The sequence below is a fragment of the Dreissena polymorpha genome, chromosome 8, assembly GCF_020536995.1.
Source record: "Dreissena polymorpha isolate Duluth1 chromosome 8, UMN_Dpol_1.0, whole genome shotgun sequence".
Classification (NCBI taxonomy): Eukaryota; Metazoa; Mollusca; class Bivalvia; order Myida; family Dreissenidae; genus Dreissena; species Dreissena polymorpha.
Genome location: NC_068362.1, coordinates 96036536 through 96108624, shown reverse-complemented (window position 1 = coordinate 96108624; position 72089 = coordinate 96036536). Strand labels below are relative to the sequence as shown.

Genomic DNA, 72089 nt, shown 5'->3' with positions numbered 1-72089 from the left:
ATATTTTTTCATTAAACTTGACACATGGACAGATGACAATATGGAGATTATGCACGTCATTTCATTTTGTTCCTACGTCAAGAATTCTGGTTGCTATGTCAACAAATAGACCATACATATTGCTGAAAATGGTGGATCCTGCGATAAATGTGAAAGTTCTTCATATTTTTTTCATGAATCTTGAATCATGGATAGATGGCAATACGGAGAATATGCACGTCATTTCATTTTGTCCCTACGTCAAGAATTCTGGTTGCTATGGCAACAAAAAGACTATAAGTATTGCTGAAAATGGCGGAGTTTTACTGGTAGGGGACCATATTTCTTGACAATATTCTTGTTTATCCAGTTTCTTACGCGGCTCAGATATATGTGGGCAAATGTTTCTTTATGTTCATGATGATTGGGGTCTCTGGATTGTTCAACAGCTTTTTTTCTTTACTTTTACCTAGTGAGCTAGTTTTTTACCACACGTGACCCACTATCAAACGCGGCAGGGCTATCACGTCGAAAACATGTTCCGAGCATTTTTTCATGATGATGCGGCTTCTAGATAGCTCACACTGCAAATGTTGAGAACCCATGGCGGACAACACACGACGAAGGACAGACGACGAACATCGGATAAAAGACGATCACAAAGGGTGCGCTCGAGCGAGGTAAAAAAATGAAGGTCTTGAATGAGTTTTAAATTGCACCGTGACGTTAAACAACCAAAAAGGTAAAAGGTAACATGGACAGAAAAAAACATGTTATAAGGTTGTGACAAAAATGAACAACACTTTATAGTGGTACACTTTACCAATGTAAATGATTACCTCTTTGTTTATCTGTCCGATTCCTATCGAAAAGCACATTGAAATAATTCCAACACAGATCAAACTATATATCAATGTCATATTTGTTGTCTTAACAGTGGATCACTGAATTACGAATTTGGCGAAGAACAAGATGAAATAAGCTCTTGTTATAAGAAAAATAAGACTACGCAAGTATGCACTAAGTCGGGATCCGGTAAGTTCATACACGTGCGCATTTGGTGATGCACTCTTTGCTCGTCGGGCCTTTGTCTGAACGGCACACACTGCTATAAATCATGCTCCATCATGGCGGCTGTCAAAATCGTGAAGGGACGACATCTTCATACTGACAGATAACACCTAGTGATGAGTGCCGCTTGTCAAGAAATGACCATGTTTGTAAGTGGTAAACAGCGGCTACATACAGTTTACTGCGCACGTTGCGTCATTGAAAACATGGATACTATATGAGTCGCGTTCTGAGAAAACTGGGCATAATGCATGTGCGTAAAGTATCGTCCCAGATAAGCCTTTGCAGTCCGCACTGGCTAATCAGGGAAGACACTTTCCGCTTTAATGGTATTTTTCGTTTAAAGGAAGTCCCTTTTTCCGAAAATTTAGTTTAAGCGGGAAGTGTCGTCCCTGATTAGCTTGTGCGGACTGCACAGACTAATCTGGGACGATACTTTACGCACACGCATTATGCCCAGTTTTTTCAGAACGCGGCACTATATATTTTGGTTCCATCAACAGATGGTCATATTTAAAAATGATACTTTAAAAGAAGCAATATAAGTTTAAAAATACAAAACAGTATATACTTGCAATAACTTTTATCTGAATTATACCAACGAAATACTGATTATGTGTATACTAATATTAAAATAGAACGCACAAAAACATTAAGTGTCATTTCATAGAACGTGGATTTTTATTTTATTTAAGCGAAAACACATCGTAGTATCATTCATGTTGTAACAGAATTATTAATTATTCTCAAAGCCTTATATTATACAATAATTAATAACATATTTGTACGTTAAATAACAATAAATCAAATGTAGTCGTTTAAAAGAACTTTCTCATAGACGCAGACTCGGCTTGACAATCTAATCGCTTATGAATAGTTTATTAATTCCAAATAGTGATTGGAATCAAGTCTTAAAAATATTGATAGATTAATCAAAGCCAAACATGGCCAATACTTTCAGACGTAAATAATTTTTCCTATTATGTGCCGACAGTATGTGTCTTGTTCTGTGAAAATTGGGCAAAATGCATGTGCGTAAAGTGCAGTCCGCACAGGCTAATCAGGGACGACACTTTCCGCTTTTATGACATTTTTCGTTTAAATGAAGTCTCTTCTTAGCAAAAATCCAATTTAGGCGGAAAGTGTCGTCCCTGATTAGCCTGTGCGGACTGCACTGGCTAATCTGGGACGACACTTTACGCACATGCATTATGCACAGTTTTATCAGAACAAGACACATATGTAATTAAATCATTTTATTTCCTGAGTTGATTTGTATATTCGATCGTTTCATCCAATGTTAATGATTTTTTTCTAATCGATTTTGCAGGATTATTTGAATTATTGATGACCATAACTATTTCGAAATCGATAACATAATACAGAGCTCAAGTCTTTGTGTCGATAATTGTGTAATAAAAATACGAAGAGCTTTTTACGCAGATGCCTGACTGCCCCAATGGCAGGGCTTTGCTCCCAAGGGTTTCGGGTCCGAATCCCGATGAAGTCAATATTTAGTTTTTAAAGTTTATGTTTAATGCTTATTGTAAAAGAATATTATATATTTAAAAGAAACCTGTATACTAAATGAACACCAATCGGGTTTTAGACAAAACCACCCATGCCAAACTGCTTTAATCAGACTCGTGGATTCATGGTTAAATTGTATGGACGATGGTTATATGATAGGAACTGTTTTTTGAAGATTTCAAAAAAGCATTTGACTTAGTAGACCACACCATTCTTCTGCACAGTTGAACATATATCATTTTTCGTATTCGTCTTTGAAGTTTTTTTAATCATATCTACAAAACCGTTTGCAACTAATTCGGGCAGAAAGAGTAACATCAGACACCTGCATGATAAGTTCCGGTGTACCACAAGGCTCCATTTTAGGACCTTTGTTATTTTTATTTTACGTGAATGATCTACCCTTAAAACTAACATCAGAATCTGACATGTATGCTGATGATGTAACAATCCACTGTTAAGGGAATAATATAACTATGATAAATTGCACTCTTCAAGACGACTTACTAAGGTCACAAAATTGGTGTATGATAAATAATATGGCAGTCAACCCAAATAAAACTACTTGCATGACTATAGGATCACGCCAAAAACCTAAACATTCAGAAGATCTAAATTTGTTTGTAAATAACTCAAAAATAAAACATGTTGCAACCCAAAAACTTCTAGGTATCCATATTGATAAACATTAAATTGGAAGGCCCATGTTGATATAACTTGTTCAAAACTTGTTTCGAAATTATCACTGTTCAGGCGTACACAATATTTTCTAACACCTGAGATGAAAATTATGTTCTATAATGCGCATGTAACACCAATTATTGATTATGGATGTGTCACATGGCAAATTGCAAATACTAGAGACATAAACAGAATATCAAAACTGCAAAGAAGGTTTTTAAGAGTAATATTACGTAATGACTTAAATAAAAATGATTATGATTTATCACAAAAAATACAATGGCTTTCTTTTGAAAACAGATGTAAATATTTCACATGTATAATTATTTACAAATCTCTTCATAATTTAACGCGAACATATATTGACGACTTGATAAAACTGGTGAAAAACAATAATTGCAATTTAAGATCGATATCAAACAATGATTTGACGCATAAAACACCTCACTCAAACCTTTTTAAAAAGTCGTTCAGTTACTCTGGTATGGAAATATGGAACCACATAGCGGTTAGTATTCGTTAATCTCTCACTCTCACCACTTTCAAACATAGGCTTAAGAAATATTTCCTCCTTGAGGCGCAAAATGAGTATCACGCGTAGTAACCTTTTTCTGTTTTCCTCTTATTCAAAAGTCAAATCGTCCTCCATAAGTGTCGTAATGATTACTGTAGATTTAATTTCTGCAAACAAATATGTACATATTGCTTTTTCAAACTATTTGTATATCAAGGAGGTGCAGGCTATTCTTCATAACAGTTGTGTAATTTCATATCCTATTGTGAACAACACTGGTCATGAATATTGTTTTCTGTAATTATAATATTTGTGTATATCAGCCACTTCTATCAATCGTAAACTATTTCAATAATAATGTATTCCACGTTTTTAAACTCTGAATTTGTACAATAATGTACGCGGCTGTTTTTGTTAACTTTTTGTTATTGTTATTGGTCGTGTTAATTAAGATATGGCAACTGTATAAGTGTGTGTGTGTGTGTGTGTATAGGTGTGTGCGTGCGCGCGTATGTGTGTGCGTGCGTGCGTTAGAGTGTGTGCATAATGGGAAAATGTAATCAACAATACATTTATATTCTTAAATACTTTCTGTTAATAAATACTTGTTCCTTGAGACCATTTCAATATTGAAGAGAAATTAATAATATAAGAGAAGTCATATAATATACTTGCTTTTTATGACACTTCTATTACACTGTTACAGTACTCTTATGTCCGTCAAAGTCTACATGTTTGCATTATAATGTAGAATTGCATTATACATACCATAGTTGTTTGAAGGCTTCATTGAAAATAAGATTGCCATTGTTAAACTGTTTGTATGACTTTGTATCAATTTGTTGTCTTAATGAGTTACCTTCGGAAAATAAAGAGATTATAATTATTATTAATATTAATATTATTATTATTATTATTGTAATATATATTTATTTCTAAAATGTTATAGTTATTTGACTAAATAGATTTGATGCATCAACAATATGCAAATATATTGACAAGTCCCCTGTATATTCAATATTCGAGACATAGCATGAATGCTTAAATTTGAACGTTAGCAAAATAATACAGTAAAATGATCTTGTAAGGTCATGTATTATATTTTTATACAAGCACATATAATGACATATTGAGACGCAACAAGTATATATATATATATATATATATATATATCAAACATACATGTCGTCGAGCTTTCTATTAACGAATTTAAGAAAGTTTTTTTCATATATGATTTTTTCAATCAATAAAGTAATATTTTTAAAACAGCCATGGCTTAATTTTGCATAAAAATAACACAACCAACAAATTACAACATCGTCTAGCGTCATTTCCACATTACTACTTCTCTGACTCAGTCCATATATTCCGGATTAGGGGCAACTTTGTTTTTCTTCAGTAAATCATACCGCATACCGAAATCGTCAATGCTGAAAATAAAATAGCGCTTATAAACAGGAGACTGACTCAGCATGCACACTTACATTCAGGAGACTGACTCAGCATGCACACTTACATTCAGGAGACTGACTCAGCATGCACACTTACATTCAGGAAACTGACTCAGCATGCACACTTACATACAGGAGACTGACTCAGCATGCACACTTACATTCAGGAGACTGACTCAGCATGCACACTTACATTCAGGAGACTGACTCAGCATGCACACTTACATTCAGGAGACTGACTCAGCATGCACACTTACATTCAGGAGACTGACTCAGCATGCACACTTACATTCAGGAGACTGACTCAGCATGCACACTTACATTCAGGAGACTGACTCAGCATGCACACTTACATTCAGGAGACTGACTCAGCATGCACACTTACATTCAGGAGACTGACTCAGCATGCACACTTACATTCAGGAGACTGACTCAGCATGCACACTTACATTCAGGAGACTGACTCAGCATGCACACTTACATACAGGAGACTGACTCAGCATGCACACTTACATACAGGAGACTGACTCAGCATGCACACTTACATTCAGGAGACTGACTCAGCATGCACACTTACATTCAGGAGACTGACTCAGCATGCACACTTACATTCAGGAGACTGACTCAGCATGCACACTTACATTCAGGAGACTGACTCAGCATGCATACTTACATTCAGGAGACTCAGCATGCACACTTACATTCATCTTTCAAAATGGTTTACAAAACTACTTTTCTTTTATATGCGTTTTCATGTTGTCTGCATGTTTGCTTCACTCGTTCGAATACAAAACTGATAAATGCGAGGGCATCTATATTAAATTTAATTAAAAGCCAAGGGACAGTTTAAGAAAAGAACAAAACAAAAGCACACGTCGAAGTGTCGTACAAATCATACATACTCTTCATCCAGCGGTTCTTCCTCCCTGGAAAATAAAAACGAAATGTACATACGGCTTGTTCTGGGAAAACTGGCATTAATGCAAAGGCGAATCAGGGACGACATTTTCAGCTATTATTTTATTTTGTATAAGAGAAGTCTCTTGTTATGGAAAAATCCACATAAGGCGGAAAATGTCGTCCCTGACTAGCCAGTGCGGACTGTACATGCTAATAAGGGACGACACGTTGCGCATATACAGTAGGCCCAGTTTTATCAGAAAGCACCCCTACATTATCAAGGCTATACACATGTTTAATTTAAGAGGTTGCCATAGTTAGTTTATCTTCATTTTGAAAAATAAAATGACCGAGCTTTCCAAAAGCAAATTAAAAAAAACATAATTATTTTTATTTACACTACTTAAAAATATAGTTTTTAACGTTAAAAACGGTTCATTTAATGACAAAGTCTGCTGTAAACACTTTATAGAAAAGAAAACACATCTCTTTACACAGCTTAAAATAAAGTTTTAAACGTAAAATACGGTTTTTATATGTTGGTCTAATGGACTATGATTATCTATATATAAATAACTATGTAGGGTGGCCATCTGTTGCTTGGGTCCTGATTTGCAAAATATTCGCCAAACCTATTTGTGAATGCTCAATGCTAGAATGAGAAGAGCATTCTTAAGAAAACTGCAACTATTATATGAAAAGCCTCATGCGGAAATACGAAATACTCCGCCAGTGTAGCTCAAGCCCAGCCTGCGCAACCGCGGCGTTTGGTCTGGTCCGCTTATGGGACTATGAAACATTGCGTGACTTTACAGCGTATAAAAGCTCCTGACTAAACTGCGCGACTGTACATATTGGTTTTAAGCCACGCCTGTCGCATATAGCATAAGACCCATTTTCGCATGAAGCGGTTCGTAATTCAACCCATTTTATTTTAGAGTTTAGTTTACGACTCATTTAAAGGACGGCCCCTGATGACCTACTCCTTAAAGCCTGTCTGGCTGTCCATACGGCGGTAGTACTTGGAGAGTTTCATACACAGTACCATCACGGGGATGAAGAACAGCAGACCCCAACCGGTGCCAAACCAGAACGCGTTCTGAAGGCAACGTGCGAGGAAATATAGTAGAAATAAACATGCAATTATACTATTTTTACATATAAATGCGTTCCGAACAAGGCGTGAGAGGAGTTAACCCATTAATACCTAGTGGACTCTCCCATCCTTCTAAATTGGATCAATTGATTTCCAAACATAGGGATTCCTAGTTATTTATTTCTATATTTAGAATATTTCTTACGGAAATTCCTTTAAGCAAACAGCGCAGACCCAGATGAGACGCCGCATCATGACGTTAGGCATATATCGGATAAACTAGCTATACACATGCAGTTATATTATTCCCATATCAGGGCGTTATAAAAGAAGCGCGCGAGTAGTTGAAGTAAGTTATATAATTATAACAATATAGATAAGGTCATCGTAAATATTAAACCCTTTGCTGAATGATTTCACTCTTCGGATTGGGTTTACTCCACTATTCATTATGGTTTAATATTTACCACAGTCCTCACTTGTATATGATATTTATATAAGTATTCTAGTTTGATAAACAAATAAACAGTGTATGTGTGCCATATATTAATGTGAAAAACCGCGTCAAAGCTTGTCATTAAAATAATGTGTACATTTACATTACAAACGACGGGTTTTATAAAATTTAGTACTTAGGAGTGATAGAGACGGTGTTTGCCCTATCCTGGGATCAACTATTGACAACATATAGTAACATTTTTAAGACATGCCTTATTAAAACAAATTAAGCGCAACGATTAAAATATAACACAATATTTGTACTAACAAATTTACGTATAAACAAGGCTATTGTCAAGCAATATGGTCCCCTTACCGGCTCCACCATCGTCAGAAATTGCACCATTTTCAGATTATTATTTTTTTGGGGGGGTTGCCATAGCAACCACAATTTTTGACGTAGGAACAAAACGAAAAGACGTGAATAATGTCCATATGGCCATCTATCCATGGTGCAAGTTTCATGAAAAAATATTAAGAACTTTTAAAGTAATCGCAGGATCCAGAAAAAACCCATTTACAGCAGTATTTCTAGTCTATTTCTTGCCATAGTAACCAGATTTTTTGACGTAGGAACAAAATGAAATGACGTGCATAATGTCCATATTGCCATCTATCCATGTTTCAAGTTTCATGAAAAAAATATGAAGAACTTTTAAAGTTATCGCAGAAAAGTGTAACGGACAGACAGACAGACAGACAGACAGACAGACAGACAGACAGACAGACAGACAGACAGACAGACAGACAGACAGACAGACAGACAGACAGACAGACAGACAGACAGACAGACAGACAGACAGACAGACAGACAGACAGACAGACAGACAGACAGACAGACAGACAGACAGACAGACAGACAGACAGACAGACAGACAGACAGACAGACAGACAGACAGACAGACAGACAGACAGACAGACAGACAGACGGACGGACGGACGGACGGACGGACGGACGGACGGACGGACAGACAGACAGACAGACAGACTGACAGACAGACAGACAGACAGACAGACAGACAGACAGACAGACAGACAGACGGACGGACGGACGGACGGACGGACGGACAGACAGACAGACAGACAGACTGACAGACAGACAGACAGACAGACAGACAGACAGACAGACAGACTGACAGACTGACAGACTGACAGACAGACAGACAGACAGACGGACAGACAGACAGACAGACAGACAGACAGACAGACAGACAGACAGACAGACAGACAGACAGACAGACAGACAGACAGACAGACAGACAGACGGACGGACAGACAGACAGACAGACAGACAGACTGACAGACAGACAGACAGACAGACAGACAGACAGACAGACAGACAGACAGACTGACAGACTGACAGACTGACAGACAGACAGACAGACAGACGGACAGACAGACAGACAGACAGACAGACAGACAGACAGACTGACAGACAGACAGACTGACAGACGGAGTGCAACCCAGAAGTCTTCTCCAGAGAAACCGGTAGGGGACAATAAGCATCGCACGGGCAAAAATACGGGCGTTATTGCATGTGCGCAAAATATCGTCCCTATTTAGCATGTGCAGTGCACACAGTCTAATTGAAGACGTCACTTTCCGCCTAAACTGGATTCTTTTAAGGAAAGACTTCCTTTAAACGAAAACCTAAATAAAAGCGGAAGGTATCGTCTCTGATTGGCTCGTACGAACTGCACAGGCTTATATGGGACGATACTTTACGCTCAAACATGCATAAACCCCGTTTTCCCAAAGCAAGACTCAAGTGTCATACTGCGCTCTATTTACCAGCGACTGAACCATGTAGCTGCATAGGATTGTTGTAAACGAATCGTACAGGTTCCAGAGAGGCAGGCAACGGCCAACGTCGTTGTAAGCCTGATAATGTCAGTAGAAGGATTAGATGTGGCTAATACATTTTTTTACATGCAACACGAAATTAACGTAAAATAACGTTTCATTTACATTAAAATTATTCTCCGTACATTACAGCTGCAAAATTGTTCTAAATGCAGCGCCAATTAACTTAAATGCGATCTATGCAAATATGTTCCCATGGACAAATGGTAAATTGCTATTAACTACGGAAAAAACATCACACGTCGTTACCATGTCAACAGCCTTTTCTGCAAATTGTTGGATGTAATTAATGACTCTGTTCGCAAAGTCTTCAATCGCCTGAAAACAACAGCCAAACAACATATATAAAATGACATATTATACAATGAAAAAATCACCAACCACTAAGGATATAATATAGAGTAACAAATCATTTATTTGTACAGCATCGGTTTGAGAAACATAACACATGTATACACTTGTTAAATAATGTATTTGCTATTGGATATTTGCTAATAATTTTCATGTACAACAATAAAAATACCGATTAACTGAATGTTTCATCCTCGCACGAAATCACGTCTAAAGGACAGCTTGGCAAAACGACAATTTTCAAAGAATCGTCATATATTCAAAGCGCAATGGATGTATAATACTAGTATGAAAACAAGTAAATGAACACGCCTGACTTCGAAAACTGTTTTAAAATATATGTTCATTTATGGATTATCATTAGTCGAAATCGGAAAAAAATAAAACAGCGAACGTAAAGCTTTTATCGATAATGACAAACGTCTATTAACGACACAGCGTTTAAACTACCCTTTGTATATAATGTGTTTTCTTGTTATTATAATCATTAAAAACTATTTTAAATATAAAACAGTTATGTGAGCAAATGTACTAATAAACATTTGTCTAAAACACGAAAGTCTGTGAACAAGTCCCTTATAATAGTGTAGCTAATGTGACATGTAATCTTGCACGTTGTAAGAATAATACAATTGAAGTCGTATAGATCATTTGTATATATGAGTTTGTTTTTAATTATAGAAAATATTAATTATTTAACTAATTTCGAAGTTGAATAAAGTAACATAGCTGGTGTACCTGCGCGAAAACGCCTGTAAAATTATTCTTCATCTGATCGTCCGCCTTTTGTGCCGCTTCTAACGTGTTGTTTATCCGCGCCTGTATGACACATGTGTATCAAGCTAAATCTAGTCCATTGATCATTTCGGTATTCATAATTTCTGTGAGAAAAATGTAGGATTGGTTTACTAAGGGACATTTTAAGAACATCATATATAATATAAAGACGTATTATATTAATAATTAAATTTCGGCTTGACAAAATCGTTTATTTGATGTGCATCCTTATTGGACATCCTGGTTATAACGGTCACATTTACAAACAAATAGTATTAAAACCTTATGTTCTATTTTGTGCCCAGTTACGATTTTATATAAACTAAAAATCAATTCTTTCCAAAATTATATCACCAACCACTCAAGCACAAAAGCACTGTCTTAAATGTTGAAGAATAAACAGAGTCGCAAAATCAATCGACGATAAAAATTTAAAATTATCAAATACATGTATGCAGGAAAATTGTCGACTACTGATTTAATTTTTGTGATGGAGCTTGCGTTAAGTTTGTTGCTAACTGGTTGTTAATGTGTTGTCGTGACTACGGAGATTCATTTATTTTTATTTTTGTATCGCCATACTTACATTTAGACCGGACAGATGTTTCGCCAGCACAGCCATTGAAGACTTCAATGTCGTCTGCAACAGTTATGCAAATCTGTATATATTCCATCATATGCATTAAGAAGCAAACCATCTTTCCATCGATTTGCCTGCCTTTCATGTTGGGAAGATTTAAATAATATATGGTTAGATCAGGTCATTTGAAATAATAAAGAAGATATATAGTGTCATTGTTTCAAACTGTTTTTGGATGACAAAAATGTTATACTTATAGAAGGTGTATGCATAAACAATAGAACAAACGTGATGAATTATCAACGGGTTATTAATAACATATAATACAAGATGAATGTTTGTTCGAATAATTAAGTTCATGCATTTAAATGTATCGATGCAATTACGATGTAGCTGTACATTAACACTTAATAAGAGAAGACAATGAACGTGTGTACGCACCTGGGACGCGGATACAGCCGGACACTTGACATCTCGTATGGTGCTCAGGTCGGAGATATGTTTGTTCCAGGAGGACTGAAAAGAGGATTATATGAGTCGCGTTCTGAGAAAACTGGACATAATGCATGTGCGTAAAGTGTCGTCCCAGATTAGCCTGTGCAGTCCGCACAGGCTAAGCAGGGACGGCACTTTCCGCCAAAATTGGATTTTTGCTAAGAAGAGACTTCATTTAAACGAACTATGTCATAAAAGCCGAAAGTGTCGTCCCTGATGTTTTAGGTTATTATATTGACTTCCGTTGATCAAATCATTTTATTTAAAATTGTTTAAAATAATTCGCTTTATATATATTATTAAGTACTCAATTTCATAATGACTTTATAATTATACGTCATATATGCTTAGCCATGAAGAATCTCTTTTTTGTATGTTTCAACTAGGACTATATTCTGGAACTGTGAAACTGCATCACTATATTGCAAACATTGTTCCATGTCACATTACGCGTCTCTAACCGTTCCTGTACTCACATAGGCCGCACCGGAGCACGAGTCCCGCACCGACTTCATACCGGAAATCATTGCGGCGAAATCCACTGAACAAGGGTTCTGATCAAGCTGGTAAATGGAAGAGCAACACGTGGTTGTAATGGAGTGGTCCGCTTTGACACTATTTAGTGTGCGTTATAAATGTGAAACGACGGACCTCCTCTTTAATTGTCAAAAACATATTGCATATTAAGGAACTGTATGGTTCAAATAGTGAGCTACTTCTTTCAATATAACTTCTAATCAGCTAACAAATGTATGTTTAACGAAGTCATTTATTTTGGAGACGAAAGCATTGGTATATGTGCGTAGACAACGTTCATCATTTAATAAAGTGATTAACTGCACTCAAACATAGCACAGTAATTGCAATTAGAATAAGACGCACAACCTAAGACGACACATGCATGTTAAGTGAAAATGTGATCAGAGCAAACATGTATGCTTCATTGAAGTTCATACCAGTTAAGCTAAGCAAGTAGCACCAAATAGTTGCTTTTGCTTTTTTGGAGACAATGTGTTTTATTATGTCCTTGTCTTTCTTGAGCATTTTGACGTGCTTACTTTAAATATTAAACCGTTTGAAGTGCGTTTTCACTGGTCATTAAACTATGTCTCTCAGTCAGATGTGAGTTTGGCACATTTTTGCGCAATTAATCGGGGCTTACTTGAAATATTGATTTGGACGGGATGTGTCTAATTAAGTACGCATTATTTTTTTAACGCAGCTGAATATTTACTGGTACGGTTAACTATGTATCAAGCCCAGATGTATCACTACCGATGCATTAATGGCGGCGAAGTCGATGTCGTTGACGCCGGATTTCTGCAGATCCGTGAGTGCGGTCTTCATTTCAGGCGTGAGGATGGCAAACTGAGACAGGTCTATGTTCTTCATGTCGTCCATCTGTCCCTGCATCTGAGACGTGTACTGAGAACAGACGAAGCGAAATAAAGAAACTTAAATAATTATATTTTATTAAATACTTTACTTTATCACATGCCATACCCTGTTTCCCATTACATATATTTTTTATCACACATGTGTAATACAACATTTTAAGCGTTTTCATTGGCTTAGTTTTCGTTTATTGACCAATCGCATTTCGTTATTTTGCTGAAATGCTGAAATGACGCTGCAACGTCAAATGACGTCACGAAATGTAAACATCATTCGGGATTTATCATTATGTTTGCGTAAATATTTATTTAATTTGCTCATTTAAAAGCATGTGATAAAAAAGATCTCGCTTACTAACACAATTCCTGAACTCGTTTAATAAAATATGGTATGATATGACAACTCGTGCCAGATCATATATATATATATATATATATATATATATATATATATATATATATATATATATATATATATATATATATATATATATATATATATATATATATATATATATATATATATATATGTATGTATACATGCTAATTACGCATTTTAGGCCATTAACGCGTGGCGAATGCTTAAAATACTTCATTAGCTGTTGCGATTTATAATTTGAACGCGATGTGCATCGTTACTTCAGTATTGTCAATGCGTTGTGAATGGGACAGTGTTCGCTTGTGTTCAACGCATTTGAAATCATTTTTAGCTCTACTGGCCGAAGGCCTGAAGAGCTTATGTCATGGCGTGGTGTCCGTCGTCCGTCCGTGCGTGCGTGCGTTAGACTTTTTCTTGTTTACGTGATTAAGTCCACAGTTTTCATCCGATTCTTTTCAAACTTTTTCAGTGTCATTATATTAATGAGGATTCGAACCCTATTGAAAATGGGTTACATCAGAGTAAAAAGTCCAGAATCATCTCCCCTTGAATTTGAGAAAATTGTGAAATAAGGCTTGTTTACGCAATCAAGTCCGCAGTTTTCATCCAATCATTTTCAACTTGCACATTGTCTTTATCTGAATGATGTGTCAAACCCTATTGAAAAGTAGCAATATCGGAGTTATAAGTCCAGAATTATCTCCCCTTGATTTTGAGAAAAAAATGAAATCGGCGCAGAAGGGGCCATAGTGTTTCCGACAAACACATTTTTTGTTTGTTTACATATAAAGTTATATCCTTATGAAACTTCAACGGATGTTTTATATCATCAAGGACCAGAACCCCATTGAGAGTGAAGAAAATTTTTTCAACTTATGGTTGAAAAGGAGCCATTTGAAGTTTAAATTTTACATTTCTTCTTGGTTATGCGATAAATTTCCCATTTTGGGTCTGTTTATTTAAAACTTACTCAGATTGTTCATACTATCAAGGGCTTGAGCCCTATTGGTTCCAGCCAGTAGAGCGATTCAGGCCCTCAAGGGTCTCTTGTTTTATTCTTGTTATCTACATTTGTTTTGGAAAGCAACATCGGATACATCTTTAGGAACACACACGAAAGAAAACTATAATATTGGGAGTTTGAAAATAACAAAATAGCTGAATAAAAAATAAAACATTAAACAAAGTCATGAAAATAAACAAAATGAAATACATTTATCAGGATTGTTATTTCGGGATAATCGGTAATACTATATACGGCGCTCTATTTCAACATACTATGTCTACATATATTTTACGATAGAGAAATGTGCTAAATTTAAAGGAAGGTAATTGTGAACAAGTTATATACCATATCCCAATGGTTTATGGTTTATATATATATATATTTGAAAGTGATTTTTTTTCTCAGAAAAGTTGATTTTCCGTTATAATTTGATTATTTTTCATTCAAAATGATGTTTTTACTAATTGATATCATAGCCACACGCTTACCGCCGGTGGTTATACCATGCTGTTCAATGTAATGTTTTTTTTGTTGTTTTTTTTCGACGAATCGGTCGTGAGACATTTCAATAAATGGTTCAAAACATTACTTTTGCATTATATAAATATTTGATAGTGAATTTTGTTTCCCAGAGAAGTTGATATCAAGTTATAATATGATTTTTTTTCCATTCAAAATGATGTTTTTATTAATTAATAGCATAGCCACACGACAACCACCTGTGGGTATAACCATTTTCACTTAATTTCTCAATAGATCGAGTAAACAAAGACATGATATACTATTAATACCCATGTTTCGGTGTTATTATATCTATTGATTCTTTTTATATTGCGACCAGTAAATGTTTGCATAGCCCATATTACATCAGTAAACGCTTAGAATGAATTGTTCACTTGCAACGAAATGTTGCGAATAACAGAGATCGATTTATAATCTATTCATTTATATATCATTTATTCAATTTCATACACGTCACTGTCAGCTATTTACAACGTTACCTTTGTGAAATTCAAAAACTCCTGTAGTGGGAGTAACTCGTCCAGAGCTAGAAGTTTAAATACAGCCTTGTTGGCTCGACATCCCCTGAAACAGATCAACATACACGTGTGTACAAGGACCACTCTTATAAAGCTGGGTTTGTGGACAAGTTCAGGACGCGACATCCCCTGAAATATATCAACACGTGTACATGGACCGCTCCCATAAAGCTGGGTTTGTAGACAAGTTCAGGACGCTAAGAGGGTCACACATCTTTTATCTTAATGTCTACATTTTTGAATGTGGTATATTTAAAAATCCTTTATTTTTGTTAAGGTGGATTTAATTTTATAAATGGACATCCGGAATGTTAGCCCATACTACATAGTGTTAAAAGTTATAATCTCGTGAGTGTATAATTTTACGTGCATCTCTATATATAGAAAATGGTATAAATAAATTAAATCAATTTAGTAAAGTATTGACATTTCAAAATAGCAATAATTTAATTTTATTGCTTAGTAACGGCACATGGTAGATATGCCAAGTCATAACTTTCTAATTATCAACCACATAATAACGATCATCCAGGGAACATACGATTAAACATTACTCACAGAAGTAAAGGATAAAATCCGATGCCAATTGATGCGTTCTGGTGCAGCAGCTCTCCAAGTGTAAATCCACTTATTGATCCTGCATCAACAAACTGAAGAAGAATAAATTTCGAGCAATGCTAGATTTACCAAGCACGAAAAAAGAGAATATTAATTGTGTTTTTTCATTCGCCATATACTTGAACATAAAATTGTAGTCGAAGGGTTTTATATTTTAATTTTAGTCCGTGTTTAATTTTAATTTAACTTAGAATATTTTTTTTGATTGATTATTAGAATCAATGTGTCACAAATAAAGAAGAAATATCTTTTACATAGACAATCTTCGTTAAAAAATGCTAATATGATTTGAGTCATACATGCACAAGAGCAAGATATGAAGGAACAAATAAAAGCTTATTCCAAATTATACATATGAAACTGTATTGCGTCATTTACGATTTACGATTAAGGAGCATTTGAAAGCTTATTTTGCATCGTACATCTTTAAACATGGAAAGGTCGAGTAGCGGCTGACACAGCTTCTCCATATTGCCTCCCACCACAAAAGTCAGCGTGGTCAGAATCATTAGCAGGGACCCAACGAAGAACATCATTACCACCGGGCTGAAGAACGTGACATAATGCAGCGGTTTTGGCATCAGAAATGCGATACAAAATATAAATACAATAGATAGATAAACATGCGAGAAATATCTGATCTGGGTCACTTAATTGATACAAGTATAAATCTGCAAACATGTAAATAATAAGGGTTTCTTTATTGACGCAACGAAATAAATGTTTTATAAAATAATACGAAAAAAACGTGATTAAGGCCATCACATTGATACAAGTTAAAGGAAAGTACACCATGCGATCAAAATGATCAAACTCCAATGACTTTAGACGGTTTCATGATAAATCTGAACCACTCTTCATTAACGTTTTTATGATTTGATTAGATCTATTATATCTAGTCAGTGTTTTATTTCACAAGGACTTGCAAACGCCATTTACATGATCAGCAGGCGGCCCCCGCAGTGCGACATGCATGACCGCTCCGTTGGCAGTTTCTCGGAGTCCTGACCGATACAGCCGCAGCAGATTCCCAGCAGCGAGATGACCACTATCACCGAGAACAGACCGGACAGACCCCAGCCGAAGTATACTCTGAAACGCAGGGACGACCCAAAATGTTGTTCATAGGTGATTGTTTTTCTTGTTGATATACATATTTAGTATCCACTCTATGGTTTAAACGTGTACCAAAATGTCGATCATTGGTGATTGTTTTTCTTGTTGGTATACATATTTGGTATACACTCCATGGTTTAAACGTTTACAAAAACGAAAACCTATTAGACGCAGATCTTGTTTAAACTGATATATAACGTCGTTTAGTCCAAATATTTGCCCGCCACGGCATCATGCACGATAGGTAACCGAACCGTCTAAATGTATCCTTATTCTTGCAAGCAAGGGGGTACCAATCCTCCATGTTTAACCCATTGATGCCTAGCGTCTAGAAAAAAGGCAATGACAAACAGCGTAGACACTGATGAGACGCCGCATGATGCGGCGTCTCATCAGGGTCTGCGCTGTTTGTTTAAAGGAATTTCTGTTAGCAATATTCTAAATATAGAAATAAATATACTAGACGTCGCTAATTTTGGAAAATAAATTGATATTTAGAAAGATGAGAGAGTCCACTAGGCATAAATGGGTTAAGTAAAGGCTAACCGCCATGCGTGTCGTATGGGCCCGGTACATCCATTAGAAGCTTCAACTGACATCACGCGTGGCATATATTGTACAAATAAAGTATTCAGTCATGTTATCTTTGAGTCTATTGGAAAAGACCCTTCCGTTCTAGTCTTTATCTGTGTCGAATTGTGCTGATGAGACACTAAATTACACTTTGCACACAAATCAATAATATCAGTAGACGACAACACACACAATGAAAATTTAATGCTGCAAGATTAAATTACAAAACAAGTCAATCTTTTTTATGATTGATTAAAATACGCCTTACGTAATTTCATTTAAACTACAATAATGTATTCCTAATTTCCAGAGTATAGGTTTTTCAAACTTTTAAAACTACCTTTATTTTAACAATCTCAAGTGTATTAGTTACATTACCGATAGACGTCATATTCGGAAATCATCCCAAATAAATCATCTATGCCGCTTGTGAACTCTGTCAAGTTTACAGTCTAAAAATAAGAACATACACAGGTGAAATATCACAGTATCGGCGTTCTTGTGCTGCAAATAAATAAGTATCTCTCTATGTTAATATATATTCATATTTGTATAGAAACAAAAGAAACAAAATGTGAATAAAAACAATCAAGTATTTAAAGATGCTCACATGCTAACAAGAAACATATAATATAATATAATTTATTTTTTGTAGTTTTAATAAAAGCGCCTTACCCCGTTTAACTGAGCAACCAAATCATTAGTCATATTGTTAATAATACCAGCAAACTCGCCCATCGTTGTGTTGATGGCTGAAATGATGTGTCAGTATAAAGGGAGTCATTGGTCAAGTATATACATGTATGCCTATAGTTTAACAAAAGCAACAACAACACAGCACTATTATCAACAGAATATCAAAATAATGCAATACGTGTGAGATGAATGATAAAACTATTTTGGTATCAAATACGTGAATATTGTACACGTTAACGATTGCACGAATTTCGATCTTAAAATAATGCGCCGAGGGCCGAATAAAGTCATTTTTTCAATTTATATTTTTTTATAATTTACATATCGTTATAATTAGATTTTACCAATCTAAATCTTCAAAAATGCTTTCTTTGAACATATTATTTTAGATGGCGAACTGTTGATCCTGCATACTTTTATTTATGTAATTGCTTTAGGCAATTGCAATACTTCATGGAACAGTTGATAGTTTTTTTATTAATTTTTTTTCTGATTTAAAAGAGTCGTTTATATATGTGTAGTGACATTGTGCGTGACTGACACTGTAACTGTGATTTTTAATGTTTTTCTTGCAAGGAACTAAAACATGAAAACGTGTTTTTTTGCGGGAACGCACATAACTAATTTAATTATTTTATTCCGGCTGACCTCGTAGTTTGCAATCGATTTATAGAATACACAGAAATGTAATGAATTGAAAAGGAAGCGGATAAAAAAATTAATAAATTGAATGCATTTGAAACAAAAATATTCGTTGATCCGTTACAGTAGCTCTGCATTTCACCGATAAATTTAAATGAAAACATGTGTTAAATTCTTACTTATTTTCATACTATTGATACGTGGATGACCGTTTCAAACAATCCCGTTAACCACATAGACGGACAACAGAAAACAGTTATATACAATCAATTCATATCACAACTATTATACATACTGGTTCTTATTTCTGCAGTGCTGTTGGCCACCAAACCCGATATGTCATCCACTCCGGCCTTAGCCTAAACCGATTATTATGAAATGAATAAGTTTATTTAATTTAGCAGTGTAATATATACACGTATATATATAGTGAGAAAAAAATAGTGGTGTATAACCTTCACACGTGACTTATAGCATAGAAGAAAAGCACCTGGGTACGAGGTAATCAGCGCAAGCATTGACCGTTGCAGCCAACAATTCAGTAGTGTGTCCTATCTTTTCGCTTTTCAACTAATTGTTGGATTTTGCGCTTTACAACGATAACATTTTATAGGTAAACACGCCAAGAAACGTTGGACAGTAAATTAAGTTGACAATAATTCATTAACAAAACTTACAATTAAAATAAAATACGAATATTTTTACTATTTGGTAGTATTTTCATTTTCTGCTCATTATATCTTCGTCTACACAGTTTTCGCCAAAATAGACGTGTGTCATCCGATGTTTACATAGGTCTTTTGCTGTTCTTGGTTGTTGTGGACGTTGATATTGTTTTCCTGTTCATCATTTTTCTGTACAACGGTTAACACATTATTCTGTAATTGTATTCGATACATACCCGATCACAAAATATATTATACACAGAAATATAAATTTACCTCATATGCTATTCCTGACAAGTTCATCGCTTTCACAGCATCAATTTGTGTTTGTATAGGAGCAAAGTCCGGCAGCTACAACATATGTAGATAAGACATGTAGCTTTACCCATTTATGCTAGTGGACTCTCCCAGCCTTCTAAAATGGATCAATTTATTTCCAAAATTAGGGATGTGTAGTATATTCCTTTCTTATATTTTTTAGAATATTTCTTACAGTAATTCCTTTAAGCAAAACAGCGCAGACCCTGATGAAACGCCGCATCATGCGGCGTTTCATCTGGGTCTACGCTGTTTGCCAAGGCCTTTTTTCTATACGCTAGACATACATGGGTTAAACAAACGGCAAATGGATCATGAATCGATTATATATTATTTTCTTTAACTCATGAATGTACTGATTTCATTGTCAAGCGTCATTCTTTAACTATGCTACATTTTTGCACATCTTTGCTTTGAGTAACTCTAGTGAATTGATGATATTGCTCATATTTTAACGTAAATCTAGCAAACGCATGTAGCGCATGGATCTGCGCGATCACAGCTGTATGCGTTGAAAAAAAATTGTTTTATAAATAAGAATCTTGTTATTTTGTTATGACAATTACAAGTTCTAACTTTAATCGCGTTGGGACCGCGATCTTACTTAAAATCTCATAAAATATCGTAGCTCATACCTCCTTCCTGCTGCCTATTCAGACCACACGATAGTCATAAATGCAAACATTATTGATATAATATATATACAATATAAAATAATATATAAACAACCAAGATTAATATTGTCTAGCGTTTGTTTATGCTTTCTTTAACATTTCTTTGACCGAAATAAATCTTAAGGAAACGAAGCATGCTATTCTCACCGCACTAAAGTCGGCCGAGGCTTTCGCCATAATGTCGGTGTCGAACGCCTGGCAGGCTGTATCACATGCAACGCCCGAAGCGCTGCACGTGCTCTTCGTGCTGTCGATGTTGTCCACGAGGTCATTGAACGCTGTCGACAGAGCATTGGCTGCGCTCACCAACGCGTCTTTATCGGTGGTTACTGTGGCAAGCGCGTCGCTAATATTGTGCACCGCTGTATTTGGAACATTCGAACCATGATAGGAAATAAAGTTCACTGGAATGTACATACTTAATTGCACGTAGAAAACGGTTTTCCGTATGTATATAAGGTTCTACCATGAAGTCTCATTGTCATCGTCAAAGACGTCGCATTGTCCTCTTTCTCGCATGATACTCATTATCACCATCACCATCACCGTCATCGTCGCCATCATCATCATCATCATCATCATCATCATCATCATCATCATCATCATCATCATCATCATCATCATCATCATCATCATCGTCGTCGTCGTCGTCATCGTCATCAACGTCATCGTCGTCATCATCATCATCATCATCATCATCATCATCATCATCATCATCATCATCAGCATCAGCATCAGCATCAGCATCCTCCTCCTCCTCCTCATCATCATCATCATCATCTTGATCATCATCATCATCGTCATCATCATCATTTTCAGCAGCAGCAGCAGCAGCTACGTATACTCATTGATATGCTATATATGTTTCCCTTGTAACATGCTTCTACATTGACACTTTCGCATGCTTTAACTTTAAAGAAGATGTCAAGCTCGAACATCGAGCCTAGTTATGTGTGTTCATGATACTCACTTGCGTCTAATTGTATAACAGCGTCCACTACGTCGTTGATTTTTAAATTGTCAAAGATCAGTGCCTCTATCACAACGCCCAAATCTAGAACAGATAACAAACTTATTGATTACCCCCGAAATTAGTTAGATTACCCCCGAAATTAGTTAAATTAAAATATTAATCAACCAATGAATTTATTCATGATGTTTTGTCATGATGTTTTGATGTACCATGCTGATAACAACCAATATTTTAACAGGCTTTTCAGAAGGAATGGCTATCTGGTGATATTTCTGTGCAAAAAAAGTTTTACTTGTTAAATGAAGTGACTTTTTTACTAAGGGTTGGGTATTTTTATTTCAATATTAAGTTAACTGCGCACACATCTAGAAAACATATTCAAGATTAGTTTGTTTAACCTTTTCCATTGTAGCCCATTTTCCAAACAAAATTCAAAGATTTGCCTCTATAACTTTTTTATTATAAAAAGCTGCTTTATATCGGTCAAAGATGTATGCAACGTGCATGTCTGACTTGTTGACATTGATGACTAATTCAATGAATGACTGAACGGACAGCTGACTGATTGGTGACTAACTGAATGGGCAGCTGACTGATTGATGACTGACTTAATTAATGAGTTGGTGCATCAAAGACTGGTCGAACGGCCGAGGAAAAAAATCATGACCGATATGACCGATGATAGAATGACTTGGTGAGTGACTGACTGAATGGCTGACTTAATGACTTGATGACTGAATGAATTATTACAGGATTCATGATTACTGGATTCCCGAATGACTGGATTAAAGATGACAGAATGACCGATGAAATGATATCTAGATGACTGAATGAATGGAAGCTGAATGACTGTATGACTGGACGGCTGTATGAATGGATTACTTATGAGCTGCAGACACATGACTGGTTCCGAACATAGCTCTATCATATACGTACCGCCATTACACACCACGTGAATACGGTCGTTTTAAACGTTTAAAGGGATCTTTTCACGCTTTGGTAAATTGACAAAATTGAAAAAAATTGTTTCAGATCCGTAAGTTTTCGTTTTAGTTATGATATTTGTGAGGAAACAGTATTACTGAACATTAACCATGCTCTAATATAGCCATTATATGCATCTTTTGACGATTTTAAAACCTAAAAATTATAAAGCGTTGCAACGCAAAACGATTGAATAATTTGGAGAGTTCTGTTTTTGTCGTTAAATTTTGTGAAACTACGAAGATTGCTTATATAAGGTATAAAATACGTCACAAATGTGTACTCGGCGGAATAGCTCAGTAGGCTAAAGCGTTTTTACTTCAGGACTCTGGCAGGACTCCAGGGGTCACTGGTTCGAAACCTGCTCCGGGCAATGTTCTTTTCCCTTTTTTAATTTTTTTCTTGATTTTTTACTGGAGCTTTTATGATCCAATGTTTACATTTATCAATATATAGCATTTAATGAATAAGTTAAAAAAATTCCAAAATCTGTGAAAAGGCCCCTTTAAAGGGACCTTTTCACAGATTTTGCCATATTTTGAAGTTTGTCATTAAATGCTTTATATTGATAAATGTAAACATTGGCTCTTAAAAGCTCCAGTAAAAAAATCAAGAATAAGATTAAAAAAAGCAAAAAAAGAGTAGCCGGTACCAGGGCTCGAACCAGTGACCGCGGAGTCCTGGAGTAAAAACGCTTTAGTCCACTCGGCTATTCCGCCGTGTGTACACCGTTTTAGTATTTTATACCTTATATACACAATCTTCGTAGTTTCGTAAATTTAAACGACAACAACAGAACTCTCCAAATTATTCAGTCGTTTCGCGTTGCAACGCTTTATAATTTTTAGGTTTTCAAATCGTCAAAAGATACATATAATGGCTATATTGGACTATGGTAAATGTTCAGTAATACTGTTTCCTCACAAATATCATAACTAAAACGAAAATTTGCGAATCTGAAACAACTTTTTTTAATTTTGTCAATTTACCAAACCGTGAAAAGATCCCTTTAAAGTCATTTTTACTGCATAGTTTTACAGCTAAATAAATAATATAAAAATAGTTTGAATATGTAGAAAAAAAAACACGGCTTTGAATCGAATATAAAAAAACACACTAACTTGTTCTAGATATGGAATATTTTCATTAGTGAACGAAGTTTGGTAGTGACTGATGTTTACAAGTGAATGTAGTTTGGACTGCTGTATGACAGGATGCCTGGTGGCTGTATGAAAGGATTGACATGATGCCTTATCTATGATCGCTCCGCCCACTAGAATTGATCCACCAATCAGCGATCGATTAATCGGGCGCACTCGTTAGCAACGACTTGTCCGCCATTTTCTAGACATTTTACATGTTTAGGTTCACTTTTATTCCAACGAGTTTCTTTTGTTTTCCTCTTTAAAAAAACGATTAAAAATGGTTAAACGGTGTCAATGGGGATTATGTAACTCGGACAATCGATATCATGAAAGATTAGTTGGTGACATTTAATTTATATCGTTTCCAAAGCCGAAAAGAGATCTTGAGAAGTGTAAGAGATGTATAAATACATGCGGTCGTCACCACGAAAAACTGAACGTCAACACTGTCAAAGACAATTATAATATATTTGTATCGGATATACTAGCAGATTTAAATAGTTTATGTTATCGATCTGATCATCACATAATATTTCACTTTTTTTTAAATAGTTTTATCAGTTACTAGGTCAGAAGCGAGGTTCATCTGCATTACTTAAAGAGAAATAAAACCCAGCATGAAGCCTAATTCATGCTGTGTTTTATTGCTCTGATAGTAATGCACTTAATTGACATCATACATGTTATTTGAAGGTGACATGTGATATATTATCTTATTAACGGTATCTACACATTTGCACTCATGTGGAGTCACCAATAAACGCTTTTAATCCACACTAGGAGCTCAAATGCCTAGATCTCACTTTTTAAACGAGTTTCGTTTACTTTGTACGGATTAAAAAACGGAAATGAAATATGGCAAAAACGGTGTAAAAAGGGTTAATGCAACTCTGACATTTGGTATCCAGAAAGATAAGTTAGATGAATTAAAGTTATACCATTTCCAACGCGGCAATGCGGTCTTGACAAGAGCGAGTGGAAGCTTCAAGAATTACCGAGATCCCCTTTATAGAACATTAATTTATTTCACAAACTTGAAATGTCATATAAGCAATAACTAAGCATTATTAAGTATGTATTATGTCACGTGTGCATGTAAAATAATTGAGAATGTTGGTACCCAATTCGTGTAACTTTACGAAATCCCCGTTAAAAATCGCGTTTCTGTGTGTGTCAGAAACAAGTGAAAACCATTTTATTATTTTAATAAAGACGTATCGATAAATGCTATTGTAAAAGAGTTATTATTACTGATATTAGTTAACCAATAAATGCTGTAACTTCGGGGAAGTCGGTACCTGCGCGAGCGTCTGATATTGGTAGCCTTATTAATTTATAATAACCTGACCGTATTCCATTTCGTACAACGCTAATTTTATATCAGACAATGTCCAAACTTACTGTGTTGTTTTTGCGCTTTAAATTATAGTGATTGATCAATGTCCCATAAGCAATGTTTAATATGATTAATATCACTTTTATACGCAATAACATTTGGGATTGAGGTACCCACCCGGCGTTAGAAAGCGCGTAAAACTTCACCGAATTCCCAGTTATAAAGCGCTATTTCGTGTCAAATACACGGGTAGGGGGGGAATGTTTCGGTTATAATTTTGTTAATAACACGGGTAAATACCGGTGAAGTGTTAATTTATTGCAAATACCACCATTACACGTAATAACGGGTTCGATTTCGGTAAGCGCGCAAGCGTTTGAGAGCGTGTTTAATGTACCGATTTACCCGTTATAAATAGCTGATGTTCTCTTTAATCGTATATTTTTTGCATTTGCAGAATAACTAAATGGCATCAACCCCTTTGCAAGTGTAATATGGTGTTAAACAAGTCCATAAAATCATCCGGAATATCGCGTAAATCTATATGCAGTCTATAGGCAAAGAAGCCATTTTGGTGTTAGCTTGTCTAGGTTTTCTTCACGCTGAGCCACGTGATTAAGTGGGCGGAGCGATCACTGATAAGGCGTCATGTCAATTACTGGGTGACTTAACGGCTGACTGATGATTGAATAGGTAAATGTATTAATGCTGAAAGAATTTGATGATTGAATGACTGCTTGCTGACGAAGTGTCTCACCCTCTATATCTTGCATGATCGCCCGTCCTACCAGATTATACATGTCTTGTGACAGGTACACGAATATCTGCGGAGATAAATGCATATAAAAACATATAGCTGTTATAAGTATTATATATAGTATTTCATTTCGGGGGCACAGACTCATCACTTTACAAACATGTAACAAACAAAAATACATTATTGCTCTTGTAGATGTTTGTATTTAAATTTATAATAAACTCCATTATTGGTAAAAAACGTTAAGTCTAAATAACAAAATCCCAGCAAATGAATGTATTCAATGAGATTACGTCGACGACGTTTGCGAGGAAGGTCTCAATGTCAACGAGGTTAGAGGTCAGCTTCTCCTGTGTGTAGTCAATGGCAACCGTGAAGCGACCATTTGTCACCCACACGCACCCAGCGGCTCCTCTGAAAAAAGGAAGGACAAGGCATCGGTTACTTAAATTTTAATCAAATTCAGCATCGAAATAGTTCCTGTATGCAATCCTTTTTGATATCTTTTCGATTTGTTATCAAAATATTATGAAACTAAAACAGATATTTATGACCATTTATTGGTACTTAAGAAGCTTAGTCTAGCCTTAATTGTTCAAAATGAAGATGGGATACATTTCAAACCATAACAATACCACGTTACCATTGTACGAATGAGCAATTTATTAAATGTTCAACACTTAGTACAATACACGAAAGCAGAATCATCAAATAGCATACAGACACCAGACTTCTTTTATCGAAACCTATTTAAAATGCTGAATTTTTGATATTTTTTTTTAGAAAGTGTGTTAACATCTCTTTCAAATAAATAATTTTGGCACGGATTCACACTCCTCATCGTATAAATAAATCCGTATTGTCTATATTCACAATATAAAAATAGCCAATAAACCTAAAAAGCTTTAAGTATTTTCTGGCTTTTATTATTTACATTTTTAATCGCCCGCTTTGACGATTATCTCCGGCAATGTTTTCGTGGATTAAGATTCCGCATTAATCAACAATCGGGCAACCAGTGTATACAAGACGCTTTGTTTGGTCATATTAAAATGCAAAACAGTTTGCCATATATATATATATATTTGCAAAAACGATTGCCTGAAAGTACATCCCAAAAAGGTCTTTAACAGAGTTATATCTAGAGTATTTGTTTGTTTTCGGTGTGATATCATCACATTAACAGTAACATGATTACTCTGTGCTACAGCAGTAAGTTTTCTCACTAGTTCCGTTTTCGTATTGCAATACATGTACTTAAAATCCAATAAAACACGTGTATACTACTTACCCCATTAGTACGACCATCATGAACAATGCCTGCGCTAGGCCCATGCGCTTACAGTCCTCGTTCTTGTCATAGACCTGCACGCAAATACAGAGTCAAGAACATGCAAGCAAGAACATTGACATACAACTTCCCTCTGGTAGAAAGGCATAGGCTGTACGCAAATGCAATGATATACACTTCAGCAAATGCCGAGTCATACGTCTGCACGAAAGTACAGTTACTAAGACTATGCACAAGAACATTTGCATAGATATACGCAAATCCAGTAACATAGACATGTGCAAATATAAATATTAATTCTCGCCAATACACAGAGCCTTGGCAGACATCACTCTTCCCTGGTTGCAATATTTACTATACCCATTAACTGCCTATGATTCTTTGACATGAATGGGTTCAAAATTTTACCCGAATTTTATCATTAATACTTACTGCAGTCATTCAGTCAAGGAAACACCACTTGTAAAATAGCAACATTAAAACACATACACAAAATACGCACAAAAGAAATATACAAACAACATCAGCATCAAAAGCGCGTACCGCTTTGAGGTCCCCTCCACAGTTTCCGCAGCAGCAACGACAGCAGCAGATACAACAGCCACAGAGGGGCAGGAAGATCACGAACAGAATACCGATTGCAAAACATGCGGCAAACCCTATTGAATATTGTACGAGCTGAAACATACGGCTAACCCTATTGAATATTGTACGAGCTGAAACATACGGCAAACCCTATTGAATATTGTACGAGCTGAAACATACGGAAAACCCTATTGAATATTGTACGAGCAAACCAGACAATATTCACACTTAAGCATAATGATATGTACGGCTGTTTTTTTTCAGTACAACTAGTACTTACATTTTTCCGTCTGTGTGTTTGAAAGTTGTCAAGTCGGCAAACAGTCAATTTTGTTAGACATACGTCAATTAAGGTACTAACAAAAAGTTGAAAGCCATAAAGATTCGGTTATTTTATTAATAATAATGACCAATTAAAAGCTCTAGTTCTCTTATGGCAATTTATCTGAGAATTCAATTATAAGGCTTATATTTCGCAGTCCAATCTTAAAGGACATTTTAGTGTACGGACTTCTCTCATTCAAGAGTGCATCTAATGACCGAACATAAACACAAACAACTCAGACGTGCCGTCCTAGGTAACCCCGTGGACATGCACGGGATAACATATAGCTATCATCCAATTACCTCCATGTAGTCGTCCCCGATCTCAAAAGTTCCGTTGATGACCTCCGTGAGGACGCCTGCGAACAATATAAGGTTTTGACATTTAATTCACGTGTATAGACATACCTATTATATGCTGTCTTTCTGTATTGTGTTTGTTATTCTAGTGTTATATATGTTCCGTTTAGAAGTCGCCTTTTTTGTCACCGGTGGTTGGCGTGTGCCTATGATATTAATTAGTAAAAACATCATTTTGTATAAAAAATAAAAATAAAATTAAAACGAAAACTCAACTTCTCTGGAAAAAAATCACTATCAAATATATATGTATATAACAAGGAATTCAACTCAAAATGAACCGAAAACAGGGTGCATCGCTTTGAAAAGCCATTACTTCATCAATTAAGCAGTGATTTCCATGAACTTGGTCTTATTAAGCGCAGAAATGAATTTCCATTCTGGAAATGTACAAAGGGCATTTATCCTGCAAAGTTCAAGGACCTCGGTACCATAATTCAATAAAACGTATGAAAGAAAATTCTTACCGTTCTTGCCGTTACACTATGCATCAAAACTAACTGCCCGGTGCCGTTTGAAACCTTTGTTTACATACATTTCAACTGGCCGACATATAGAACACACGAGTGATTTCATTGGTCCAATGCGAAGTTGTGTCTTTACACATGAAGATTTCATTCATTAATCGGGTCTGATCGTTGACGAGTAGGTCACGCGAGTTGGGTATCGTGTTCATGGAAATCGCTGCACAATTGATGAAGCTATGGCTGTTCAAAGCGATGCACCCCGTTTTAGGTAGATTTTGAGTTGGATACCTTGTTATATATATATTTGATAGTGATTTTTTTTTCAGAAAAATTGATTTATCGTTATAATCTGATTATTATTAATTTAAAATGATGTTTTTACTAATTAATATCATAGCCACAAGTTCATAGTGCGGAGTGACATTGGGATAGAAAAGACATGCACAAAGCGAAGTTAACACAAGTACTGGACGGTATATTGGTTGGTTAGGTGATTCTGAGGTCCAAAGTTCGAACTCCATTAGGAAAATAATATTTTATCGTTATTTATTTGATATGTCCTTTATAAAGAATGAAGGCATTAAACAACAAACCTAAAATTCGTACATTTGTCGGTTAAATGTGTTAATTAGCGTCTTTATTTACTTTCTCACACCTTACCAAATGGAAAGTCGTTCGGCTGAACGGTATTGATGAAGCTCCTAGCAAACGCGAACAACATCTCCAGTCCACCGTCGTCGTAGGTCGTGTTTGTGACGTATGTCTTGTTACCGACGGGACACTCCACCCACGTGATGTTCCCCCCATCTGTCACCTTGTTTCCCCAAGTATCCGTTACGGCGGCATTGACGTTATTGGCGTTACGTTCGCCCGGTTGACATATTATTACCAGCAAGGCCAAAACAGCCAACTCGCACTTAATTGACCCCACCATAATCCTTGTCATTTATTGTGCACTACAACAACAAATAATTTCAACGTCGTGTCACATTTCCCATTCTTTTTCAATTTCAAGCTAAATGCATCAATTAAGATTTCGTTAATTCTTAAATGTACACGTTATTTTTATATTCTATTGTTTATTCAAGCGGCTATGTCTAATGTGGATCGATGAAGATTATAAATCGGTATAATGCGTTGTATTAAAAGTTTAATCCTCTAAGAACCCAATATAAAGAGATGGCTTAAAAATAAAGACTGAACACTACAAATCTCTGTGGACGAGTTTTTATTCACGGCTATTTTAACACACTTGTAAATGCCAGAAAAGGCGTTATTAACAATACAATTTAAATACATAATATTGGTTACATATATGCACTCTTGAACCTATTTGCAATATGTTGATCAATTAATACGTGTGTTTGTGATGAATTTACTTGCTAAAACGCTTATCTCCCGATAAACTGCATTTGTATATGAAATAATGGTTCACTTAAGTTTCCTAAAACTGGACTTAAATCAATTCCAAAAATGCATCCGATAACAACATCTAAGAAGAATTTTCTTAATTTATTTAATATTTGAGGAAATATTATGGTTTTTACATACACAAAATGCATCGCCTCTGGTATGGCTTGTTATTACGAGCAATCGCGATACATAGACTATCTCAAGCTCAAAAAAGTATAGAAAGATCTATTCATATTTTTTTTTCAAAAAATGACGAGCTATTGTCATAGAACTTTTTATATATATTATAAAAGTATGTTCTTTAATTAAGTGTGATATCTACACATTGTGGCATATTAAAAGCACATAGCTCGCATTAATTGGTTACAAAACGTCCCGAAGGGTTGCAGAATGTTCGCTAAACATCCCGAAACCTTTTCGAAATAAACGTTATGTGATGAAGTTATGTGATGTATTTTTATATTTTAAAATCGGACGCCGAAGTTATTTCGAAATGAACGTCCCAGAAGGTTGCAGAAGCGTTGTGAATATACACGGAATGGTCCCAGATCGTCGCGAAAAGATCTCGAAACAAATATTTTGTCAAAGTCGCTGTGGTGAACTTTTTCGGAGCCTATAGCAAGGCATGTTTAAATTCATCCTTTTCATTGACGTAAATACCTTCCGGTAGTAACAGTCGCGCTTTATGTCGCACGAAATTAAAATAATAAAATTCGAGAATGCTAAACTTTTTAAAAGAAATTCAACGACATATATGTTTTCATCTTGGTTATTTAAGTAAAGTTTACATGTTCGTTGTTGATAATTGCATGTAAATATGAGTCTGTGACAGTATCACGTTATTGCATGTTGTTCGCACTAGTAAATATCCCGACCCCTCTAAGCCATTTCCTATATCCGCGCCCGATGACGGTATCGTACGGCCGTCTTATAGGGCGCCTATATGGGGAATACTATGCCGCTATCGACGCCATTTTGATGGTTTAGTAGATGTTTGGATGTATCCAGATTCAGTAAATTTGATGTATTTATTCCTATTTTTAAAACTTGACTTATTGATATGTTCATAGGTTTGTGGCTAAGTGATTTAAATGTAAAAAGTTCATTAACTTAATACACAGAATTTAAACATCGATTTTAATTATCTGATTATCTTAACATAATCCAAAACTTTAATTAAAAAACATATCAAAATTAAGACTGTCGTCCCACATGTTAAAACTTGAATCTGGGAGAATTATAAATATTCCTAAAAACGAACGTAAATGTAATATATGTAACTCAAATGATATCGAAGACGAGTATCATTTTGCAAGTGTGTGTCCTCTTCATACCGATATTAAAAAAATGTATACATGTATTGACAAATTCTATTATAACCGATCTACTATGCATAATTTTATTATTTTGTAAAAAATACTAAAACCAAAGTCCTTAAATAAACTCGCGATCTATTGTAAAAATGCTTTTAAAATGAGAACTGATGTATTGAATGCAATCGCGGAGTAATGTAATGGCATAAGTGCATATTTATCACCTTATTATATACTATTTTGGTCACTTTCGCATGACTATGCATGTGATTATTGCTTATATGCTGTAAGTTTTGTATATATAACGATGAACTGGAATTTTTCAAGTTATATGAATAAACTTTCCGTTCCTTTCTGTTCTGTTCTGCCATTCACCACTGAGCATGTGGTTTCTTCCTCTGTGAGATTGGCACTCGCACACACGTTCCGGTTAAATTGTATGGAAGTATCACGTATTAACAACAAAATGTTTAAATGAGAGTTCACAAGAAGACATCAAATCTTATTACGAAAGTAAGACAGGACATACGTAATAGTTACTCACAACTTCAACTTTAATCTATTATGAATACTTGTGAAGAGCAATTATTTGAAAGTTTTAAGAGGGACTGGATCAACACTGTACACAAACAGGCAGCTACTCGCGAAAACGGAAAAGGTAAACACAAATAACATGGACCGCGATCTGGGAAAACTAGGCTCCATGTATGTGTCTTTCCATATTAGCCTGTGCAGTTCGCACAGACTTATCAGGGACAATCCTTTCAGATTTAATATAATTTTACGATTAAAGGAAGTCTCTTCTAAACAAAAATCCAGTCTACGCAGAAAGTGCTGTCCCTGATTTACCTATGCGGACTGCACGGGCTAATCTGGGACGACAATGTACGAACATGCATTAAGCCCAGTTTTCCCAGACTGCGACTCATGTAAAGCAATCTCAATCTCCTGCTGATGGTTGGAATGGGGGTATTGGGTGAGGTGTGAGACGTTTTGCATCGCAACCTCCAGTTGATATAAGGGTAAAGACTACTAGGCGTAGTTGCTTAGGGCACGCATCTTAACCTCTTGCCGATGGTAAGGTTAAGGACAATGAGCGTAGTGTGGGGCAAAGGGCATCTCAATCTCATGCTCAAGGTGGGGTTAAGGTATTTTTTAATGTGGAGGAACATGGGGTCACTGATACTGGTTCCATTTACAATTTACAACGAAACGACCGGTATATGAAACACGACTGCTTACACAACATTTTCTTAATTAAAAAACATCATTTAAAAAAACAATACCAAATATCAGCTTGATCGGGTATGTGTAAATACACATACCTGGTTTGATTGACTATTTGTCAAAATAAAAAATATACAATCTGCAACGACTCTTATTGTGACAAAACTGGTACCTCAATGATCGATTTAGACAATTTTATTCAAGAGTCTAGTGTTGCGAAAACTGGGCATATCAATGCGTTCATAGACACGCGAACAGTGACCGATTTATTCGAAAAGCTTTGTTCACCACGAACAACAAGATTAAAACAACAACAATTTAAGATTTTTGATATATCGTTTTATGGTTTTAAAGTAGCAAAGAACGAAAAGTACATTGTGTTCCGCTGTTGCGTGCATTTCGCAAGACCGTGAGGGAGCTAAGATTTACCGCATAACACCGGGTTTTGCGCATCCGCCAATTTAAACTTTGCAACACGGCAGTACGGTAAATAGAAAAGTAAACGTTTGGCAGTCAATTACAATCGAGCACGTCCATCGTAGTTTCCGGCAAAATCAAAACACGGCGAACAGCTGTCAACTGGACACGTTGCACGCAATTTGCGAAGATGCAGTTTGACATTCGCAGGTATTTCCAGTAGAAAGCTAAGTTTAAATATTACTCATTATACACTTTGATATTTTTGACCTGCCTGTTGAAAGACGTTACCGTGCGAGTGAATACTGAATAGTAACAAATAAACTGCAATACAGGCATAAATAAATAAAATTGTTATTGTCGTGATAATGTCATTTGTTATGGTCCGATTTGTTATTTAATGTTATTTTATTAGCATTATCAATTTTTATCGGTAATTCCTGCGGAATTATGAACATAATTTCCATTAAGTATGTGCTTAAATATACATGTCATTATTCCGCTCATTGTAATCAGGCCAACCATAAAATCTTTGATGATTTTTTGTATTCTACTGTCATCACTTACATGTACTTTCAGCTTAGACAGGATTTTCATTTAAAAGAGACTTCCTGCGAACAAAAAATCCATACAATTGCAAAGTGTTGTCCCTGCAGCGATTTTTTTCTTTATAAAGTACCGGAAATCCACACTTTCCCAATAGACCAGTTCATTGTTATTGTTTTGATTTCTGATTTTCGCGCATGCGCAATGCAATGTTAGGCAAAAGCATGGGTTACAGTAATGCAAACATATGGATAACGACATATAAATCGAAAAGAAACTCCAACAAAACAACACCTAAATAATTTTTCAAAAATTTAATATTTAGTGCCAAAAGAATTTATTAAACAATTTTTTTACATCTTAAAAGAACGTGTCATTTGCATCAAAGTAAAGATTGAAAGACCCACAATTTGACACAACATAGAGCTCTACTGGTCGTGTTCGTAATTCCAGCCACTTTTGGGACTATTTTAACAAAATCTTTTGTTTTAGGCAACTGGTTTAAACTAAACTTCACATATATAATCCTGGGTTCAAAACTCACCTAGCATGAAAATTTCAATAGAATTAGATCAGTGTATGTTACTTTTATGAACAGAAATTAATGACATATAAACTATCAATTTTCGTAGGGCAATTGTACCTAAAAAATCGGCCACTTTTCAGTTTAATCTGCAGGTACAATTACAAAGCAATATCTTTAGACGAATGTCCGCATTTTAAGAGTATTAATAAAGGTTTACACAAACACAATTTTTGACTTGAAACTTAAAATATATGCGACATTGTTATACCAGTTACTCCCCCTACCCATTTTAATAAATATTAACAGGCCTGCACAGTTGATGGGGAACTGCAAATTCACAAAAAATATTTATTTTTAATAGTTTTAATCAATTTTTACTAACATAGCTAAGAAAGTAAAAACATTTTGTTTAAAAAGTTGACGTAAGTGTGGATTTTTAGTAAACGCTAATATTTAATTTTACAAAAACCCTACAAACTTTTACAACATGTAAACTATTAATATTCAAATCAAGGGAGGTAATTCATATATTACAAGTTTATATTTAGGTCCTGATTTTTTGGTTTTAAATGTATGTTTTTATACAATTAATTAAAAAAACCTTAATTAAAGTTTATCAGATAGAAATAATAATAATTTTATTTGTTTCTTATATGAATATAATTTTTGCAATGTATAATGACGCCACTTTTCCCATGAGAGAAATATCTTGTGTTATGTTTGAGACACTTTAATGCAAACGTTTACAGTGATATGCTTCTTTAATTTGCAAAATATTGAGATTATCGTTGGTTTTCAAGTTGATTGTTCTAAAAATAATCAAAACATGTATGTTTAGATCATGAAAATGATTAAACACAGGTGGCCGATTTTTTAACTACAGGCCGGAATTACGTACACGACCAGTATGCATTAGCCCATTATTATTTGCAGAAAAGCTTCAATAAATTACAATAATGAAACATCTAATTATAAAATTATAATTATCAATGGCATGAGTACGCTAGAGTAATAAAAATGAGTGGTACAATGTACGTGTCAGGGGTTCGTTGAATCAGGGACGTTCTACAAAGCCCTATTAAAAGCGAAGTGCATGACGGTATTTACATGTAATTTTAATTTGGATGTGTTTTGTACAGAGAATGACACTATTGAGGAATATTAACATTCAAATGAAAAACACAACGTCACATGATGCAAATTGAACTGTGTATTCATGTATATATTGTAGACTCGTTACTAGTGAGTATATAAGTGACAACAATCTAACATACACATATATATCTATATACATATTGTTTCTTTTTTTTTTAACATAATTTATTCCTATTGGTGTCAAACGTAATTTCTTGTTTTTATGATGTGGTTTGTGCATTGCCGTAACATTAAATCTTCATACGGAATGACATAGTTTTAATAAGCCGATACCTGCTGAATACTTAAAACTAGAAATGGCGCGGCAGAGGCCGACGCGTATCCCCACGCCGAATGTTTGACCTAGGTGTGCCCCAGGGTTGGTAATGGGGCCATGCATAGCTGAGATTGACCGTATTGTCATAAGAGAAGTTCATCATCAATTAGAAGTGAATTGGTGTAGAAATGAAGAAGTTATAGTAAAAGGCAATTTTGGGTGGGTGTGACATATGTGGGCAGGGCGCCCCAGGGTTGGTAATTGTGCCATGCAAAGTTGAGATTGACCGTATTGTCATAAGAGAGGTTCAGTATCAATTTGAAGTGAATCGGTGTAGAAATGAAGAAATTATAGTAAAAGGCAATTTTGGGTGGGTGTGGTCTATGTGGGCGGGGCGCCCCAGGGTTGGTAATGGGGCCATGCATAGTTGAGATTGACTGTATTGTCATAAGAGAAGTTTAATATCAATTTGAAGTGAATCGGTGTAGAAATGAAGAAATTATAGTAAAGGCAATTTTGGGTGGGTGTGGTCTATGTGGGGGGGGCCCCAGGGTTGGTTATGGGGCCATGCATAGTTGAGATTGACCCTAATGTCATAAGAGAAGTTCAGTATCAATTTGAAGTGAATCCGTGTAGAAATGAAAATATTATAGTAAATGGAATTTTTTGGTGGGTGTGGCCTATGTGGGCGGGCGCCCCAGGGTTGGGATTGGGGCCATGCATAGTTGAGATTGACCCTAATGTCATAACAAAAGTTCAGTATCAATTTGAAGTGAATCCGTGTAGAAATGAAAAAATTATAGTAAATGGAAATTTTTGGTGGGTGTGGCCTATGTGGGCGGGGCGCCCCAGGGTTGGGAATGGGGCCATGCATGGTTGAGATTGACCGTATTGTCATAGGTGAGGTCCAGTATCAATTTGAAGTGAATCGGTGTAGAAATAAAGAAGTAAATGTAAAATAACCTAAAAAAATGAGTGATAATTTCTGACGCGGCCCCACCCCAACCCCTATAACTTTTGACCCAGGGGTCAGATCAAAATTCCAAATAGTGCAGGGTCGCACATATGCTCATAGCTACCATGTGTGTAAATTTCAAGGTTCTAGTGCTTTTAGTGTAGGAGGAGATAGTGGCCAGGACGGACGGACGGACGGACGGACGGACGGCGGAGATCACCACAATATCCCCACCTTTTTTTCAAAAAGCGTGGGGATAATGATTTTAACGTACGGTTTATAGTTAATAAATACTTTATTTTTAATTGACTAAACAGGCTAGTATCTTTACAGTGTACAATTTCCAATAATTTATATATAGACTTTAAATTTGTACAATATGTAGCTCTTACATATCTAATTTAAGCAACTGTTAAGTATGTCGGCGGTAAATTTATTCAACCAAATGACTACTTAATACTACCAGAAAGTGAAGACATGGTGGCATCATCAATTGTGTTTAATGACCAGACTGTCATCTGCCACCCAGTGTGGTTTATGACACCATGTCATAGCTAAGTCTGGACAATCTGATAAAAACGAGATAATCGGATTAGGCAGAACAAAGGGGCAATCAAACACCGGAATACAAAGGCTTACACGATTTTAAGATTGATGCAAACAATCAAATGAAATATATTGCATTTAATTTAATTTTATGTTTATTTAATGTGTCAACGTGTTAGTTTTCCCAGACAAATACCATTATGGTTATTTTTATATGTTTTTTATTTGGAATTGATCTATTTATTGCTTGTTTTCAATCTTATTTGTTTCAGTAAAGTAGAACAACTTGTTGTCATGTTGAAAAATTAAATCTAAATATAATCGTTTTAATATAAACGATCATGCTCTATTTCTCCTCATTGATTGTGTCTTTCTTTTGCCTACCAATGCAGTCCCGATGTAAACATGCAGGTGCGCGTGACATCACGGGTGAACTGGTCTATAAGGAAAACCTACAAATTTCCCAATTCCCCACAAAATATTCCCTATTGAAGGTTTCCAAAAAACTAAAAAAATGTATTTTTTATGTCCCCAACCACTACATGTATAGTGGGGGACATTTTGTTTTTGCCCTGTCTGTTGGTTTGTTGGTTTGTTGCTCTTGTGTTTGTTTGCCCCAACTTTAACATTTGCAATAACTTTTGCAATATTGAAGATAGCAAATTGATGTTTGGCTTGCATGTGTATCTCATGGAGCTGCACATTTTGAGTGGTGAAAGGTCAAGGTCATCCTTCATGGTAAAAGGTCAAATATATGGGTCAAAATAGCTCATTTAATGTTCCCTTTTGCAATATTGAAGATAGCAACTTGATATTTGGCATGCATGTGTATCTCATTGAGCTGCACATTTTGAGTGGTGAAATGTCAAGGTCATCCTTCAAGGTCAAAGGTAAAATATATGGGGACATAGTGTTTCACAAACACATCGCTTGTTTTATAAATAAAATGCAACATTAAGTAAGTTTCCCTATGCAGCTCTATGGCTTGAACCTTAGTAAATATAATAATGTAATATAATCGCTACGGCCTGAATAGGCTTTGCATACTGTACAGGCTTATCTGGGATGGAACTGCATGAACATGCATAAAGCCCAGATCAAAAGCATGCATTATCAAAAGTTCTCCACTACTTTAGACTTGGATGCAAGTTAGAAACATTAATGGTTTAAAAACATCACTTGTTTTATACGCTGTTGAAGATTTAGAGTAATAAATCCTCTTTATCTTACAAAATCTTCGTTGTTGGCTGGATCATTAAAAGGTAAACATGTATCTAACAGTGATATACAATAAAGCTGAAAGTTTCATGTTTGCAGGTTTGACATCTACCGGAAGGTTCCTAAGGACCTCACTCAGCCCACCACCACTGGGGCCTGTATCTCCATATGCAGTGTACTCTTCATGCTGTACTTGTTTGGGGCGGAACTACTGGGTTTCCTGCAACATGAAGTGTAGGCAGTGACATCATTTGCTTTTTATGCTCACCTGTCAGTGTTTTTTTTCATTCAAAATCGGTTCCGGTAACCGGACCCATTCCCAATGGAAAAAAGTATATATTTTTCCCAAATGGGAGCTAAACATTCCAAATAGAGTTTTTTTTTTATAGATCTCAATTTTTTGTTCGTCTCCCATCCATATAAGATCAACCTAAGTAAATATAATACTGGACACACTTGTATCCTCAATTTTGAAGCATTTGTTAGCAAAACAACAACAGCACTAATTTCCCAATTGTAGTCAAAACACTGTGAATTTTTCCCGATTCAAAGGGATCCAGCCCCATTCCCAAAATGGTGAAAAATCACTGCCTGTTCATAATGTGGAGCTTTTTTGGATCGCCTTTTGTTCTTGGTGCGTCTTGCGCAAACTTTTAATTTAAAAGAGATCTCCAAAACGGATGTGCATTTTCATTTATCTTCACAGCCATGATGTTTGGGTGCCTCTCTTTCAAAGTTGATCAAATTGTTCCTGTCTGTTGCATATGTAGGTCACCAGTGCAAAAAATAGATTTAAAAAAAGAAAACTTAAACATCTCTGAAACTGTCAGGTGTTTAAATATTTGTTGAACTACGAAAACAATTAGTTCAAATTATGCCCCTGGGGTCAGAACTCCCTACAGGCTAGGAGAAAAAATTAATATGATTTAAATGGACTTATATAGTATGTAAAGAGTTTACAAAATGTCTGGAAGCAAAAGTCCCAGGGTTTTGATAGTAGATATGTAACATCATATTTAGATTATGATCCTGCACAACATTTTTGGATTGCATGCCTCATGGGTCCCAGGGATTACATTTATATATTCTTGTATAGTAAAGAACTTAAACAATCTATGAAACCACTAATTCTAGACCTTAAATATTTGATATGTTCCATCAAAGTAGTCCTGCATAATCTCTCTTGAAATCATGCACTTGGGGTCAACTCAGACCAGCCCCCAGAGGTCAAATACTTTACACAGATTTATATAGTAAATAAAAACCTGAAATCTTTGCACCCACAAAACCAACACCTCTGATATTTGGTATGTAAGATAAGAAAGTTTTTTTTTAGAAAATGATCGAGTTTTGCCCCATAGTTAAAACTGGTCGAGTCCCAGGGGTCAGATACTTTGTATATAGTGTTTAAGAGTGATGGTGTGAAATAACTTTGAAAATCTTCTCTGAAACAACAAAGCTTAGAGTTGTTTTTTTTTGGCATGTAACACTTTAAAATTGTCTACTCTGTTGAAATCATTTCCCTGGGATCAAAGTTGACCTCAAACTGGAGTGAGAAGGTTCAGATTGTTATTAAAACTTATATTTATGTTGCCTTTTTGTAGCTGATGGAGATAATTAATTTACAAGCTAATGTATACTTTCATTAGGTATGCTTCGATTGATAAGTTTAAACTGATGTATATTATATAGCCTCCAGACATTTCCCCTATAAAATAAATAGCTTTTGAAAAGGCGTAAAGTTGTAAATTACTATCTACTTCCATGTACTTGTTTCTTGATTTAACCCTTTACCACTCAGATACGTATTTTGACCTGTTTGTAGTCCCACAGAAAGATTTTACTTTTATTTAAGTTCGTTTAACTAGGTTCAAGGTTTAAAGGTTCCATCTCCAACCCTTAGATACTGAGATACTGAGCAGCAAACAGCATAAAACCTGAACAGACTGCGAGTTACTCGCAACCTGTTCTGGTTTTATGGTGTTTGCACATAGCCATTTTCAGATTGCCTTTGAGTGGGAAAGGGTTAACTCTTCCAGTGCTGGAACCGAATTTTGAAGGCCTTTGCAAATAGTTTGGATCCAGATGAGACGCCACAAAACGTGGCGTCTCATCAAGATCCAAACTGTTTGCTATTCTGATAGTATACTTGGATTTTTTTTTAAAGAAAATGCTAATTTTAAAAATTCAGCAGACAACATTTTAGCAGACGACAAATTTCTTAGCATGCAAAGCCTTAATAGTATTTCCCTTTTTCAGAGTAAGTGAGCTGATAGTGGATGACCCTGTGAAATATTCAGAGAAGATTCCAGTGTTCCTGAATATTACTCTTATGAATACAAAATGTGAATGTAAGTCATATATTGTAGAGATTGTCATATTAATTACCCAGCCAGAGGGTAGCTTATTTCTTATACATGGCCGAGTAGAGAATGTAAAGGCTTGCATCATGTTTGAAATGGGTCTTATAAACTTCCTGGCCTCTCGTTATGGAACATCTGCTCATGATATCTTAACATTTTGATAGTACATGTACAGGTGTGACTCAAGTCACACTTTTGAATTGGTATATAGTATAAACTCAAGGTTTATTGTTAGTCAATTATTTTCCATTAAGTGAAAAAGGTAGAACTCACTTAATTTGTTTTTGTTATTTTTCACCCTTTTATGATGAAATTCTATGACTTCAATTGTAAGATTTCCGTTAGAAATGATTCAAACAACATATTTTGTTATTATTAAAAATTATTAAATATGGACTTCTTCTTAAAGAGGATAACATTCCAGATGTAAACTTTATTTTGAAACTATGACTCTCAAATTACATACATTTGTGTAAATGTTGAAGGTAGGGCAGTAATCAGTTACAGGCATAAGTATGTGCACTTATTTCTTGTAAATCAGCCATCCAAGGAAAAGTGTGAGTCGGTAAAATTTGACCATTATGATATGACTGAAATACTGGTGAAAATTGAAAAAAAATCCAACAAAATGGACAAACACAAAAATATCCACAACATCTTTACCTCCTGTATTCGATGAATATAGAAAACACTGTGGATTTCTGACTATGACATGATAAATGTTTCTGCAGTTGTTGGGTTGGACATCCAGGATGATATGGGGCGACATGAGGTTGGTTTCCAAGACAACACAGAGAAGATCCCCATGTATGATGATAACGGCTGCCGAATGGAGACACACTTTCTCATCAACAAGGTAATGCTTATTTTTCTGGTATATTATTTGTCCACTGGCCTGGAGGTTGTATTCACAATGAGGCCATTTAGTCCAGATTGCCAGATTATGTGATATTAAGGTCTGTGACTAATAGACCATCAGATACTTTTATGTGAAAAAGTGTCCCAAAACTTTAACCTTGGTTAAAGTGTGATAACTTTTGCAATATTGAAGATAGCAACTTCATATTTTGGATGCTTGTGTATCTCACGGAGCTGCACATTTTTAGTGGTGAAAAGTCAAGGTCAAGGTCATCCTTCAAGGTCAAAGGTCAAATAATATTAATATAATTGAATTTTTATGCCCCGGATCGAAAGATCGGGGGCATATTGTTTTTGGTCTGTCTGTCTGTCTGTCTGTCTGTCTGCCTGCCTGCCTGCCTGCCTGCCCCAAAACTTTAACCTTGGTTGAAGTTTTGCAATAACTTTTGCATTATTATGCCCCCCTTCAAAGAAGAGGGAGTATATTGCTTTGCACATGTCGGTCAGTCGGTCTGTTGGTCCATCCACCAGGTGGTTTCCGGATGATAACTCAAGAACGCTTGGGCCTGGGATCATGAAACTTCATAGGTACATTGATCATGACTCGCAGATGACCCCTATTGATTTTGAGGTCACTAGGTCAAAGGTCAAGGTCACAGTGACCCGAAATAGTAAAATGGTTTCCGGATGATAACTCAAGAACGCATACGCTTAGGATCATGAAACTTCATAGGTAGATTGATCATGACTCGCAGATGACCCCTATTGCTTTTGAGGTCACTAGGTCAAAGGTCAAGGTCACGGTGACCAAAATAGTAAAATGGTTTCCGGATGATAACTCAAGAAGGCATACGCCTAGGATCATGAAACTTCATCCTAAGATAGATCATGACTCGCAGATGACCCGTATTGATTTTGAGGTCACTAGGTCAAAGTTCAAGGTCACGGTGACCCAAAATAGTAAAATGGTTTTCGGATGATAACTCAATAATGCTTAGGCCTAGGATCATGAAACTTCATAGGTACATTGATCATGACTCGCAGATGACCCCTATTGATTTTGAGGTAACTAGGTCAAAGGTCAAGGTCACGGTGACCCGAAATAGTAAAATGGTTTTCGGATGATAACTCAAGAACGCTTAGGCCTAGGATCATGACACTTCATAGGTACATTGATCATGACTTGCAGATGACCCCTATGGATTTTCAGGTCACTAGGTCAAAGGTCAAGGTCACAGTGACAAAAAACGTATTCACACAATGGCTGCCTCTACAACGGACAGCCCATATGGGGGGCATGCATGTTTTACAAACAGCCCTTGTTGAAGATAGCAACTTGATATTTGGCATGCATGTGTATCTCATGGAGCTGCACATTTTGAGTGGTGAAAGGTCAAGGTCATCCTTCAAGGTTAAAGGTCAAATATATGGCTTCAAAGCGGCGCAATAGGGGGCATTGTGTTTCTGACAAACACATCTCTTGTTCTTTCCTAAAACTTTAACCTTCATTAAAGTTTGGTCATAACTTTTTGAATATTGAAGATACATTTAGCAACATGCTTTTGGAATGCATGTGTATCTTATGGAGCTGTACATTTTGAGTGGTGAAAGGTCAAGGTCATCATTCAAGGTCAAAGTTCAAATTTATGGCTTCAAAGCAGCGCAATAGGGGGCATTGTGTTTCTGACAAACACATCTCTTGTTTCCCATGGTAAACAATAGCATGTGATCACAAAGTGATAATTATTTAATACCACAAGTATGGGTTTTTATTCTTATGGCATGTGATTGCAAAGTGCTATTTATTTACATCAAATTCTTGCACCAACAAACAACTTGGCAGGGAGCTAGAATTTGTAAGTACATGTATTGTTTGTGATTTTGCAGGGTGGTTGTAACAGTGCATTTTCAAATAAGTTTTATCCTTATCCATAAATTTCTGTTGAGTGTTTTTACTTGTGTAGAACAGTGAAAAATAGAAGTGTTTTGAATGATATGTCTGTATTTGTTGTGGAGTTTTCCAAATTATCAAACATATACAATTTACATGGTACATTTGTAACAAAATCATTAACCATGTACCGCTGTTAAAATATAGTTCTCGCAACAAAACACAATAAATAATTAAATTAATGGTATTAAAGATGCATTAAGAAAACATTTGACTTTATTAAAGGTGCCAGGCAATTTCCACGTATCAACTCACTCAGCCAAATCCCAGCCCACAGCAGGTGACATGAGACACGTGGTGCACAAGCTGAGGTTTGGCATGGACCTGGAGGCTGGCAAGGATGTGAAGGGATCCTTTAACCCCATGGAGTCTCTGGACAAGGCTGGAGGCAATGGTAAGGAGGTGAGGGGATCCTTCAACCCCATGGAGTCTCTAGACAAGGCTGGAGGCAATGGTAGGACCGCTGAGCAGTAGGACTGGTAACGCTATTGGCGTAAATACGCAAATAGTAAAGATGTGCATTTTTTAATTGATTGTGTGTATCAATTACCCTGGAAAAAAAAGAGTATTACTCAAAATATTATGTTATTTCAGGGGTACTAAATTTCTAAAGTAAGCTGAGATGGTTTGACAGGCAGCTGTTTAGACTTGTATACAGACTGGTTCATGATACATCATTCTGTAATCGGTAGATTTGTTATCACAGTAGACATTTGATCCCATCTTTAATTTGAGCGGCGTAATCCTTCTTTATGCATCAGATGAAATCTCACTAAATATCTGTTTGTTCATGTTTGAAGGGAATGGCTTCACATTTCCCAAATCCTATAAAACCCTGAATGGTGGTTATATCCCCTTTGGGTTTTAATTGTTAACTGATTTTTAGCTCAGCTATTTTTTGAAAAAAAATTATGAGCTATTGTTATCACCTTGGCGTCGGCGTCGGCGTCCGGTTAAATTTTGCGTTAAGGTCCACTGTTAGCATAAAGTATCAATGCTATTGCATTCAAACTTGGTACACTTACTTACTATCATGAGGGGACTGGGCAGACAAAGTTAGATAACTCTGGCGTGCATTTTGACAGAATTATGTGCCCTTTTTATACTTAGAAAATTGAAAATTTTGGTTAAGTTTTGTGTTTAGGTCCATTTTATTCCTAAAGTATCAAAGCTATTGCTTTAATACTTGCAACACTTACTAACTATCATAAGGGGACTGTGCAGGCAAAGTTATGTAACTCGGACTCGCATTTTGACAGAATTATGTGCCCTTTTTATACTTAGAAAATTGAAAACTTGTTTAAGTTTTGTGTTTAGGTCCACTTTATTCCTGCAGTATCAAAGCTATTGCTTTCATACTTGCAACACTTACTAACTATCATAAGGGGACTGTGCAGGCAAAGTTATGTAACTCTGACTGGCAGTTTGACAGAATTATGGGCCCTTTATACTAGTAACTTAGAAAATTGAAAATTTGGTTAAGTTTTGTGTTTTGGTCCACTTTACCCCTAAAGTATCATAGATATTGCTTTCATACTTGGAACACTCGCAAACTATCATAAGGGACAGTAAAGGACAAATTGCATAACTCTGGTTGACATTTTGACGGAATTATGGCCCTTTAAAGTTTTTAGACTTAGTAACTTTAAATATATGGTAAAATTTTGTGTTTAGATCCACTTTACTTCTAAAGTATCAAGGCTAGTGCTTTCAAACTTCAAATACTTTCATGCTATCATGAGGGTACTGTACCTGGCAAGTTGAATTTTACCTTGACCTTTGAATGACCTTGACTCTCAAGGTCAAATTATTAATTTTTCTAAATTGCCATTACTTCTTTACTTATGATTAGATTTGATTGATACTTTGACAAAACAACTCTTACCTGTCATACCACTTTAGACTCCACCCAAACCATCCCCACGCCCCCCCCCCCCCGAATTCCCCCCCCCAAATCCCCACTCTCATTTTTTTTTTAAAGATTATCTAATAAATGACCACTACACCCTCACACTATACCCCCCACCCCCCAAATTTTTTTTATTATTATTTATTATTATTATTTATTTATGAAATACCGTCCAACCATCCCACCCAAAAATACCCCCCCCCCCCAAAAAAAAAGATATTTTTTTTGCATTTTTGGAAGATAATGTAATAAATGACCACACTATACACCCCTCTTCACTTCACTCCTCCCTCCTTTGTGATTGAAATTGAGATAGGTCCCTTCACCTTTAAAAAGAAAAAAAGATGAGCGGTCTGCACCCGCAAGGCGATGCTCTTGTTTCAGATAGTGACATCTTGAGAAAAAATTCTCTGGAAAATTTTAAATTGTCATCATTTTGATCGCAAGTCGAGGTAACTGAACAAGGTCCATAACTCTGACCTGCAATTAATCAGAATTGTGCCGATTTTAGATTTTTTTTTATCGTAAACATGCAAGATTCTCCATATGACAGTTTCTACAACAGGTATTCAATAGAAACTTCACAAAGGTTTGGGTTCATTGACTGAGGTCACTGACTACATTTCATAACAATAACCTGTTAGTAAGCAGAGTGAGGACCCCATTAATTTTGTACTTAAAAATTTGGTTAAGATAATCATGCATTTTTCCCATATCACTTTTTTAGTACAGGTATTCAATTCAAACTTCACACATGTTTTTGGAGTGGGGTCATGGTACGAGTACACTGACCAAGTTCTATAACTCTGACCTGCAATTTTGCAGAATAATGCCTCCTGTTTGCACTTCAAAATTGGGTTAAATTATTCACCATAACACTGTTTTTACTACAAGCATTCAGTTGAAACTTCACAAATGTCTGAGGTCACCAACCATGGCCCATCAATCTAAGCTGCAATTGTGTAGAATTAAGCCCCTTACTGTACTCTTTGTAGCTTTGGAATTTCAGTTAAGCAATTGCGTGCAACAATTGCAATCTGACATACAGAGTCGACATAGGATTTCATTTGGGTCTAGTTAGGTTAAGGTCACTGTTGCTAAAATTAGAAAATTAAAAATTTATGCATAATGACTTCATTGAGGATTTGGATATTATGCTGAAATTGTGTGTGTGTAGATTGCAGGCTGATCTAGTAAGGGATTGCATTTGGGGTCAGTGGGATCAAGTTAAATGTTGCTAAAATTAGAAAAAGTGTTTCTATTTGATAACTTTTGTTTGGATGGAGGTATTGTGCTGAACCTTTGTTTGCCTTTAGACAATGGCTTGTTCAATAGATACTTACAACCCTTTCTCTTTTGATATTCATATTTAACAATGTAATGAGAACAATGCTCATATAGTCGTGTGGAAACAAAACACTGTTTGTCAGGCATGGGATCATAGCTGTATTAAGTGTTTTGCAAATAATTTCTGTCTATTTCATATTTATATGCATAACTAGGCATACCGGTAGTAGTGATGATTCATTTATCAAATGTGAACTCAATTCAGCTTGAAAATCAATTGCATTTTCGAGAACATTCTAACAATTATTATTATCAAGAGGGGGCTTACTAGATCAACTGCCAAACTTGACAAGTGTTTGAGTCACTTGTTTCGTTTGAAAACACTATATGTGCCCTTCATGTTTTCAGCACAGGCTACCCATGACTACATAGTACGTGTGGTCCCCTCTGTGTATGTGAGCATGAACGGTAACAAGAGGTTCCCCTACCAGTACACCTACTCCTACAGGGTATGTAGCCTCCTTCAGTAAGCTCTGGCACACAACAATTGACGTTTTTCTCTTATTTTGGGAAAACTGGTCTCAATGCATGTGCATCAAGTTTTGTCCCTGATTAGCCTGTGCATTCCACACAGGCTAACCAGGGCCGTCACTTTCCGCTGTTATTGATTTTTGTGTGGAAAGGAAGTCCCTTAAAAACAAAAATCCAGTTTAAGAGGAAAAAATTGTCCAAGATAAGCCTGTGCAAGCTACATGTACACTGGGACAACAATTTACGCACATGCATTAAAACCCAGTTTCTCAGAATGAGGCTCATTTTTGCTACAAGTCCTGGAGAGTTGTAGCACCTGGTTTACATATTGTTGTCTTTTTCTGCCAAAAATGCAAATCTATCTAATTTAGAGCACTTGCATCAAAAGCCTAAGGTTTATTGAAATATTTTTATTTCTTAGCTAGGACCAGTATTTGATTTCTAATGCAAAGATCTTGAGAGAGCTCCCAGAGCGGGATTAGAATCCTGACCTCAAGGCAGATACCACATCCACTACCGCACTGCCACTGTGTTCTAGTGGTATATGCACATATGCCCTATGTTATAGGGGTAAATGCACATATGCCCTGTGTTATAGTGGTATATGCACTTATGCCCTGTGTTTTAGTGGTATATGCACATATGCCCTGTGTTATAGTGGAATATGTACTTATGCCCTGTGTTATAGTGGTATATGCACATATGCCCTGTGTTATAGTGGTATATGCACTTATGCCCTGTGTTATAGTGGTATATGCACTTATGCCCTATGTTATAGTGGTATATGTACTTATGCCCTATGTTATAGTGGTATATGCACATATGCCCTGTGTTATAGTGGAATATGTACTTATGCCCTGTGTTATAGTGGTCTATGCACTTATGCCCTATGTTATAGTGGTATATGCACATATGCCCTGTGTTATAGTGGTCTATGCACTTATGCCCTGTGTTATAGTGGTATATGCACATATGCCCTATGTTATAGTGGTAAATGCACATATGCCCTGTGTTATAGTGGTATATGCACTTATGCCCTGTGTTTTAGTGGTATATGCACATATGCCCTGTGTTATAGTGGAATATGTACTTATGCCCTGTGTTATAGTGGTATATGCACATATGCCCTGTGTTATAGTGGTATATGCACTTATGCCCTGTGTTATAGTGGTATATGCACTTATGCCCTATGTTATAGTGGTATATGTACTTATGCCCTATGTTATAGTGGTATATGCACATATGCCCTGTGTTATAGTGGAATATGTACTTATGCCCTGTGTTATAGTGGTCTATGCACTTATGCCCTATGTTATAGTGGTATATGCACATATGCCCTGTGTTATAGTGGAATATGTACTTATGCCCTGTGTTATAGTGGTATATGTACTTATGCCCTGTGTTATAGTGGAATATGTACATATGCCCTATGTTATAGTGGTATATGCACATATGCCCTGTGTTATAGTGGTATATGCACTTATGCCCTATGTTATAGTGGTATATGTACTTATATTATTACCCAGTGTTATAGTGGTACATAAACTTATGCCCTCAGACATTACAGACTTGTTTGCACTAATGCATTTTTGAACACCATTCAACAATTGAATAAACGATAAAAGCTTACTCAAGGGACACTAATATGTAAAGAGAACTCAAGAGAATGTTGTCTTGAAAAAAAGATGCTTCTAACTTCTTGACTGCTGAAAGTTATCAACGAAATCTGTTAAAAACTGTTTTTACTGTTTAAAAACATTAACTCGTCATGCAGTTATGCATTTTTTAGCTTGACTGTATATCTAGAGCCCCAGGCTTTGAGAGACACTGTTGAGTGTGTTTCCTGGGTAGAAACCAGGTCTTGGTATCTTAAAAGAATATACTGACAATGTCAAAGAATGATGATCAAAGTTGGTAACTCCTGATCGCTAGCCGGATTTCATATCCATAACGACAAAGTGACTGGTCAAGAAATTTTAGTCATTTTTCAACATTTGTTCACTGACTGTATTATGTTCAATATCTGCAATAAAATTTCTTACTCTGACAACATTTACCCAAAAGGTGTTCTGTCTGGGACAAACCTCTTGTTTATTTTTGTTTAAGAAATTGAAAATAACAACAAAAACAACAGCAGATGGGTTTTGTTTCTTTTTTGAGAAAAAATCTCATGTGCAAAGTTGAGATTTGGGCAATTTATAATGTTCTTCTACTGCTACATTGAAATGATAATTAAATAAAAAAAAATAATTAAAAGATTGTAACTTGACAGAAACAAACTCTCTGTTCACTTTGGAGCAGATGTTTAACCCAGTTAGTGCAGGACTAGGTCTGAAGTCCCATTTGCAAAATTGGGCTGGGAGATTTTCTCACTTGATGTGAGTTAATTAGTCCTCATACATGATAAATCACCGAGGTGCTTGTCCGTCACACTGCCAGGAGCCTCAAAATACCAAAATCCAATATGGCCGCCAACGGCCATGTTGAAAAAGAAAAAAATATTGCCTTTTGGAGTAAAATTAAATGTTTTACCTCTAAATTATGTATTTGTTTGGTGAGAACTCAGTTATGAGAGGTCTTGTTAAATATGGAGGGTAATTGATCCGGAAAGGTCTAGTACAAGGTCATATGATACATCAACGACCATGAGTTGACCTTGGACAGTAAAAGCCAGTGTATAAATTTAATGTGACAAAATTTGACTTAATTAATTAAATTACAATATTGTTGTGCACGTTTTACGTAATATTGGCACATTTAGATAATTTACCCACGTTGTACTCACAGACAAGAGACTAGTAAATTTAAAATTTTCACATTCGGTGGAAAAATACTACAGTGTGCAGGACTCAAACCCAAATGCAGATGGTACGAAAATGTGATAATCGACCAAACCCCTGACCAAGCAAACATGTGGTATTTGTTCAACGTTGGCTCAAAGTCAAACCGACGTGACATCTATTTGATGTCGGGAAGACTTTGAACCAATGTCAGGTGTTGGTTGGGTAATCACTGAGTCATCCCCAGTCCTAGGGACAGGCTCACGGGCTTACACCTTATTCCATATGGCATTATAGCAAAAACACACACAACTCATAAACATGAAATCATTCTCATTTCAATAGGTTTAAAAATACTTTGGTTCACATAGATTACATACAGTTCCAAAGTTAGTCATTTCAAGTCAGGTTTCCACAAGGTAAATTGTCCATTTTACCATGACAAAATGTGATGCAAAGCACCCCAGCAGCACGGCACGGACAACTTTGATTATCGCACTTTCCTGTGCACTTGCACAATATCAGCAAGCTCCGTGGTAAAGGCTTCAAGCACTTTGTGAACTACAGCGTGCCAAGGTGCTCCTCCCATCCACCATGTTGAACTGGTGCCAGCCATGTCCGAGACCATCAATATTTAAGCAGTTTACATGCCCTAAGTATTAGAATGGCTCATCTACGAATATTTCCTTTGATTACACTGCTTGTAGGAGGTAGGCAATCAAGTCCAGCACTAGCACTGGCACAGTTCTCTAGTCGGAGATGGTCAAATGTTTCCGCAGTTGTCGTCAATCTGGCCCCTGCCCAGACGTGTACCAGATACTTTTCTGATAATGCTTCATCCTGCTCTGACAAGGTATCTGTTTCTCCAACATTCATTAAAAACTGTACCGGGTCAGAGGTCACAGCTGCATGCTTGGTTCCCACTTAACTCATGCAGTCGTCGCCTGTCAATATGTGAGCCTTTATCATTGTCTTTGCCAGCGGTGTCCCAAGCCGATAAATTGCCTGATGCAACGGAAGCATTCGACGCTTCTCACCAGTACCATACTGCTGCCATATTTCTTTCATACCGAGTGTCTGAAAATATGGAGTGAAGTGAAGCAATAATACAAAGCTGTCGGTGTCGTTTGACATCACAACAACTCTTTGACACTGTTTGATACAAGCAGCCCACTCAACATGAGCAACTACCCTGGCATCGGCCTCCTCAATCCAGTTTGACAGTTAAAATAATGACTTCATTACCAAACTTAATTGCTGGAAGAGCTTCTTTGTCAGAGACAACTGAGCTTGCAATGATATGGTTGGCAAAGACGTCATTGCACACAATATTCCTTACCAATAGTTGAAGATTACGCTTATTTTCATCAGATGCCCAGAATTTATTAAGTTGTTGTGGGATTGGTGTGTCTCTGCTCATGTCAATAATTGCAAAACCTGTTGCTTCGTCTTAGCGCTGCAACCGTTCACCTTCCTTTAAAGAAATTTCAACGTATGAGTCTAGTACAAGATGAATGTACTCTGGCCCCTAACATATGCTTGACGCTGAGTTGATGACAGAATTGATTGCACCACCCAGAGTGGAAAATTGTGCAAGTGGCATCTGTCGCATCTTAGACATAAAGTCCACGATGACATGAGTGGGAAGAAGAGATTCCCGACTCCATTTATTGATGTCCAGTCTAGATTCAATCTCCCCAATATGTTTTGACTTATGAACATGGGCTGGGAGGTTACCACCAAATAATGGAGATGAAGAAATCAAATCATGAGATAATATCTGCTTGAGGGACATGCCTCGTTCCTGTGCAATGCCCATGCTCCTCTGTGCATCTGCCATATCTTTGGATGGCGGGGCATTCCGTTCCATAAGAATTGCTTTTGATGTACTAGTAAATAATGACTGTTTTAGATGGTCAGTGCACTTGGGAAGCGTTCTCTTTGAAATGGTGGAACTGATGGTTATGGCTTTCTAAACTATTCTCTCCTGCCTGTATGCGCGGTAAACACGTTCACCATTTTCAATACATTTGAGAAGCCGGACAGCAGCCTCTTTGTCAACAGCCAGTTGTGTCAGTAAATTGTGTAGTGGAACTGGAACATTGACCGTCACTGTATATGGGTTCTGACGTTCGAGCACATAGTCCAACAACACTTCTACATTGTAGTTGAACGAGTTACGAGTGGCAATCAGTGAATGCTGAAGATGACATTCTGTGTGATCCATCGACTTGTTGGTGGTTAGCAGATTGAGGAAGCTGGTGATGGACCCTATCTCATGGAACAAAAGCTCATATTCTGCTACTGCATCACATTGCGTGTCTCTCCTACAACATAGTGACCTCCTGGACCCTTTGATATTCTCTGAATAGTCTGCTCAACCTTCATATCACCTGCAACACTTTAAACCAGCCTGGGCGGTCCCTAACAACCAATTTACCAATGGAAAAGCGCCGATAAAGCTCAGGCTGTGTGAACTTTATTACCTTTATTTGTTCAAGGTACCATGAACCATAACGCAAGTAGTTAATACAGTCATATTCAGCAAATATTTGCATGGAATCTTCAATGGTAGCTACATGCAGATTCCTTCTCTGTCAGGGACTACTGCATCTTTGATGATGGACACTAACTGCAACCATACACCAAAGAATATGCAAAGCTCAGACTAAGCCTCGCATTCTTTCTGAAAGTATTGATGCAATTTTTTTATCTGCCCGTTAATAACCTCAAACTGCTCTGGACAGCGTTCATTGGCAACAAGCATGTTTACCAGTTCCTTCATCTGCTCCAGGACTGGGTATGTAGCCTTGTCCTTATGTGTCCAAAAAGCTTGCCACTCCAGTTTATGAATTAAGTCCTCCACCATCAGCATACCAGTTAGGGCCCGTACATAATGGCTGCCGTTCAACACTGTCTCTATCAAATATGGTCCAAACACCCCGCATTCGATCAATGAGTCATCTAGGCTAGAGCCTTGCAGAAGTTTGCCCTGAAATCTAAGCAGAACCAAAGTTTATCAAAATAGCAGCCAGCATGCTGTGGTAAACAGACTCGCATTTCGCAATACCATGACTTTCACACTTTTGTAAATAAAATGATCGGATCAATGTTTGCAGTTAAAATGCACTAATAAGCATAAAATTAAATGATTTTCTATAAAGAAGAATGGTTCTATTGCATATTTTTATAGATTTTAATACAAATACCATATGCAAATAAACATTTGACAATATAAAACTGCATAAATAAGCGTTAAATTTTAGTAAAATTGAAGCTGTCAATTCAGCAAATAAACGAATCAAATAATCAAAGGACTGAGCGGTATTAAAGACAAAATGCCGTTTCAAGGTCATTCTGACTTTGAAAAAATACATTGATAACATAAATTTATCCTACACACTATATTTAGTCAGTGTATATATTTGTTATAATTAATGTATATTGTTGTTACGGTAAATACAAGTAAAACTTGTATTATTTCAATGGCAGTCATTTTTGAATCGATAATAGCAAAAACGTGGCATGATGCACGACAAGCACCTCGCTTTTTTTGCATGTCTACAAACCCATAAACTCAATTCCACTGAGAAACGCCCCCAACTACATTTTGCAAACGGGTCCACATACCAAGTACAGGACTAAGTATGGAATTGTTGTTATACTATTAACCGACACAAACATTTACAACATTATTTTAGCACTAAGTCAGAGATTTTAAATCTAAAGCCTGTGATGTTTAGTCAGATTTTGCTCTGAATTTTTTAACAGATAAATGAACGAAAATGTTTGAATTCTGTGTGTCCTCTCTAGGAGTTAGTACAGTACGGCCATGGTGGTCATATGATGCCAGCTATTTGGTTCCGATACGAACTCAGTCCCATTACCGTACAGTATACTGAAAAGAGGCAGCCAATTTATCATTTTCTCACTACGGTAAGACCAGTAGTTGTCGGACATGCATGTACATGCCCTTAAGTATGTTGTTTTTCACCAAAGCCTGGAAAACTGTGTGTTTTACAACAGCCTTTGTAATAAGTAACAAGAAACATAATTTGGAAAAAAACCCAGACATGTGCTCTTTATTTAAGAAGAGAGACTTTTCTTCCTGGTTAATTCTGTATTTATTCATAGAGGTGGTTAAACACTTTTAAAAATATAACACACCGAAATAATGTACATTTTTGAAGCTGTGAACTTTTTTTGTTTAATGTTTTTGAGGTTGTTGCAAAACATGCATTTTCCCTGCAAGTGCTCACAATGTTTAATAGACCATAATATATGTTAACAGCAGTTTATTGTGTGCATGTTTAGGAAAAGCTTATTGCAAACAAAAATCCAGCGGTGTGGTTCAAATATCAGTTGAGCCCGATAACTGTTCAGTACAGGGAAATGAGGAAACCCCTGTATCACTTCCTGACAACTGTGAGTAGGTGCAGTGTAACCTGTGTTTGACCAATCACCTTTCACCAGAAATTCAAATTAACCAATCCAATACTTTTTGTATATATCAGTGTAGCAAATCCCTATATCAATGTATACATCATATTTTTGTGTTTTATTGATGAAGAAGCAGGCTACAACAATTATTACACAATATTTTTTTTAAAAAGTAACTTAAATACTCAAACAAATATTTCGCAAAATATTTGGTAAAATCAAGTTTACACATTAAAAATCAGTGTTACTTATAGCAACAGAATAAATTTAAAGGCTAAATGTGGTATGGCAACATAGATTTAACAGGATACAAAATGCTAGTTTTCATTTTTTGTGCGACAATAGAAGTATGTCATGCTTCCAAAGCCAAAAAATGTTTAGATATCATAGCCGGAAATTCACATGGAATATATTGTGACACAAGAAAATAAAAACCAGACCACATCTAGCGTTGACATTTTGGCTATTGCTAAAAGGAACATTGATTTTTGTATGTGTTGACTTTATTTTTCGAAATAGTGTACGAAATATTCATTGATTTTGAGTGTTTATGAGCTTTTAATATGAAATTTGATTCAGAGCTAAGATTTTTAGCAAATAAAGTTTCCATTTTTTCTTTCACAAAACATTTATTTTTATTATAATGTTGAGTATTTTGAAATGCTTGAAATAAATATTAGTACATGAGTCATCCCCACATGTTACACTGTAGATCACTGTAGATCACTGTAGATAATTATTTTGTTAACCAGGTTTTCCGAAGGAAAAAACTGGTTATTAGATTGGCGAATGCGGGCGGGCTGGCTGGCTGGTGGGCTGGCGGGCTGGCGGGCGGGCGGAACAAGCTTGTCCGGGCCATACCTATGTCGTTCATTGTCAGATTTTCAAATCATTTGGCACATTTGTTCACCATCATTGGACGGTGTGTCGCGCGAAATAATTACGTCGATATCTCCAAGGTCAAGGTCACACTTTGAGTTCAAAGGTAAAAAATGGCCATAAATGAGCTTGTCCTGGCCATAACTATGTCATTCATTGTGAGATTTTAAAATCATTTGGCACATTTGTTCACCATCATGCGACGGTGTGTCGCACGAAAGAATCACGTCAATATCTCCAATGTCAAGGTCGCCACGACTAAAAATAGATTTAAAAAAAAACAAACTTACAAAGGGGGTTAATTTTTGTTTGTTCATTTCAAAAGTTCAGTTTCAGTTTTCTCCCTTTATCAGATTTTTTTTTCACAATGAAAACCTGGTTTTGTGACAATTTTGTCCCTTGTTTTCTTTTTTTCTTTGTCAATGCATTTTTTACACTAACTTTAGTTTGTGGATTCCTTATTTCTGTTGAATTTCATTTTGGTCGTGGGCTGTCATTTTGTTAATTTCATATGCACAGCTGGTCATAACTCATAAAGTCATTTAATATATACTATTTTCAAAATTAAGATAAATTCCCTTGAAACTTATGCTAGACAGATTTGTGCATCTTTATGATACTGGAATCTCTCATATAAAATCACCAAGTGTGTGGGTATATCTACTTTTACATTTGTCAATAGATTGGATTTACTGTTGACTCAATTTTCTCGTGCAGTGATCCACAGACTTGTGCGACTGTGAACTAAGTCATAGATATAGATGCCATATAAATTGTGTTTATTTGTGGATCAATCTTCTGCATTTCTCAAGCAATTTGATTGGAACTTTAAAAGTGTTAACGCCATGAAGTCTGATGATTCATGTGCATGATAAATTGATCACACCCATTGATCTTCTTATTCCTGAGTTTTGTACCATTAAAGTGAGCCATAGTACCATTAAAGTAAGCCATAGTAAGCTGTCATGCCTTTGTCAAAGTTGTGCGAAGTTTCACGTATGTGACAATGCTCTTGTTCAGTTTATTAAAAGTGTTTGTTATTTTCAAAACAAAGGTAGGAGATTTCTTTGAAAGATTTTCTAAATGTATTAGTTTGAACTATAAGACAGTTTTTTAAGCCATCATCTTTTATATACAGTTGATGGAGCACAAAATTAATTAATGACTCAAATTATTCTAAGTAAATTACAATATCATTTATATAACAGACCAAATTATTTTGATTGACCTAACTGTTAAATAATGAATTTACTATTCGACAAGTTAAGAATTTTCTGTCGCTTCACTAGACTGAAGTTGTGTCTGTTACCTCTAAAATTGATGGTGGTGGTTAGTTTAGATTGTTGGTGATATCATTTACCAGAGATGAAATTGATCTTTAAATTTTATGCCTGTACTTGTATATAAATAGCACTTTTAGCTAATGTTATTCTGTCCTTGTCAAAGAAGTGAAGGGATATTGCTTAATGCCGGTCAGTCCTTTGTCTTTTTCTTTGTTTGCACAAGAATTTAAAGATCTCTATAGATTTGAAAGTAAACAGAATTCACACCATGATATTTGTTTTTACTTCATATTGGCAAAACACTAGAAGTTACAATCACATATCTGCAAAACACTTTTAGTTACAATAATCCAAATTGGTTAGCTGGTTGCCTGAGAGAGACTGAAAACAAAGGTCAATAATTCAAAGGTCAAGTTCACAAAGGCTTGTAACATGATTGTTTTTCTGCTTGATATTTTGGGAAAGTTTTAATCAACGAGCAGCCACATTGTTATTTTTTGTTCATGGAGAGAAACAAAGACATGATAAATGTCAAGGTCAACAGTCAAGGGGTTGTTGAAAAAACTTCGGCTTTTTATGTCATCATGGTTGTGGTCTGCTAAGGATCGATTTTGATTTCAATGTGTCAACAACTAGGTTTTATGTATTGTATTTCTTCATTTTGCAGTAATAGTGAAGAATGGCATTGTCAGCTATGTTATTTAAAGTGTGTGTTTTTATCTAGGCTGTTTTCGGAGAAAACCTGAGCTATTGTCATAGCCAGCTCGTCCGCCGTAGGCGTCGTGCTAAAACCTTAACATTGGCTCTAAGATCAAAGTGCTTCCACCTACAACTTTGGAACTTCATATGTAGATGCACCTTGATGAGTTCTACACGCCACACCTATTCTTGGGTCACTAGGTCAAAGGTCAAGGTCACTGTGACCTCTGATATAAAACTTTAACATAGGCTCTAAAATCAAAGTGCTTCCACCTACAACTTTGAAACTTCATATGTAGTTGCACCTTGATGAGTTCTACATGCCACACATATTTTTGGGTCACTAGGTCAAAGGTCAAGGTCACTGTGACCTCTAACATAAAACTTTAACAAAAACCTTAACATTGCCTCTAAAATCAAAGTGCTTCCACCTACAACTTTGAAACTTTATATGAAGATGCACCTTGATGAGTTCTACATGCCACACCCATTTTGGGTCACAAGGTCAAAGGTCAAGGTCACTGTGACCTCAAAAAAAATAAATTCTGACAAGCTTTTGCAGCCGAACGTGGCAAATGAGTTTAATAGTACTGGTAATATTATTCAATATCATCCTTAGAAGTTTACCTGTAGTGTAATTGTGTCATTGTTTTCATCCATGGTTTTCAGGTCTGTGCTATTATCGGAGGAACGTTCACTGTGGCCGGAATTTTGGACTCCTGTATATTCACAGCACATGAAATCATTAAGAAGATTGAGATCGGCAAACAAAGCTGAATGGATCCCTGCTCTTAGGTCTTATCAAATGTATGATATTTTACTCTGGCTGCTGAAGTACACTGAGAATTGAAAGTGTAAAAATGTGCACATTTTTGAGCTTAAAATAAAATGAGAATTTGTCATATTGAATTTATCATTTAGTTTCTGTTTCTTTTCACTTTTATTACACTCATTTGTTAAAAAGTAGATAATGCCAGTAGATATATTAATTTCCTAAAGTTCTATACAATGTAGTCATAAATAGATGATTACATGTACAAGTTATGAACATTGTACAGTATTATGCAATATATTTTTGTATGCATTTTTAGCTAGACTATTATATATGAAATACATATAGTGGAGCTATCTTACTCACCCCGGCGTCGGCGTTCCCGTTCCTGTTAGCGTTAGCGTGCAAATGTTTAAGTTTGCGTATTACCCAAAATATTTCCTATGTCCTTTAACAAATTGCTTTCATATTTTGCATACTTCTTTACCAACATGACCCCAATCTATAAACAAGAGCAGACAACTGAATCAAGCATTTTGACAGAATTATGGCCCCTTTTATACTTAGAATATGTATATTATTGATAAATCTATGTTTAAGTATCCGTACTACCCCAAATATTTCCTATGTCCTTTGACATATTGCTTTCATATTTTGCATACTTTTTTACCAACATGATCCCAATCTATAAACAAGAGCAGGCAACTGTATCAAGCATTTTGACAGAATTATGGCCCCTTTTTATACTTAGATAATTGAACATTTTGCTTAAATTGCCATTACTTCTTTATTTATGATCACATTTCATTCATACTTTGACAAAACAACACTTACCTGACATACCACAATGGATTCCACCCAAACCATCCCCCATGCCCCACCCCAGAATCCCCCCCACCAATAAAAAATAATATTTTTTTCCCCTTATTTTTGAAAGATCATCTATTAAATGACCACACACCCACATTTTACCCCCCCTCTCCATGTTGGCTTACGTTATACTGTCAAGCACTTGAATAGTCGAGCGTGCTGTCCTCTGACAGCTCTTGTTTAGCATTGTTTTTAAATTTCTTCACATCATTACACAGATATGTAAAAGAACAAATATTTTCTGCTTTATTTTGTGTAATAAAATTATTGTTTGGGCCTATGATCAGACATAAAAAAATAATTTAAAAAACACAATTGACATATCAACAATCTACACGGTTTATCATTAAATGACCATATCATGCGCCTAATTGTCAATTTATGTGAAAAAGTATAGTTACAAATCAGATTTTTTTTACTTAAATACTATATAAATACCCTCTCTTTTGTTTATATCCACATCTATTTATATCTTTGATATCAATTAGAACACAAAGACTATAATGCATTTTATTTACATATGTGTATCACAGTAGATAAATATATCTACATTCGGCACATATGTTTATGTGCAGTTAAGAACTCTTAGTGTTGTACATTCTAGGGTTGTGAAACTTTTAGTCTAGCATTAATCATGAATCAATTTACACAGTGTAGTTGTATTATATTTTGGATTAGCCTTTGCTTTCAAACAATGTACATTCGATTTTCAAACCTATCTGTTTAAACTTTAAAGCCAAAAAGTGGTATCACCACATGCAAAAAACACTGAAAACCCCTATTTTATTTAGTGGTATAAAGCATAAAACGAGTGGATAATGTTTATAAACAGATATATGAAAGCAGGATGGATCTGAGTCTGTTGTTGCTATAGTATATTGTCATATTTGTCACTTTCCAATTCATATTTAAACTAATTATTGTGTATAGAAAATCTGTGTAAATTGTTTGATGGTATATGTTTAGAAGAACACAATAGTTGTTTGCAATTTTCATATGAAAAAAGATTTCTTATTTATGCATTTGATATAAAACAACAACACAACAGCTGTTGATCTGATTTGATATGTTTGATATTTATTTAAGATTTAGTAACCACATTTTAAATTGATCATAAGAAGTGTTTATGCCTCCGAAGGAGGGTAAATAGTGATCGGACCGTCCGTCCGTCCTTCCGTCTGTCCGTCTTTCCGTAACACTTTGAGTTTAGGTTTCACGGTTAGGTTTCGAAAAATGCTCATAAGTTCTATGTCCCTTCACATAGCAACTTGATATTTGGCATGCACTTGTATCTCATGGAGCTGCACATTTTGAGTGGTGAAAGGTCAAGGTTATCCTTCAAAGTCAAAGGTAAAAAAAACATGTATCAAAGCGGCGCAGTAGGGGGCATTGTGTTTCTGACAAACACATCTCTTGTTTAATTTATTTTTTGTTGTTATAACTAAAAGTTTTACATAGATACATGTATGTTATATATATGCGCTGTCTTTTTGTTTATAGACTGCATGGGCCAGAGTGGTGAAGCTACTTTTGAGATTGTTTAAATTATTTGATATAAATTTCACATGCCATAGTTTAATGTATGCCACGATAATGTATTGAGTGGACAGTTTTTTTTAGCTGAGTTATCTTTTACAAATGTAAATAAACGATTTTTATTGCTTTGTTATTAAAATACAAGTTTTGCATTGTAGAGGTAGGATGACTGATGTTTTGAAAAGAAAATCATTTAAGGAAATAAAGCTCATTATTGCTTTTATTTTTAATGTAAATTTTAATTTTGAAATTTAAAATGAACCTTTTGTCCTACACATGATGATTGTTATGTATGAAGGTATGAACAATGTCAATAAGTGATATATTTTTGCTGTGTGAATGTAAAGTTGTATTAACCAATAAGAAATGTGAAGTTAATTATGTTATTTAAAAGATAAGGTGTTTGGTAACAGATCTATAAGGATGCATTTATGTAAGTGTTTTGTGTTTCTGATAATGTGCGAACATTTTACTTATTTTCTTTTTGTACTAATTAGGGCACATATCAGCAAAGTATGCTAATGTTGAGCATTTGTGACCATCTTTTGCTGGTCATATTTTGTCAACATTCAACTCTCAACGCTGCAATTGTTGAATTTGTTGCCTAATGTTCTTGTAATTTGTTAGAACATTATTATGAATTATATTCTTGTCAAGTTTGAAATTGGGTTATGTGGGATCAAAAACAAGCTCACTAAGTAATATTGTAATATAGTTAGAAACTACTTTTCATGAAACTTGGTCAGAACATGTGAGCCAATGAAATCTAGACCAAGTTTGGTGTCTTTGGTTTCAAAATCTAGGTCAGTAGGTCAAATTAGACAAAATCCATGTGAACACTCAGGAGGCCATATGTTTTGTCCATTCTTCAATAAACTTGGTCATACTATGTATGTTGACCCAATAACATCTTAGGTACTGGCTGCAGTCAAAAATTATTTTACTAAGTCAAGTTAAAAGAAAAGCTTGTGAACACTCTTGAGGCCTTATTTATTGCACAATCTTGTGGAAACATGGTCAGAACATGAAGTTTGTCCCAATGATATCTTAGATAAGTTTGATACTCTGTTATTTGGCGTCAAAAACTAAGTCACAATGTCAAATTAAAGAAAAAACTTGTCAACATTGTAGAAGTGACATTTGTTTTTGCAATCTTGATGAAATGTACTGTGAGCATTTATAATGATTTCTCAAATGAATGGGATATGGCTGATGTCCTTTGAAAAATATGGCACAGTTTTCCTTATGTTGCTTAAGTAAAACCATTTGAATCATTAAGTCACATTTTGTACCTACTTATCGTTACACTTGCTCAGAAAATTCAAATATTGTGTATATCTGAGCTGAGTTAGAAAATGTTAATTGGTTGTTTAAAAACAGGAGTTGGGGCAGTTTTACTTCTAAGTGTATTGTTAAAGCTTGTGAACACTACAAGCTCCTGCTCCAGTTCAGGGTCTAAGGTGAGTGCTTTCGGTCCTTTGGCCCAGTGTTATGATTAAGAGTAGATCTGTAGATTTTTCCAAAATAATAATGACTTTTAAAATAAGGCATTTTGAAAAACAAAGAAATAGTTATTTCGGTCTTTGAACCCAAATATTGTCATAATTTGTTTGCAATTCTGTTATTATATATTATATTAGGCAGCACTTGAAAGGGGATGCTAATTATTTTGTTTGTGTATTTATTTTTTGGTGGTTGGCAATGATGCAGATCGAATGTTTTGTATGATACTGATATGATTTATAGATGTATATGTATGTGTTACTTTTAGATGTGCCTATATCTTAAAGTATTGAATATCGCCATAAGCATATATAATACACTCTACCATATTTGTAACACATACAACGCTAGGAGCATAAAGCTCATCTATGATATGTAACTACGTAATGATCAAGTCTGTCAGTTTTAAGGTTACATCCCTTGCCATATTTAAAGGAAAATATTTAAGTCCTTAACAATGATCTCTTTGTCGAGATGGTGGACAGCTTTATTTACCATGTCTTGCAAAGAATATTTAAACAGCTGCGTCTTTGATTTCCTATGATAACCGTGTTGCTAAAATGGCAGATGTTATGTTATTGGCCGAAAACAAAGGTGCAAACACTGTCAATGTCTTGAAAGTGTATTGGTCGCAAATGTTTATTTTGGTTACAAGCTTGGTTAACAAAGCATCTGGGTTATATGAAATTACCAAACACGGAAAAACAAAAAGATTTTTCACAACACATAATAAGCTGTTAGAACAATAGATCTAGATCATATTTAAGTTTATTTTGCCTAATTATTGTTGAAAAAATTATGTTATTCTATTTAAATGTTATAAATAAATATAAATCTCATGTTAGTTTTTTTATTTAGACTGATTTGCTTAGTAGATTTGTGTAATTTCTCACATTCCAAGTGTGCATCTAGTCGCAGTGTATACAATATACGACACCTTCATATGTCTATATTTGATTATGTTTTGCCTGTACGTAAAAAAGCGTATGACAGTGTTATTTTATCTTTTGTGGACATGGTACTTTTTGTTTAAATATACGATGGCAGAAATACATATTTACCATAAAATGTGTTCATTGTTAGTTCATTAAAATAGTCGTGTTTTTATTGTTATGCCCTCCTTTGGGTGATCGGACTGTCCGTCTGTATGTCTGTCTGTCCGTTTGTACGTCACACTTTGTGTTTAGGTTTCGAAAAAGCTCATAACTTCTATGTCGCCTCAGATAGCAACTTGATATTTGGTATGCATGTGTATCTCATGGAGCTGCACATTTTTAGCGGTGAAAGGTCAAGGTCAATGTGATCCTTCAAGGTCAAAGGTAAAAAAACAAATTCAAGGGAAGTAATAAGCTTTAAAGGAAGATAATAATCTGTACCTGCCAAATGATAAAAAATAATAAATAAATCAAAGCGGCGCAGTAGGGGGCATTGTGTTTCTGACAAACACATCTCTTGTTGCACTTTATTTCCAGATGAAGACAGTGACATTTCCGCCGCAACGGACAGTTAGAAACATATTATAGCGGGTTGTCCTTTATTAATGGCAATTTATCAATTGTCATACAGTGAGACACAGCAACATTTATTAGACATGACACACAACATATACACATAAAACTAGTCACCGCATTGGAAGGTTCAATTTAAAACGTTTGTATAAAGATAGCTCTTATATATGTTAAATTGTTTTTACGTGTTATGTAACAGGTAGGCAATGTCGTGTCCGCGTATTTTGTGCGAAATGTTTTGAACAACGATCATTTAAGTGCGTATGTCAATTATTTACGAGCAAATAATAATTTGTTTTTTAAGGTCGAATGTTAATGTCACTGGTGCTTGTAACATAAAATTCGTTCCTGCACGACATCTAGAGAACATTTGAACACAAGACTATCCAAATTGAAGGCTGGTTTCTCTGGGGAATACTCGTACCTATTTTGAGGTCAAATAAACAAGGACTAGTAACATTAAAACTGTTTCCTTTATCCCGTACGTGGTTCGAACCATTGCTATTAGGATTAAATCAAATATCGCCATGACCAATCGGACATCGTGACTTGCGAAGATAATCATTAGATTAGAATGATCATATTTGCATAACATTCACGATGAGTCTACGTCACTAGTGTTATTTCGCTCTCTTATTTATAGTGTTGGTTAATGATATAAATCTGTGAAAAAAGTTGTCGACAATCTGTGGACATGTCCCTTTATGAGTTGTCGACAATCTGTGAACCTGCCATTTTAAGAGCGCTTTAACTTAGGAGCGGGATTAACTCCATTCTATCCTGTATCATGGAGCGGGATAAACTCCATGCCATCTTGTATCATGGAGTGGCATTAACTCCATTCCATCATGTATTAGGGAGCGGGATTAACTCCATTCCATCCTGTATCAGGGAGCGGGATTAACGCCATTCCGTCCTGTATCAGGGAACGGCATTAGCTCCATTCCATCATGTATCAGGGAGCGGGATTATCTCCATGCCATCATGTATCAGCTGCATCAACTCCATGCCATCATGTATCAGGTAGCGGCATTAACTCCATGCCATTATGTATCAGGGAGCGGCATCAACTCCATGCCATCATGTATCAGGGAGCGGCATCAACTCCATGCCATCATGTATCAGGGAGCGGGATTAACTCCATGCCATCATGTATCAGCTGCATCAACTCCATGCCATCATGTATCAGGGAGCGGGATTTTCTCCATGCCATCATGTATCAGCTGCATCAACTACATGCCATCATGTATCAGGGAGCGGCATCAACTCCATGCCATCATGTATCAGGGAGCGGGATTAACTCCATGCCATCATGTATCAGGTAGCGGCATTAACTCCATGCCATCATGTATCCGGGAGCGGCATCAACGCCATGCCATCATGTATCAGGGAGCGGGATTAAATCCATGCCATCATGTATCAGGTAGCAGCATTAACTCCATACCATCATGTATCAGTTAGCGGCATCAACTCCATGCCATCATGTATCAGGTAGCGGCATTAACTCCATGCCATCATGTATCAGGGAGCGGCATCAACTCCATGCCATCATGTATCAGGTAGCGGTTTCAACTCCATGCCATCATGTAGCAGGGAGCGGGATTAACTCCATTCCATCCTGTATCAGGGAGCGGTATTAATTTCATTTCATCCTGTATCAGGCAGCAGGATCAACTCCATTCCATCCTGTATCAGGGAGCGACATTAACTCCATTCCATCATGTATCAGGGAGCGACATTAACTCCATTCCATCCTGTATCAGGTAGCGACATTAACTCCATTCCATCCTTTATCAGGGAGCTACATTAACTCCATTCCATCCTGTATCAGGTAGCGACATTAACTCCATTCCATCCTGTATCAGGGAGCGGCATTAACTCCATTCCATCCTGTATCAGGGAGCGACATTAACTCCATTCTATCCTGCATCAGAAAGTGGGATTGATTCCATGCCATCCTGAATCAGGTAGCGACATTTACTCCATTCCATCCTGTATCAGGTAGCGACATTAACTCCATTCCATCCTGTATCAGGTAGCGATACTAAATCCATTCCATCCTGTATCAGGGAGCGGGATTGACTCCATTCCATCCTGTATCAGGGAGCGACATTAATTCCATTCTATCCTGTATCAGGGAGCGGGATTAACTCCATTCCATCCTGTATCAGGTAGCGGCATTTACTCAATTCCACGATGTATCAGGGAGCGGCATTAACTCCATTCCATTCTGTATCAGGGAGCGGCATTATCTCCATTCTATCCTGTAGCAGGGAGCGGCATTAACTCCATTCCATCCTGTATTAGGTAACGGGTTTAATTCCATTTATTCCTGTATCAGAGAACGGGATAAACTCCATTCCATCCCGGGATAAACTCCATTCCATCCCGTATCAGGGAGCGTTTCCTGCAAACAAAATATTTATTTTTAACAAAAAATTTAACTGAAAAAATAAAAACGAACAAAATATTGGCAAACATTATTGAATGCGTTAAAAATTAAAATAGTGGTCTTGGTTGACTTGTCGACACCTTTAAGGTTAAGGAATGCTATTGCACAGTCAAAGTTGATATCATCTATTTTCTTAAATGACTTTTTTTTTAAATTTTTGTTTGTTAACATAGTCCGTTTGAAAATGCATGTTCAAGGGTTTTTCAAAGTTCGTATTGTTAAATAGTGTGTTCACGTGTCATCCAAAACATGTTGTATTCAAATATTTATTAGATGCTACTGTCGCTGTTTTCGTTCATCCTTCTAAAAAATATCGCCACTGAAATCTTAATGACATAACATGTATTTATAATAATAATGTTAGTCTATTGTACACAAAGAATCCCTAATGTACACGACGAGCGAATTCCATCACCGCATTTAATAGAAAATTCTTGAAAATTGATCAAAAGTTTTAATGAAATGTCGCGCTCGACAGCTCTGTTGTCAGTTTGACAGTTCCGTGAACGCCGGAATAACGACGTACTTAATTAAATGTCTTCTCTAGCTAGCTTCTCAGAACCGAGAAGTGTTCAATAAACTGTTTAATTAATATTCCCACGTGTTGTATAACGTGCGTCATTTCAACAGAATATGGTTACCATTCCATATCAAGATAGTACTTAGCATGTCGTATCTGCAACTTGATATATTTTAAGGTAATATTACTGCAAACTACTTACAGAGCCTCCTATACGTACACTTACAGTGGTTATGGCGCGATGGTCGCTCCAATACAATTAATCGCATTGATTCACTACTACGAAGCATCAATACTAGACATCACAAATTGGCCAGTGTTATGTTGGTGCCTTGATTCAATACTACGAAGCATCAATACTAGATATCACCAATTGGGCAGTGTTATGTACATGTAGGTGCATTGATTCACTACTACGAAGCATCAATACTAGCCATCACCAATTGGCCAGTGTTATGTACATACTGGTGTATTGATTCACTACTACGAAGCTTTAATACTAGACATCACCAATTTTGCAGTGTTATGTACATGTAGGTGCACTGTTTCACTACTACGAAGCATTAATACTATCCATCACCAATTTGCCAGTGTAATGAAGGTGCCGTGATTTACTAGTACGAAGCTTCAATACTAGAAATCACCAATTGTGCAGTGTTATGTACATGTTGGTGCATTGATTCACTACTTACTACGCAGCATCAATACTAGACATCACCAATTGGTCAGCGATATGTACATGTAGGTGCATTGATTCACTACTACGAAGCATAAATACTAGACATCATCAATTGGTAAGTGGTATGTACATGTAGGTGCATTGATTCACTACTACGAAGCATCTATACTAGACATCACCAATTGGTAAGTGTTATGTACATGTAGGTGCATTGATTCACTACTTCGAGGCATTAATACTAGACATCACCATTGGGTCAGTGTTATGTAGGTGCCTTGATTCACTACTAAGAAGCATCAATACTAGACATCACCAATTGGTCAGTGTTATGTAGGTGCATTGATTCCATACAACGATGCATCAATACTAGACATCAACAATTGTGCAGTGTTATGTACATGTTGGTGCATTGATTCACTACTACGAAGCATCAATACTAGGCATCACCAGTTGGTTAGTGTTATGTAGGTGCCTTGATTCACTTATACGAAGCATCAATACTAGACATCATCAATTGGTCAGTGTTAGGTAGGTGCATTGATTCACTACTACGAAGCATCTATACTAGACATCACCAATTGGTAAGTGTTATGTACATGTAGGTGCATTGATTCACTACTTCGAGGCATTAATACTAGACATCACCATTGGGTCAGTGTTATGTAGGTGCCTTGATTCACTACTAAGAAGCATCAATACTAGACATCACCAATTGGTCAGTGTTATGTAGGTGCATTGATTCCATACAACGATGCATCAATACTAGACATCAACAATTGTGCAGTGTTATGTACATGTTGGTGCATTGATTCACTACTACGAAGCATCAATACTAGGCATCACCAGTTGGTTAGTGTTATGTAGGTGCCTTGATTCACTAATACGAAGCATCAATACTAGACATCATCAATTGGTCAGTGTTAGGTAGGTGCATTGATTCACTACTACGAAGCATCAATACTAGACATCACCAATTGGTCAGTGTTATGTACATGTTCGTGCATTGATTCACTACTTCGAAGCATCAATACTAGACATCACAATTTGGTCAGTGTTATGTACATGTAAGTGCATTGATTCATTATTACGAAGCATTAATACTAGACATCACCATTTGGTCAGTGTTATGTACATGTAAGTGCATTGATTCATTACTACGAAACATTAATACTAGACATCACCATTTGGTCAGTGTTATGTACATGTAGGTGCATTGATTCACTACTACGAAGAATTAATACTAGACATCACCATTGGGTCAGTGTTATGTAAGTGCATTGATTCATTCCTACGAAACATTAATACTAGACATCACCATTTGGTCAGTGTTATGTACATGTAAGTGCATTGATTCATTACTACGAAGCATTAATACTAGACATCTCCAATTGGTCAGTGTTATGTACATGTAAGTGCATTGATTCACTACAACGAAACATTAATACTAGACATCTTCAATTGGTCAGTGTTATGTACATGTAAGTGCATTGATTCATTACTACGAAACATTAATACTAGACATCACCAATTGGTCAGTGTTATGTACATGTAAGTGCATTGATTCATTACTACGAAACATTAGTACTAGACATCACCAATTGGTCAGTGTTATGTACATGTTGGTGCATTGATTCACTACAACGAAACATTAATACTAGACATCACCAATTGGCCAGTGTTATGTAGGTGCATTGATTCACTACTACGAAGCATCAATGCTAGACATCACCAGTTGGTAAGTGTTATGTAGGTGGATTGATATACTACTACGAAGCATCAATACTAGACTTCACCAATTGGTCAGTGCTATGTACATGTTGGTGCATTGATTCACTACTACGAAGCATCAATACTAGACATCACCAATTGATCAGTGTTATGTACATGTAGATGCATTGATTCACTACTACGAAGCATCATTACTAGACATCACCAATTGGTCGGTGTTATGTATATATAGGTGCATTGATTCACTACAACGAAGCATAAATACTAGACATCATCAATTGGGTAGTGTTATGTACATGTAGGTGCATTGATTCACTACAACGAAACATTAATACTAGACATCACCAATTGGTCATCGTTATGTACATGTAGGTGCATTGATTCACTTAAACGAAGCTTTAATACTAGATATCACCAGTTGGTCAGTGTTATGTAGGTGCATTGATTCACAACTACGAGGCATCAATACTAGACATCACCAATTGTGCAGTGTTATGTACATGTTGGTGCATTGATTCACTACTACGAAGCATTAATACTAGCCATCACCAATTTGCCAGTGTTATGTAGGTGCCGTGATTCACTACTACGAAGCTTCAAAACTAGAAATCACCAATTGTGCAGTGTTATGTTCATGTTGGTGCATTGATTCACAACTTACTACGCAGCATCAATACTAGACATCACCAATTGGTCAGTGTTATGTACATGTTGGTGCATTGATTCACTACTACGAAGCATCTATACTAGACATCACCAATTGGTCAGTGTTATGTACATGTAGTTGCATTGATTCACTACTACGAAGCATCAATACTAGACATCACCAATTGGTCATTATTATGTACATGTAGGTGCATTGATTCACTACAACGATGCATCAATACTAGACATCACCAATTGTGCAGTGTTATGTACATGTAGGTGCATTGATTCACTACTACGACACATTAATACTAGACATCACCAATTGGTCAGTGTTATGTACATGTAGGTGCATTGATTCACTACAACGAAACATTAGTACTAGACATCACCAATTGGCCAGTGTTATGTACATGTTGGTGCATTGATTCACTACAACGAAACATTAGTACTAGACATCACCAATTGGTCAGTGTTATGTAGGTGCATTGATTCACTAATACGAAGCATCGATACTAGACATCATCAATTGGTCAGTGTTATGTGGGTACCTTGATTCACTACTACGAAGCATCAATACTAGGCATCACCAGTTGGTCAGTGTTATGTAGGTGCCTTGATTCACTACTACGAAGCATCAATACTAGACATCACCAATTGGTCAGTGTTAGGTAGGTGCATTGATTCACTACTACGAAGCATCAATACTAGACATCACCAACTGGTCAGTGCTATGTACATGTAGGTGCATTGGTTCACTACTACGAAGCATCAATACTAGACATCATCAATTGGTCAGTGTTAGGTAGGTGCATTGATTAACTACTACGCAGCATCAATACTAGACATCACCAATTGGTCAGTGTTATGTACATTTTGGTGCATTGATTCACTACTACGAATCATCAATACTAGACATCACCATTTGGTCAGTGTTATGTACATGTAAGTGCATTGATTCATTACTACGAAGCATTAATACTAGACATCACCAATTGGTCAGTGTTATGTACATGTAAGTGCATTGATTCACTACAACGAAACATTAGTACTAGACATCACCAATTGGTCAGTGTTATGTACATGTTGGTGCATTGATTCACTACAACGAAACATTAATACTAGACATCACAAATTGGCCAGTGTTATGTAGGTGCATTGATTCACAACTACGAAGCATCAATGCTAGACATCACCAGTTGGTCAGTGTTATGTAGGTGCATTGATATACTACTACGAAGCATCAATACTAGACTTCACCAATTGGTCAGTGTTATGTACATGTTGGTGCATTGAATCACTACTACGAAGCATCAATACTAGACATCACCAATTGGTCAGTGTTATGTACATGTTGGTGCATTGATTCACTACTACGAAGCATCTATACTAGACATCACCAATTGGTCAGTGTTATGTACATGTTGGTGCATTGATTCACTACTACGAAGCATCTATACTAGACATCACCAATTGGTCAGTGCTATGTACATGTTGGTGCATTGATTCACTACTACGAAGCATCAATACTAGACATCACCAATTGGGCAGTGTTATGTACATGTTGGTATATTGATTCACTACTACGAAGAATTAATACTAGACATCACCAATTGGTCAGTGTTATGTAGATGTAGGTGCATTGTTTCACTACTAAGAAGCATCAATACTAGACATCACCAATTGGGCAGTGTTATGTACATGTAGGGGCATTGATTAACTACTACGAAGAATTAATACTAGACATCACCAATTGGTCAGTGTTATGTAGATGTAGGTGCATTGATTCACTACTACGAAGCAACAATACAAGACATCACCAATTGGTCAGTGTTATGTACATGTAAGTGCATTGATTCACTACTACGAAGAATTAATACTAGACATCACCAATTGGTCAGTGTTATGTACATGTAAGTCCATTGATTCACTACAACGAAACATTAGTACTAGACATCACCAATTGGTCAGTGTTATGTACATGTTGGTGCATTGATTCACTACAACGAAACATTAATACTAGACATCACCAATTGGCCAGTGTTATGTAGGCGCATTGATTCACTACTACGAAGCATCAATGCTAGACATCACCAGTTGGTCAGTGTTATGTAGGTGCATTGATATACTACTACGAAGCATCAATACTAGACTTCACCAATTGGTCAGTGTTATGTACATGTTGGTGCATTGAA

The 72089-nt window shown here is 36.0% G+C and overlaps 2 protein-coding genes across 3 annotated transcripts; one reads left to right on the top strand and one right to left on the bottom strand.

Moving 5' to 3' along the window:
- Positions 1-4968: 4968 nt before the first annotated feature.
- LOC127840745 (prominin-1-A-like) lies at positions 4969-30075 on the bottom strand. Its single transcript, XM_052369161.1, has 26 exons — positions 29790-30075; positions 28606-28661; positions 27937-28071; positions 27394-27467; positions 26396-26516; positions 26103-26169; positions 21878-21961; positions 21055-21269; positions 20192-20266; positions 19546-19609; positions 18588-18664; positions 18291-18364; positions 17163-17315; positions 16646-16769; positions 16164-16255; positions 15567-15651; positions 13062-13211; positions 12263-12349; positions 11733-11807; positions 11298-11351; positions 10673-10753; positions 9833-9901; positions 9512-9601; positions 7110-7225; positions 6129-6152; positions 4969-5205 (listed from the first exon to the last, which is right to left on the bottom strand). Exons 1-26 carry the CDS (start codon positions 30073-30075, stop codon positions 5130-5132), a joined length of 2604 nt encoding a protein of 867 aa, XP_052225121.1. The 3' UTR covers positions 4969-5129.
- A 3522-nt stretch (positions 30076-33597) lies between these two features.
- LOC127842716 (endoplasmic reticulum-Golgi intermediate compartment protein 1-like) lies at positions 33598-63430 on the top strand. Of its 2 annotated transcripts, none has more exons than XM_052372397.1 (8): positions 33598-33709; positions 38801-38935; positions 40961-41052; positions 41796-41920; positions 44099-44267; positions 47478-47578; positions 54695-54805; positions 58351-63430. In XM_052372397.1, exons 1-8 carry the CDS (start codon positions 33690-33692, stop codon positions 58456-58458), a joined length of 861 nt encoding a protein of 286 aa, XP_052228357.1. In that variant the 5' UTR covers positions 33598-33689; the 3' UTR covers positions 58459-63430. The 2 variants fall into 2 exon arrangements, with proteins under 2 accessions (XP_052228357.1, XP_052228356.1); XM_052372396.1 differs by lacking the exon at positions 54695-54805 and adding an exon at positions 54194-54316.
- The last annotated feature ends 8659 nt before the right edge of the window (positions 63431-72089 follow it).

Coding starts and splice junctions, on each gene's coding strand:
- LOC127842716 (XM_052372396.1), top strand. CDS start 33,690: ATGCAGTTTGACATTCGCAG. Junction 41,053..41,795: donor TATGAATACAAAATGTGAAT/GTAAGTCATATA, acceptor ATGTTTCTGCAG/TTGTTGGGTTGGACATCCAG. Junction 44,268..47,477: donor GGACAAGGCTGGAGGCAATG/GTAAGGAGGTGA, acceptor TCATGTTTTCAG/CACAGGCTACCCATGACTAC.
- LOC127840745 (XM_052369161.1), bottom strand. CDS start 30,075: ATGACAAGGATTATGGTGGGGTCAATTAAGTGCGAGTTGGCTGTTTTG. Junction 19,610..20,191: donor TGTCAGGAATAGCATATGAG/GTAAATTTATAT, acceptor TAATCGGTTTAG/GCTAAGGCCGGAGTGGATGA. Junction 12,350..13,061: donor TCGCCGCCATTAATGCATCG/GTAGTGATACAT, acceptor TCCATTTACCAG/CTTGATCAGAACCCTTGTTC.